Here is a 72,089-nt window from a genome sequence, read left to right on the forward strand (position 1 = left end):
CGTTGTCTTTGAAGGCAAAGACAACAGTTTTACAACGGTGAAAAACCGTTGTCTTTTCCTTCAAAGACAACAGTTTTTCACTGTTGTCTTTGAGTGTCTACCTTTAATAACAGGGTCTTCAACAACAGTTTTAAACTATCTACAACAACGGTGAAAAATCGTTGTCTTTTTTAGATAAAAAATAAAAAAAATTAATACACAATTTTCCAATATTATAAATCATTCAAAATACTAAATTTCAAAATAAAATTTAATATACAATTTTCTAACATTCAAAAATAATATCTATAACATTCTGAAGAAAATTTCATAAGCAACCAACAAAATTTCATAAGCAGCCAACAAAATGATAACACTATTAAAACAAAGGTAGAACAATATAACACGAGATTTTCTAATCTGTTTTGACTGTTGAACTTTTGCTCCTAATCTGTTTCAAGGACCGCAGCGCTGCTACGGTGCTCTTCATGTATAAGCTCTGCATATATTTAATCTCCTCCAACTCCGGAACCCTCCCAACTGATTGTGCCGGCTTTGGCACTCCATTTTGTCCGTCGCATTCTGCTGAAATTGACAGGTTGTTGCTGGGGAAGAGGTGGTCGAGCATAGCCACACACTCCTTCACGAGTTTGTATAGGAGATCAGTTGTAAAGAATGGCTACTGCAGCACCTTTTCAATGAAGGGCTGCCTGATAAGTGCTCCTATTCTCTTGTCATACTTCTTCAGTATTTTCACTAGACCTGAATTCATCACAACAAGAATAATAAACCATCTAAATGAGTGCACAAATTAAAAAAAAAAAGAACCAGAAGAAAGGACAGAACAGTTAATCAATAACACTCAGATAATCGTAAACTATAATTAGGCTCTGATCATGACTATGCTAACATGAGTTTCCTTGTTAGCAAATTGAGAAATAATGGTTTGGAGAAATTAACAAACAAGACATGTAATATCTAAAACAAATGGGAGAGTTTGATACCTAAATAAAATCAACCTTGTTCAGTCAATGTAAAATCAGTTAAACTGCATTGGTAGTAGGCAAATAACATAAAATTTTCTGTTGTGGAAGTTATAATGAGAGTGGATTGATTGTTTCACCAATGACAAAAGAAATATTACTGTGTGATTTGAAGAAGAAATCCAAACATCTATTCTGCTGAATGCTAATTTATCATAACCTAGCAAAACAAATTTACCAAGCTACTCCAACGCCCTTCTTAATCAATCTGATCAATTAGTAAACATGATTGTAGAATAAACTCATAAATTGCCTCTGAAGCGAAAGTGCTAAGTTTATACTGAACTGAATGTAATTCATACACCATATGGATTGTTTGCAATGAAAATTACAAGCTCAAAAAAAAAAAACAAAGGTTTGGAACATAAAGGGATATCAATCCATCACAACTAAGATTGTTTGGAGGATCCACAGAAGTGTATTAATTTACATGTTAGAATACTGAAAATAAGCTACAGTGAAATCTTTAATGTGTACCATGGACTACATAAGAATAGATCAAGAAAAAGTTGAATTCTTACGGAAACCTACCCGTGTAGTTAATTATGTGATCTTCTCCCTAGCCTTTACTTTCCTTTGAACATTCTTCCTTGATAGTGATCTTCGAAATTATATTAATTGTCAAGATGCATGCTATAAAACTGTTCAAACAATCACTTAGATAAAGCACAAACAATCACTTTGTTTGTGCTTCAAGATCCTACAAAGATTGAATTGCACATGGCAAAGATGTCGTCAGCCTGCAAACTTCTCGCTTAAATCAATTTCCAAATATGAAATACTAGTAGCGATATTGAACTATTTTTCTAGTTGTCAGTCTTTCTTGCAAAGGATGCAGTTTAATTTTCATTGACAGATAACATGTTGCATAAATACTTGACTAGCTGTAATATGAGTATGAAGTACTCAGGGATTAACTGTTGGAGTTATCTTTCAAATGTCGAATTAATGGAGAAGGACCTAACCTATCATAGTTTTCAAATAAAACATCTCAATAACCTGGGAAATGATGGGATAAAATGATTATCACGGCAATTTATATTAAACAAAAAGAGATTCCTACTTACATTGCAGGATAAGCCTATGAGTTTTTTGAATTAGATGATGATGCAGATTGACTGCCTTTTGTTTCCTTGACATTCTCTTTCATATCAGGACAATCTTCATTTTTTGGGTTCAAGGTACTTGAATCCATCTTCTGGACCTCCTCTTTTGTGTATATAAAAATCTGACGCACCATAGCACAAAATTCCCTGCAGAAAATTATACAACATCAGTTGTCAACATATCCCCTTTATACATAGAAAATGGAAGATATATACATAATTAATGCAATTTAAACATGAAAGATCAAATTAGCTACAAGCATTAACAATAAGCATCAACACAAGTAAATTGACAATACATAAGAGAAACTAAGCTAATACAACCACAATCCACACTTCAATTCTTGAATACCAATGACTACCCTTCGCCGTCACACGAAAGGTCCGGCTCAGAACCCCCAAAATCGGTGGACAGTAGCTCACTCTGCTGGTCGCTGCACTCTTCGACGCAAATGGGGACGATGAACGAATCCTCCAGCGAGAACCCCTCTGCTGGAACCTGATCGGAAATGGAGATGAATCCGTTTGCTGCCTTCTTCTTGCTGCCGCTTGAACCCCAGAAGGCAGGAGTGAAGGAAGAACGTCCGGAGGTGAAGGTTCTTGCCGGAGAACCCCTTCGGCAAGGTGGAGTTGGTCGGATCTGTCGCCGAAAGTTGTTGCCCCCTGCCGAGTTGTTGCTGCCGCTCGCCGCTAGAATCTGAGAAGAAGAAAAGAGTGGATTGTATTGGCTGGCCGGCCGGCGGCAGTGAAAGCAAAGGAGAAGCCGCCGGCTGGAGAGAAGAAAGAAGAAGGAGGCGCGGTGTGGGGAGTTGTCGCCGCTGCCCTAGCTTGGCGCGAGGAAGAGAATCGCGCGAGAAGAGGGATTCCAGGGTTCTGTTCCGTGTGTGAGGAAGAAAAGGGGAGGAGGGTTTTCTTAATGGGTTCGGGTTTTGGGTTAAGGGGAGGAATCCGAATCCAATAACCAATAGGATTAAAAGTGGGCTTTTGGATTTTGGATATTGGGTTGAGAAGTTGAGATTTCGGGTTAATGGGATCCGGATCCATTAAGAGGATGAAATTGGACTTTTGAAATTGGGTTTGAAGAGTGGACTTTTGGATTGGATTTGAATTGAAGCTCCACTTCTTGAATGAACCCTTGGATGCCTTAAGCTCTAGATCAACGGTCCAGATCGCTTTAAATCATGATGAAAGGCTGGATGACTTAGATCTGAATGAAGGGGCAGGATTTCACTGGATCTTGATCAACGGTCCACATTAATTTAGCTTGATCTTCCTTATTTGACTTCCAAATCAAGCCAAATTTGATCCGGTTCAACTTTAATCCATGGCTCTTTGAATTTCCTACAAAACCACATCAAAATATGCAATTAAATTCCACAATTTATAGAAAATTTATAATTAAGTCCAAAATGAATTCCTACTCACAAAATATAATATAAACACCAAATTAAGCTTGTGAGAAGGTAAAAATACTAAGTCTAAGAGCCAAAATAACTAATAAAAATGCTCATCATCAGTGACCTAACCTCACGCGAACAAAAAAACTCTTTGTTCGTGAGTTTTTTTTCGTGAAGTTAAAAAAAACTATTATTTTTTTGGGATTCAACAACATTCAATAGACAACAGTTTAATAAAACTGTTGTATATTATCATGTAAGCAACGCTAAAAGACGACAATTTTTTAAAACCATTGTTTTTGATATACATTAGACAACAATTTTTTAAAAATCGTTGTCTTTGACATACATTAGACAACAGTTTTTTAAAAACCGTTGTCATTTAAAAAAAATATGGTGAACAACAACGGTTTTCAATAAAACTGTTTTAAATGGCAAAAAGAAAACAGTTTCTCGAAAAACTATTGTCTATTAGATGTGGTTAAATCTAAAATTTCTTGTAGTGCAAGAAAGGAGAAAATTCTCCAAGTGTTGTCATTCATCATCCCGACTGGGCGTAGATAATGGACTTGCACAATGTCGAACGACCGAGGCACCATCTACTGGGAGAGGCATGATCTGAGTGACAACTATGGACTCTAATTGATGAAATGCAGCCGAACACGAAAATGCTCATACTGATCAGAAATTGAGGAGCACATGTAGGTTTGATTGGTTGTGTAAGATATCGAAGACGCTACTCGTTAGTCAGTCAGACTTGTAGCTTTCTTCGACTAGATTTGAGGAGGAGACTTGTGATGCGGCGATGGAGGAAGACCTACCTGACACGAGGTCAACTGCCAAGGTAGAGGTCAAAGTCAAGGTGGTCAACGCTCAGGTATTAAAGGGTCGAACGGAGGATAATTGCAATGGTTGGTTGGGCAGTCAGGGCCCGACCAATGGGAGATATGTCTGAGTAGAGCTCCAGCTCAAGATGATACGTTAGACAACCGATGTTCAATATGGAGTAGCAGGACGTTGAGGGAGATCAGATAGCTGGTCCGAACGGGGGAGGACATGTTACTACATAGTCACTGCACGGAAGAGCAACTGAGGTCGCTAGAGCAGGGGGCTCCCGGTCGAGCGGCTACCCCATTCAGCCAAGCAGCGGGACCTGGCCGTGGATGGAGCAATATCCCGGTCGAGCAGCTATCTCGCTCAGACAAGCAACAGGACCACTGTAGTATCTTTCGATATCATTTTGGGAGATAGTGTCGCTGACACGAGGCATGGTCGATAGGTGGATCGTACGGAGGAAGATTCTTTTATCTTGTCAGGGATATGCATGACCTATTAAGATATAATGTCGGAAGTACTTTCTTGACAGGTCCTTTTAGGAGATGTATTAGAGAGTATACCCAAGCCTCGAGGAGCATGCACGTCACCCACCAGTGTTCTATATAAAATGGGATTTATCACCGGCAGAGGTACGCGTTATCTACTATTTACGCATAGTTCTATAGTTGCTCCACTTTTCTCCACATTCTGATGACTGACTTGAGCGTCGAAGGATCAATACGGGGAACCCCTTCCCTGACTCGGCATTAACGTTACTTGTTTTATAGAGCGGAGCGAAGTTTATATCTAATCAATGAAATCGTCACATCATCAACTTTTCACCTTCTCACTTTCGAACATGATCAACAGACATATTGTGAAATGTAAAGAATGCTACTTGGTGCAATAGTTGAACACAATTATTTTTTCAAAAAAATAGAGAAGCTCAATTAAAAAGGAGAGGAGGAAAACGAGCATACTAGCGATGCATTTAAAAGTGCTACTTCTAGTTCAAGTTTTCCTATCTGTACAAAGTCAAGAAGTTGCGCTACTTTTTGTTTAAGTTTCCTATTTGTACAAAGTCAATAAGTTGTCTGGCAATTAATAAGAAATCACAATACGTTTGATATGATGCCAATAAAGAAGGAAAACATAGTTCCACATTTCACAAAATTCACAATGTATTAGATAACATATGTTTCAAATTCAATACACAACTTGCAGCACTATTGTTCCAACTTAAACTAAAAAAAAAAAAAATTGAATTTCAACTCAAACAGTAACTTGAGACAACAAAACATACCTAATCATAACACTAATTTCTAAATAATCGAAAGGTTACTCTATATATTTCAATGTACTTTCAACTTAGCTTTTCTCAAACTTCAAAAGTTCACTCTGAATTTAAATTTGATCTTTAATTTAAAGTTGTAATTGCAAATGAAATTACATTTCCATTCGATGTAAAGGAAGTTTGTGTAAATTTTTTATCTAAGTGGGCTTGAAATTTTTTTTTTTGCATCTCCTCTCTACTTTTGTAAGATTGATATATGACGCTCTTAAAGCCAGTAACTTCTTGATTTGATGTTTCTATTCACATTTCATAAATATCCAAATTATGTCCAAAAGACAACATATATTTTTCCCTACATTAAAAATAACATTCATAATCTTGTATAAATAAAATATTAGAACTTAAAATGAAATGACTTACCATTTTTTGATAAAAAGAAATACTGTTTTGCAAGTTTCCTGCAAAAAAAAATAATAGATCTAAAAAATAAATGAGGTCGTGAAACTAACACTATTAATTACTCTTTTTAGTGATCACCAATAAAATTACCTAATTTTTAATATTCATAATTACCACACCAACACTAATAATTAAAAACAGACAAGAAAACAGTACTATTGAAGTAACATTGAACAAAATACTATCCATTTTCTTCCCTGAAAAGAAACTATTAGCAGTTCAATTTGATTCATTTACATATTATAAAATGTCCCAATCAAATTTTAAAACCCTACTACTACACATATTCAGAAATTGATGTTTCATATTGCAATTTCTCTTTAAATCTAATTGTTATTAAACATCTACAATACCATTCACCAATAGGAGTTGGTAAATGACTAAGATTTCTGACTTGCTTCAATTTTTTTTTTTTAAAGTTTAGTTCCTTTTTCTTCGGAAAAAACAATCAATTGAGCAGAAATATGAGATCCTAATCAAGTCCCAAATATTGACTTAGCTATTTTTCAAGTTTTTCAGTTAAGTTCTCAATTTACTGGTAACTTTAGTTATTAGAGGCCTACTAACATTTTAATCAAAATCCCATCTGAAATGATCTAAATTTCACTTATTACCATTTGATAGTTTGACAAATTTTTAGCTGCTTCGATTAAAAATATATAATTAGTATTTGTATCAGACTTTTCAGAAAAATAATCACCAAATTAAATCAAATAGCCATAGCAATAGCTTGGTGGTCTATGATATCTTCCTGCGTCAAGAAGGAAATGTTTTATCGGCAAGGGAGCTTCGTTGCAGCAAGGTACGGAGGCACGAGGAACCCTTAGCTTTGTCGCTGCAAGTGAAGGAGGGCGTGGCAAGGGAGGGAGGCATGAGAAAACCCTAGATTCATTTGTGGCGAGTGAGTGAGGGTGCGGTGAGGATCGACGTCATGAGGAGTTTCATTGCGGCGAGTGAGGGAGGGGCACGACGAGGGTCAACGTCATGGGGAGCTTCATCACAACTGTTGAAGTAATCCCAATGGTCCGTGCGACCATGTGTTTTGGTGTTTAGGCAAAGGATTTAAGTTAGGTTTACCCTCATTATTTGATATGTGTATGTGAGTGTGCAGATTTGCAGGATACACATATGACTTAGCTTGATGGCTTCAGATCCGGTGAAGGATGGAGCATCCGAGGGATCGTGGATAAGGCAGTAAGGACAAGGGTCGAGAGAAGCAACTTCGAGGCATACACGAAGAATGACATTGGGGACGAGTTGCGAGCTTGAATGCATCCGAGGGACGAGAGCCAAAGGAAGTAGGCTTGAAGGCAAGAGATTAAAGCTGCAAAGAAAAGTCAAATGAGTCATGAGGGTCCGAGTACGAGAGAAATGTATTCGGGAAGGGAAACCTTAGGTTTAGGGTTGTATCAGTCGACTGGGGGTGAGCACAGAGAGTTTTTGTGCCCGAACGGCTGGGATCAGTCGACTAGTATTGGCACCAGTCAACTGGTAAAGAGGCGTTGGAGAGCTGTTGGCCAGGCACTAGTCGACTTGTACAAGAACCAGTCGGCTGGTAACGGTAAAACAATAGGGTGGTTTCTTCCTAAGCTCTATAAGATGGATCTTGGGATGACTGACCATGGTGACAAAATTAGACTTGGTTAAAGTCTAATTAGAGTCTCCAAGCTCTCATTGTAATCCGGGTGTTCTTGATCAAGTTGTGGCGAGGTTTCTCCACCGACAAGGAGAATTGTGTTAGCCGGAGTTTTCGGGGACTAATCCACCGATAGATAGGGATCGTCCACCTACCGGACAGTCGTGGAGTAGGAGTTGTATCTTTGAATCACGTAAATCGACGTGTTGTTTTGTTTGCATGTTTTTTTTTGTTCTTTAGCTTTCGTATTTGTATTTATATTAGATTTCCACTGTGCAACTAACAAATATGTAGGAAAGCATCAAGTTGGGGGCAACGACTATTCAACTCTCTTCTAGCCAGCCACAAGATCCCTAATAATTGGTATCAGAATCAAGGTCGCACTTCACTGGAATAACCGCCAAGAAGAGCAACGCTTAAGAAGATGACCGGCTTGATAGAACTACCGAAGTATGAAGGAGGAAGCCTAGGAGGCATCACCTATTAGATGATGAAGATGGAAGTCTTCTTTGACATGGATTGAGACACCATGATGGTGATCAAGGAGCTGTTCGAAGTCCCAAGAGAAAAGAAGGGAAAGCGACTCCGACCGCATTATTGAATGGAGGAGCAAGCCTCACGGTCAAAGGTAAATTCAAAGGTAATTATAATTTTAATTGATATTTTGCCTAATGACATGATGAGTAATGTAGGTGAATATGAGAACACCTATGATTTGTGGAGTAAGATAAAGATGGTTCTAAGGGAAGAACCTAAACCTACACAAGAAGAAGAAGAACCCAAGGAGATGAGTTTAATTGCTTAAGTTGAGCAGGAGCAAACGGAAGTTGAGCCATGCTCAACATCCGAGGAGGAGAAGGAAAATGAGGTATCATCTACATCCTCAAAGGTTGAAGAAGAATCCAAGACAAGTGAAGAAGAAGAGAAAGTCTTGGAAGTCAATCTAGCTAGCACCTCTACCAAAGTCAAATCAAAGAATCACATCATTTGCTTCGGGTGTAATGAGAAGGAACACTACAAGAGTAGGTATTTGTTAGATAAGAAGAATGTAACTCCTTAACTCATTCAAGTTAATTTAAATACTAACAAGGGTTGTAGGAATGAAGAAGCCCAAAGGAGGAGAATGCACATAGTATGCCTCACGTGTGGGAAGAAGGGCCAGTACCATACCAAATGCCCCAAGAAGCTTGTGCAATTGAAGAAATGAGAGAAGAAGAAGAGGAGCTCAAATCGAGGGGGAGCTTCAAGGGTAAGGGAGGTATACCCTACCATAAATTATAATTCAAATGTTTATTCTCCCATGCATGTTAGAAATAATAATTTTCAATATTTACCCATACAAAATTTTGACTTTAGATATCATGATAAGAATAGGGTAAATGTAGATCATAACCCTAAGGTACCTCTACATGTTAGACCTAAACAAGTTAGATTCTCATTACCTAGGGAGAAAAAGGTAATGGAAAACCAAGGCATTAATCCTAAGAAAGGGAGACACATACCTAGGAATGATAGGTCTAGGAATGTCCAATATGGACATGTTGACTCTATGTTTAGGAACTTAGAAAGGGAAAATCAAACCTTGAAGGCAAAGCTTGATAAGTTGGAGAAAACCCTAGAAAGATTCAATGTTGGATCTAGAAGGTTAGGTATGATGTTGGGTAGCCAAAAATCCAACAATAATAGATCGGGTTTAGGATACCGATCCAATGTCTCCAATGCTAAGGGAAAGTCTTATACTAAGGTTGCATATAACTATAGCAAGGAGAAGTCAAGAAATGACAAGGGAAAACCATTTAAAAGTAAGAAGAAATTAACCAAGGACAAGGTGTCTAAGGTTAAGAAGATTAGATTTGTAGGCCAAATTGTTGGTGCGGTTAGCATTAACGATTTAACCTAGGTTTTGATGAATGACAAATCAGGTTAAGTTAGTTTGTTATTGTCTGACACTTTTGATCAAGTGTGTAGGTGAAGTCCAGACAGGTCGACGGGCTGACCGGATGTCTGGCACGAAGCCCAGCTAGGTCGACGGGCTGACCGGATACTGGCGAGAAGACTAAGCGGGTCGACGGGTTGACCGGACGCTTGGCAAAAAGTCCAGCTAGGTCGACGGGCTGACCGGATAGCTGGCATGAAGTCCAGACGGGTCGACGGGCTGACCGGACGTCTGGCAGGTAAGTGAGGTAAGTCACTGGAGGGGAGTGACTGCGAGGATGCGTTCCCGGGAAGGGAACATTAGGCGTCGATCCGGCTTAGATCCATTTCGGATATCTAAGTCGAGATCGTGACTATATTTCGGTCTCGGAAAGACGGAATCTAAGTCACACTCTTTGCTATTACTTTGTTGAACTTTAATTGTGCTAACAATCTGTTTTACAGGATATATATTTGCCTTGGACTAACTCTATTTTGCAGGAGAAGGAGTTCCTGGAAATAGGAGGTCCGGGCGCCCGGAGGTAAGTTTTATCCAAACTCGCGCGTCGCCATGTGGAGCTTACTGGTTGGACCTGCCACGTCCCACCAGGGCGCCCGGAAGGGATCTAGGGCGCCCCGAGCATCATATAAAAGAAGGGTCAGAGGGGAGCTTCAGAACAACAATGAAAAGAAAGTCTTCTACTGCTTGCTCTACTGCTCTGCGCTTCTGTGACGCTGACAAAGCTTCGACAATACGCTCCTTTCCTTTTTTTATTAAATTCTTGTCGGTATTTGTTTTAATTTTCATTAGCATTCATTGTACTGTTTTTGTAATCATTATTTCGAATTGCTAGTGAATTGCCCAACGAAAGTACTCACGGAGTACGGGCCTTCGAGTAGGAGTCGTCACAGGCTCCGAACGAAGTAAAAATTACTGTGTCTATTGTTTTTAAATTCCGCTGCGTTTAACTCTCTTTAACACTATTTTTTTAAATCGATATTCACCCCCCCCCTCCATCGACGTTTCACGATCCAACACAAATGTCACTGGAGGTGCATCGATGTGGCCTAACAATTATAGATGAGTCATCTAGGGAGGTGGCTAAAGTTAAGAGCTCTAGGGGGAGCTCTAAGGGTCAATTTGGGACTCATGGCAAAAGGATCTCAAATGGATTTTACTTGGGAGTCTAGATGAGTCATGGAATGTGTTAAGTGGTTTGGAGACGGATTTGAGTCTCAACCTTAGGAAATTGACATAATTGGGTTTTGTTTCATGCTTGGAAATATGACATTGAGATCACATTTCATGAGGTTTTGGATGTATAGATGTCGTATAAACCAATGCTAGGGATGCATTGTGATTTAGTATAGGCAAATACATTAAGAGGAAGCCAAAACTAGGACTTTAGAACAAGGTTCAATTAAATCATTTAGCTAGTTTTGAGTTTTGTGTCAAATTTGATATTGGTGATAGATACATTTTTTGTCGGGTCTTTCGGGCCGCGAAAACCGCTTTTTCGCGTCGCGGAAACCCCGAAACCCCCCGCCACCGGATCCGTGCGAAGAATAAAATTTCGAAAAACCTACGAGTACGAGTTTACAAACTCTAGATCTACATTAGAGTACGAGTTTTACCCTTGATGTGTGCCTTTCGCAAATCTCGCTCGTCCAAAGGTGCCGGATCTCAAGATTGTCAAAATAGACAACCCTCTAGAAGTATCCACACGAACAAATCGATGGAGGGAGAACCTTAGAGTGTGCTAGTACTCTAAGAAGGTCTCGGCAATGGAGAGGAGAGGGAGAGAAGAATTGGAGCAAGGAAGAAGATGATGGAATGAATGAGAATTACTCACAAAATGAAAACCCCTCACCTAGCATTAGTGTGGTCGGCCACAATTGTAACTCATTCTCATTTAATGTGGCCGGCCACATTAAATGGAAGGAGACTTGTAACCTCCATGAGATGACACACACATGTGCTAGCTTTGATGATGTGGCACATCATCATTGGTTCTCCTAATGCCAACTCACAAATGATGTGGCATAAAATCAAGTCAAACTTGATTTTTCCTCTTCCTCTCAAGTCAAGTCAAACTTGACTTAATCTCTCTCATGGTTGATCTAATCCAACCATTTAATTCAAGCCAATTTAATATAATGAATCTAATTCATTTAATTAAATTGATTCAATGAGTCATAATCTAAATTAGACTCATTGAACACATGAATCAACTTGACTCCAACTCAATTAGCCTAATTAGGATTACTCTTAATCCAATTTGATTCATCACATGAATCTAATCCTCTTGGTTCATCATATGAACCTAATCTCCATCTAATTGGCCTTTGTGTGTGACCTTATAGGTTCTTGTAACGTTAGCAATGCCCCTAAACCCATTTAGGAGCATAAGTAATGAGCGGTATTTAGCAACACATCATTACTACACAAGTTACAAGAATGTTGAGATCCAACATCACCTTGTGACTACTAATTGTGACTCCTCACAATATTTGACATGTGTCCTTCTATCCTAGACATCTAGATTGATCAATGTGAGGTATAGACCGTGTCATCCTCTAATCAATCTAAATCTTGAACTCCAAGTAGACTCACTCAATCAAATGAGCTCAATATCTTATATTGACTCATTTGGGCATGGTCATGCACTTCGTGGTCTCACTCTATCAAGAATATCGATGTCTCTCCCATCATATAGGTGTTGGTTGCTACTTGGAAAACCTAGAGGTTCCACTGTACAAAAATTTTGTACAAAGGTCTGAACCTTTTCCTAGCTACCATGTGTTCTTTTAAATTAAATTTTGAATCGCCTGAGGAACTTAACACGTTTGATCCAAAACTTAATCTATTTGTTCTTTTAGGTTTTAACTTGGATCTCCAGCGGAACTTAACACGTTTGATCCAAATCACCTAAGTTATTAATTCCATTAAATATTAATTTCCAAAATTGGTTCCCAGTACTGACGTGGCGAGGCACATGACCTTCTTAGATATGGGAGCAACCACCACCGACTAGACAAAACCTTTTAAGGAAAGCTAATATTTAATTTCCTAAAATAACTTTAGGTCAACCGAAAAGAACAATCAAATTACAAGGAAAAGAAAAATAAAAGAACACTATATCGAAAATAAATTCGAAACACTAGAATCGTATGTCTCTTGTATTTAGTATTATTTCCAAAAATAACTAGTATGATGCGGAAAGAAAAATTACTAGTTATACCTTTTAGAAAGACTTCTTGATCTTCTACCGTATTCCTCTTCTAACCTCGGACGTTGTGTGGGCAACAATCTTCCGAGATGAGAACCACCTAGGCACCTTCTTCCTTCTTCCTTCAAGTTTCGGCCAAGCACAAGAACTTCCAAAGGATGAAGAATTTTCCATCAACCAAGCTCCAAGGGATGCATGCTTTCTCTCCTTCTCCTTCCTTGATCCGGCCAGAAACAAAAGCTCCACCAAGAGATGAGTTTCGGCCAACAAGAGGAGAGGAGAGAAATAGGGCCGGCCACCAAAACCAAAGAGGAGAGGAAAGAAAAAGAATAGAAGTTCTACTCTTGAAGGCTCCTCTACCTCCTCTTTTATAATCCTTGGTTTTGGCAAATAAAGAAATTTTAATAAAAACTTCCTTAATTCCTTTGCCATGAAAAAGAAAATTTAATTAATTAAAATCAAATTCCTCTTCTTAATCAACATGGTCCGCCACACAACAAACCTCCAATCAAAGGAAATTTGATTCAATCAAGAATTAAAACATTCCTAATTTGTTTCCGGAAATTTATAAAAATTTCTCCAGTAATTTAATCCCTTCATGATTGGTTTATAAAAAGGAAATTTAATAAATTAAAATATTTCTTTTAAACATGTGGATAAAAAGAAAATTATCTCTAAAAATTAAAATCTCTTTTAATCTACAAATAAGGAAAGATATCAAATCTTTTCTTAATCTTTTGTAGAAACTAATAAAAGAGAATTATTAATTTTTTAAACTTTCTTTTAAATCATGAACATGGTTAAAAAGGAAAGGTTTTACCAAAATTAAAATCAACCTTTTAATCTACAAATAAGGAAAGAGATTTAGCTCTTCTCTTAATCTTTTGTAGAATCTTATAAAAGGAAAGATTTAAATTTTTAAACTCTCTTTTAAAACATGTTATCCACATAAGAAAAATTTTAAAAAATAAAAATCCTTTTTATTTTAATTTGGGCCGGCCACACCAAGCTTGAACCTAAGCTAGGGTCGGCCACCTTGAAGCACCCATGAACCAAACTTTGGCCGGCCCTAGCTTGGTCTCCAAGCTAGCTTGGCCGGCCCCTTATGGGATGGGTAAGAAGGTGGGTATAGTACTCTATAATTAAGAGGCTACGATAGGGACCGAGAGGAGGAATTGGTTTTGGTCTCCCGATAAAATTAAGCATCCCGTGTTCGCCCCGAACACAACTTAATTTTATCAATAATAATTCATTCCACTAAAGAACTATTATTGAACTACCGCACCAATCCCAAATTACATTTTTGGGCTCCTTCTTATTATGAGTGTGTTAGTCTCCCTGTATTTAAGATAACAAATGCCCACTAATTTAGTAAGTTACTGATAACTTACTTAATTAATTTCTAGCTCCAAGAGTAGTACCACTCAACTTCATCGTTATGTCGGACTAAGTCCACCTGCAGGGTTTAACATGACAATCCTTATGAGCTCCTCTTGGGGACATTCTCAACCTAGATTACTAGGACACAGTTTCCTTCTATAATCAACAACACACACTATAAGTGATATCATTTCTCAACTTATCGGGCTTATTGATTCATCGAACTAAATCTCACCCATTGATAAATTAAAGAAATAAATATCAAATATATGTGCTTATTATTATATTAGGATTAAGAGCACATACTTATATAATAACTGAGGTCTTTGTTCCTTTATAAAGTCAGTATAAAAGAAACGACCTCTAATGGTCCTACTCAATACACTCTTAGTGTACTAGTGTAATTATATAGTTAAGATAAACTAACACTTAATTACACTACGACCTTCCAATGGTTTGTTCCTTTCCATCATGGTCGTGAGCTACTGTTTATAATTTATAAGGTACTGATAACATGATCCTCTGTGTGTGACACTACACACCATATTATCTACAATATAAATTAATTGAACAACTACATTTATCATAAATGTAGTCATTTGACCAATGTGATTCTTATTTCTAGATAAATGTTTATACCAAAAGCTAGGCTTTTAGTATACATCCTAACAATAGGAGGGATAGATCCCATCTACATCACTCACATCCCTCCACATAATTTGTTACATACCTAGTAATCGCCTTTATAGTCCACCCAGTTACGGGTGACGTTTGACGAAACCAAAGTACATAACTCCTTATGTAGGGAACTATGGTGACTTCAGGTCTAAGGACTAGTAGTCATACTAATAGTCACATGAGAAAGTATATGATACTCATATAACGATCCATGATACTTTCTCATGGCGTGTCATTCAGTATACATTCTCCAATGCATACCCATGTGTCAACTTGATATCTCTATATCCATGACTTGTGAGATCAAGTCATCGAGTTGACCTACATGCTAGTCTTATTGCATTAACATTGTCCCTGAATGTTAATACTCAACTAGGAATGATTAAGAGTAGTGTTCCCTATATCATCTCACTATCGGTTCAACTAACCGATTGATATAGGTAAGAATCCTCTACTCAAGGACGCTATTATACTTAGTTTATTTGGCACCAATACAAGTAAGTATAATAACCAAAAATAAATGTCTTTATTTATATTAGAATACGATACAACAAGTCCATAATACAATCATCAAATGATTGACTCTAGGGTTCTAACTAACATTTTTAAGTGTATTTTCCCAAGTAGATATAAGTAAAACAGGTCTCTCCATAAAATTTAGAGATTTTTGGATATCTGAAGATTTTTTAGCGCATTTGAAACTGGGTTCAGAATGTTGTCTAGGTTGAAATCAGAGTACTGGTCGATTGGTGCAGTTACCAATTGACTGGTAACAGTGTATTTCGAACATAGAATGCTTCTGTGTGTTGAATTCAATAGGGGCAATCGATTGATGTTGGAGTCAATCGACTATAATACCAGGTTGATACTATTTTTCAACATTTATTTTGACTAGGTCAACTCATGTAGGTGTATGAGATCCATGGGGATAATTACATAAGTTTAAAGTCAGTTTGATGATCAAGTTTTAGACAATTGGGATATTATTGGAAATTTTTTAATGTTAGGCAAAGGGGGAGAAGTAAGGTTTAGTTGGGAAAACCTTAAATGTCTTTGCATGAAATTCCTAGCTCAATGGGGAGCTTAGGTGTAGGGGAGCCTTGGAATAGGTTCCAATGCATTTTTTTTCCATTCGGCGATGTAAGTCCAAGTGTGTAGCCTTGGCAACGTAAGTTTATTCGACGGTGTAAGTCCAAGTGTGTAGCCTTGGCAACGTAAGTCCATTTGTTTTGCATGTTTATTTGCTATTATGTGTTTCCCTAACTTAAACGTATTGTCAAACATCAAAAAGGGGGAGATTGTTGGAGTAATTTCAATGATTTGTGCGACCATATGTTTTGGTGTTTAGACAAAGGATTTAAGTTAGGTTTATCCTCGTTATTTGATATATGTATGTGAGTATGCAGGTTTACAGAATACACAAATGACTCAACTTGATGGCTTCATATCCGATGAAGGATGGAGCATCCAAGGGATCGTGGACAAGGCAGCAAGGATAAGGGCCGAGGGAAGTGACTTCGAGGTATACACGAAGGATGACATTGGGGACGAGCCGCGGGCTTGAATGCATTCGAGGGACGAGAGTTAAAGGAAGTAGGCTTGAAGGCAAGAGGTCAAAACTGTAAAGAAGAGTCAAGTGAGTCATGAGGGTCTGAGTGTGAGAGAAATGTACTCTGAAAGGGAAACCCTAGATTTAGGGTTGTACCAGTCGATTGGTATTGGGACCAGTCGACTCGGGGTAAGCACAGAGAGTTTCTATGCTCGAATAACTGGGATCAGTCGACTAATATTGGCACCAGTCGACTGGTAAAGAGCCGTTGGCCAAACACCAGTCAACTGGTAATGGTAAAACAGCAAGGTTATTTCTTCCCAAGCTCTATAAGATGGAGCTTGGGATGACTGGTCATGGTGACGAAATTAGACTTGGTTAAAGTCTAATTAGAGTCTCCAAGCTCTCATTGCAATCCGGGTGTTCTTGATCGAGTTGTGGCGAGGTTTCTCCGCTGATAAGGAGGATTGTGCTAGCTCGAGTTTTTGGGGACTAATCCACCGACGGATAGGAATCGCTCACCTTATGAACAATGGTGGAGTAAGAGCTTTATCTTCGAACCACATAAATCGGCATGCCAATTTATTTGCTTGCTCTTTCTTGTTCTTTAGTTTTCGTATTTGTATTTAGTATTAGATTTCTATTGCACAATTAACAAATACGTAGGAAAGCATTGAGTTGGGGACAACTACCATTCAACCCCCCTTCTAACCTGCCACAAGATCCCCAACAACAACAAAGGTGGGTGCTGCGAGAGAGGGATGGAAAACCTAGATCGTGAGACGGCACGACAAGAGAGGGCTCATCACAGTGAGAGAAGACACGAAGAGAGAGGGCTCGTGGCGGTAAGGGAGGGGTGCAACAAGAGAGGGCTCGCCGCGATGAGAGAGGGGTAGCGAGAGGAGAAGGACGAGAGGAAAAGTTGATTTTATGAAAATAATAGGAAAAAACATGACATGGATGAGAAAAAGTTGCATTCAGAAAAATAAAAAAAATGTGACGCAAACTTGCCAAAGGGCAGTCCACAACATTCCACAACAAAAGGTCTGTAACTTAACAATTCTTTGTACACACACATTACTTATGCTGCAGACTGCCATCTGCACCTGTGCATGTCCATTTTTTAATATACATTAAACCATAAGGCCTAAATTGTAAATCTCAAGCTTTAAAAAAAAGATAGATCCACTACCTTAATGACCCATAGTCTTAGTTCCACAGATTTGGAAGGAGATAAATGCAACTACACGAACGTTAGACGCATGATGAAGTAAACCATAGGTCGTTAGTCTTAGATCGATCACACGTGAGAGGGGAGGTGAATCATGTGGTTTTCAAAAACTCATTTTTTCAGTTTTAAAATCACAAGTATGCGCAGCGAAAAATACGTATGAAATCGAAATTAAAAAGACACAAGAAAGACACAAGCGGTTTACTTGGTTCATAGCCTTCGGCGATTCCTACTCCAAGACCCAGCTCCCGCGGACCTATCGATGGGTAATTCACTAAAGGCCTCTTCTGGTATCTTCGGAAGAGGAAATCGAGTACAAAGAAAGTTCGAACAAGTGCAACACACTGCATTTGTCCTTTTACAGTAATCAAGTACACAAATGAAATGTTACTTACACATTTAGAATTAGAAGTAGGAGCACTCGTGTGTTGGTGTTAGTCTACCGGCCGTGATCGGAAGTTCTCAGAGCAGTTTCGGGCGCAACAGCTTCGTAGTAGAGTCATAGCAGAAGCCTGGGGCAGTCGGAAGCTCAAAAGGATGCGTGATAGCTCGTATATAGTGTTATATGAATGTCTTCTCGAGACTGTCTTATACAAGGCATGGAAGATACCTTCCATAGCCGTTGAAGGTGCCTCTAAGGGGTTAAACTTGATCTTGAACAACCCGACACTTATCCGTGGCGAGATGTCTTCTCGAGATTATCAATCTTTGTGTTTTTGATCTCCAAGTAGACACATTCAAACAAATAAGCTCAATATCTCATATTGACTCATTTACGCATGATCATGCTTTCTTGTGCCCTACTAATCAAGGGACCCACAGATATCACTTCCGTCATATGGAAGGGATAAATCTCATCTACATCACTCACATTCCTCCGCATAATTCATTGCATACTAGTGATCGACTTTATAGTCCACCCTGTTACGGGTGACGTTTGACGATACCAAAGTATACAACTCCTTATGTAGGGAACCGTAATGACTTCTGGTTTAAGGATTATTCATACCAATAGTCACATGAGAATGTTTATGACACTCATACGACGATCCATGAAACATTCTCATGGCGGGTCATTCAGTATATATTCTCTAATATATACCCATGTGTCAACCTGATATCTCATATCCATGACTTATAAGATCAAGTCATCCGTTAACCTACATGCTAGTCTCAATACATTAATATTGTCCTTGTATATTAATGCTCGACTATGAATAGTTAATAGTAGTGTTCTCTACAATATCTCACTATCAATTCAACCAATTGATATACTATAGATAAGAACCTACTACTCAATGACATTATTATATTTATTCAATCGACATTGAACTGCAATAAATATAATAACCATAACCTTTGCCTTTTATTAATAGTGATATATGATACAAAATGAGTCCTTTACAATCATCTCGTAGTTGGTACTAGGGCTAATACTAATAGCCAGACATTTGGTCAGGTCGTCGACTTGTCTAGACTTCATATCAGCTATCCGGTCGGCCATTGATCTAGCTGGATTTCTTGCTAGAAATCCGGTCAGCCCGTCGACCTATCTAAACTTCGTATCAGCTATCCGGTTGACCCGTTGACCTAGCTGGATTTCCTGCCACATATCCGATCAACCCGTCGATCTATCTGGACTTCTCCTGCACACTTAATCAAGTGGTTAGATCACAACAAAACCTAACTTAACTTATTTATCATTCATTAAAATCTGAGTTAAATCGTTAGTACAAACTACACCAACAGTTAGTTCCTGAGAATTACCCTTGACAATTATATAGAGGTGTCATGCATGCCACCATCTACACTACGTCCTGGAGGTTAAACGCCAAGTTTTAAAAGAAAAACTAGATGAGTACGAGATTGATGATGATTATATATGCCATCATGAGCATCTACTGAGGTTGTCATTTACACATTTCTATTCAAAATATATGTGATGATGATTAATGTTTAGGATTACATTATATTATTTAGTAGTCATTTTTGATGTATCTTTTTCGTATGAGTTTATATTAGTTTATAGATAGATAAATAAATACGCTTATAGATAGATGAATAGGTACTAATATGAACGAATGATTTTTATATATAGATATATGTTAAGAACGGGGAATACAAAGGGGCATATATATATATATATATATATATATATATACTACAATTTTTATGCCGCACATTCTTAGTGCATCTAATTTTTTTTTTTTATGTTTACTACTTGAATTTAATTTCTAATCCCTAAAATAAAAATATTATTGACGTGATCAGAAATTTAAAAAACAAATAATTAAAAAAAATTACGTGGTATAATTGCGCACAATAGCGCAGCATGTGTCGAAGAACTGGGATCACAAAGGCACCCGCAAGGCTTGCCCAAGTGGGTAGCGACCTTGATGCCACGTCATCAATTTATAGGAGGAACCAACTAAACCAGTATTCCACTCCCTCTGGTCGGAGGTATTACAAAGAAGTCCTAAAGTTTGAGGTAAAATGAAATATTATGAAAGCTGAGGAGGAAAAAAAAACACATAAATGGTTGGGATAATGTAATTGAGTTTGTAATATAATAAATTTTATAATGTAATATAATTTTGATTATATTATTGTATTTGATAATATAATATATGTAATTTCGATTATAAGAATGATTATATTTTTTGTTTGGTATCTAATATTTTTTATAAGGAATATAATTTATATTATTATAAAATAATAAAAATATTCTACGATATTTACTGAAAGTCATCGTTGTATTTCTATCGGAGACACTGGACGATGTCTATGAATATTACTTACCATCGCTATTCATAAATATTAATAAATGAATAGTTATATGTTAGATAAACATAAATAAATTATTTAGTAAATATTTTTTTAGTTAGCACTTCATATCTATGGATTAATTTCGGAGATGACCCATTCAATTTTATGAACAAATTTTAAAAATTATTAGGATAAATCTGAAAGTAACATTCTAAATTTATTATTTTATCTAAGTAAAATATCTTACAATATATTAAAATCAAATAGTAAATACTCACAGTAAGTTTAATGGGTCCAGATTTTTGGTCCATAACAAAAATAATTAAGAGATGAAATATTTATGATTATGATTGAATTCACAATCTAATTGTAATTGATTATTATTTCTTCTTAAATTGATCGTCCACTAAATTATGAAAAAGAAGGATCATAATTAATTATAATTAAATCTCAAATAATTATAAATGTTTCATGAGTATTCAGTTAATTTGATTAATTCTATTAATTTGATATTAATTTTGTATAAATTCTTTTTATTATTATTTTAAATAAATTTAATTAATTCGGTGATAACTAAAATAATTAATTTGATTAATTTAATTTTAATAAAATTTTAATTTAATTCGATTAGTCAATACTAAATTAATTTTTGATTAATTTAATTAATTTATAAACTGAATTAACCGAATACTAATTCCATCTCTTAATTTGTTTTTTCTTTTATTTTTATCCGGAGATTTGTCCCAAGATTAATTGATGAAAATGTCAGCTGAAAATGCCATTTTTAAACGGTATATTGTTCTAAATAACCCATATACTTTGGGAAATATTGGATAAGATATAACGCAAGTTTGGACTTTGAATTGCAAGCAATAAATACATAACTTCAAAAGCCCCTCATTTGCCCACCGCAGAAGCCCTCGCCGCAAGGAAAGAACCCAAACAGGCACTCTTCGACTCTCTCGGGATCTCCTCCTTGTCTTCCTCCGCTCCTTGAAACCCTAATCCTGTCTTCCTCCGCTCCTTGAAACCCTAATCCTCGATTCCGATTCCAATGGAGCTTCTCCGCTCCCACCTCTCCAGAGTTCGCATCCCGGAGCCCACCAACCGCATCTACAAGAACGAGTGCTGCGTCTCCTTCGACACACCGGTAACCCGCTCCCCCTTCGCTTAGTTTTTTTTTCCCCTTCTTTCTTCTGCTTAGCTTTCATTCTCGCTTCGGTTCCCTAATTGTGTTTTTGGTGACGGCCAGAGATCGGAAGGGGGTCTCTACGTTGATATGAGTTCGTTTCTTGCGTTTGGGAAGGAGTACGTTGGCTGGAACTACGAAAAGACAGGGAACCCAGTTTACCTTCACATACAGCAGCGACCGAAGCCTGTGCCTGAGGACCGGCCTCTAAAGAAACCAACTCTGCTTGCGATCGGTATGCTTTATTTGGCTGTGTGTGTGTGTGTGTGAGTTTGGAGCTACTTTGCGTTCCCTTGCTGTTTAAAATCTGCCTACACCAATTCAATCTGCTGCTTGACGCTTGGCAAACCATGTCAACATGGGTCTTTAAATTTTTTTAATCTTAGCCGGTTGGCCCAATCAAATCAAACATCGGGATATGAAGCATGATTTTTTTTTCTTTTTCAACTGGATTTTTTTTTACAGTTGTTGTACTTTAACAATGCCAAAATATGTTTCTGTTTCTTCTTTTGCATCATTGCTTTGCTTATATTTCTGGGTTTTCCTAAAGATGAGAAGCATGCCAAATATTTTCATTTGCAGTGTTTTAGTACATTTCAGTAAACTTATGGGTGTCGTTAAAATGAATACTCCTATAATCTGTTAAAATGCTGATGCCTTCATAATGTGCTTGTAGTTTTTTTTTTTCCTTTCAATTCTTATATCTGAACGTTCTAGATATTTGCTTGAAAATTAACGCCACCATTGATTTTTTTTTGCCGGAGAAATAAACTGACCATTAAGTCCACTCTCTCCCATTAAGTGTATGTTTATTTAAATACATATTTTATTTGAGATAAAAATGTCCTTGTGAGTTTTAGGTGACTTCCACTAGAAGAGTATAACGTAGCCTCCCCAAGTCTTTATTGACAATTTCAACTATGAGATACTTTTTAATATGTATGATGTTCTGTATATCATTAGAAGAATTTTAAGAAGGGGAGTCTTGGCGCAACGGTAAAGTTTCTGCCGTGTGACCTAGAGGTCACGGGTTTGAGTCTCAGAAACAACCTCTTGCAAAGCAGACAAGCTGCGTACAATTGACCCTTCCCCGAGACCTTGATTGGTGGGAGCTTCGTGCACTCGGTTGTTTTTTTTAATAAACTTCTAGAATTACAATATTAAGATAGAAACTTAATATTAAGAACCAACTTTGTGTTTCTTAATAGAACTTTGAAACCATATTTGAGGACTTTGTTTAAGGCCATAAATTACCTTTTTAAACTTGTACATTCTACTCGCCTATTTTGAGCAGCATATCTTGGAGCTCGCTTGATATAAAATTCTTCATAATGGTTGCCGTATAGATATAATTTTGACATCCATATGAAACATATTGTAATTCTAGTTTATAATTAAAGAAAAAGGTATAGGGACTAGATCAAGTCAAGCAATAGGGAGAATTTCTTGAGGTAATTCACACCATAAGTCTATTGTGTAGCCTGTGGTAACTAGTTTTACTATTTAACAGCACATTTTCCACTGATAAAATATTTAATGTGAATGTCCATCCAAAGATACAAATTGTACACCAGTTGGGCGAGAATCAAGTTCCCACATTCCTTGTGATAGAAGAGCAAATACTTGTTCTTGTATGGCATGTCTCCAATAGGGATCTTCAAGAGGTTCATGGTGTGATCTGAGAACACTAGGATATAGCACACTCACACTGTAGCATATTTTCTAAAGATTGATGGTCATGCTCTTTTTTTTTTCCTTTCCCTTTTTAAGTCATATGGCTGTTTGTTATTGTAGTTGCACTGTCGATCTCAGATGTTGAATAAACGAATAATTCATTTTTCAACTTGATTTGATTAAATCAAGGGTTTATTGGCGTGTATGAAGGTTCAGTGAACTGCCATTATAATTATTTTATTTCTTACAAAACAAACATAGCATTTCAATGTTTTTAAGGGAACTTGGGAAATATGCTTTGTATAATGTGGTTTGCAGGTGTGGAGGGAGGATTTGATTATCAGGAAATTGAATATGAAGAAACTCACAATATTGTAATATTGCCTGAATATGTGTCTCTACCATTTCCTTCTGTTGAGTTGCCAGAGAAAGTATGCATTCTTCTTTTAGATTTGATATCCAAAATTTTTATTGTCTGCAGCAAAGACCATCTTACAGTTTTTTTGCATGTTAATTACTTTGTAGATTAGGCTAGCAGTTGATGCAGTTTTGTTGGCTGAAGGTGCTGAACGCAAAGAACAGTTAGCAGCTTGGACTGCGGAGAAGAAGAAAGTTAGTACTTATGCATTAGGTCTGCAACAGATTAATAATGGTGTTGTTGTGCCTCCATCTGGATGGAAATGTTGCAAATGCAATAAATCTGATAATCTGTGGCTGAATTTAACTGATGGAATGATACTTTGTGGTCGGAGAAATTGGGATGGAAGTGGTGGCAATAATCATGCCATCGAACACTACAAGGAAACAAATTTTCCTCTAGCTGTGAAACTTGGTACCATAACTGCAGACTTAGAAAGTGCAGGTAATGGTTCTTCTCCCCCTGAATCTATTTAGACTTGGTCCCTCTGAATCGATTTGTGTCTTTTTATATATCTGCTTTGTTTGCAAGGTTCATTTTTCTCTCATGGGTTTTTGTCCATATTTCTTTTTTTTTTTTGTATTATCTTACTTGTTGCAGGCCATGACATTTTGTAATATTGATAATATTTGATTGATTTTATTCTTGATCCAGAAAATAATTTGAGTTTTTGTGTTCATTTATAATGTTGTTACGGTTCCTTTGCCGTCATTAATTTTTTTAATGTATTTTGTCACCTATTTTTGGCATGAGCACGTCCAAAGATGACTAATAGATATGATTAGTAGATTCTATAGATATAAGGATTGGATCTATTAGATTGGAAGCTGAAGAGGTTGGAGGGAGATCAAAGAAAATGTTTGTTGAGGTGATAGAATATTATTTAATTAATTTGAATATTTCTAGCAATCAAGAAGCCCTCCACCTTCAAAACTCCCCCCACTATCACCAGATTGCACTAACTGTGTAACTTTCTATTTTCCACTTCTGAAATATTGTCACCAGCCATCTTTCATCTCTATGTATTTCTCAAATATAGGGCCTCACAGAAAATGACTGTTATGATAATCTAAAAAAGATGCTTGACACATTGAAGCTAATCATCCTCCTAATATAAAATATCGTCAATCATGACATTTGTGACAGGCTAATCTCTTACTAATTACCCATCCAATTAAGATTACTTTCTAATGATTGGTTATGTTTCAGAGACATGTAAATCATAGTAATTTTCTGCTGATTTGTATAGAGTAAGTAGGTCAAGCAAATAAAAATAGAAGTTAGAAATTGGAACTAATCATACCCTTCCAGTTTGCACATTTAAACTGCATGCCAAAAATTCGCCTTTTAAGGTATTTGGTAGATTGGAGTACAGATCTAGCTTTGCCTTTTTCCCCTCAATTTTTTTTGTCTTTGTTGTGTATCTTTGTCATGATTTATTGTTCTTTGCCTTTGATTTTACTAGAAGAACAAGCACTTTGCATATTACGTGTTGTCCATGTTCTGCTTTCTGGGGACTTCATCAATGATCTATTTATTTTATGCTGAAATTACATGCAAATTGTGATGGCAGATAAAAATTGCATGCAATTGGTAGTGGTAAGAAATTGTCCTTTTAATATTATTTGTCTCGAGAATATCATGCAGCCTAGGTAGATTACAAGATGAGTTTTTATAGAACAAGAAATGGATGATAGATCCAAATTAGTATGTGGGTGTGATCAAGTTTTTTCTTTTATGATGTATACTCAATATTATCAATCGATGATCAATATGAGAATTGAGAAGTATAATTATGTTCCCTTCTTTTTATAACAATTTGTGTGAATTGAGATGTATTCATCGTGTTTAACTCTTCGTTGATATGTTGCTTAACTAGTAACCATCATGGCAGTTCAGACGTTTTCTCATACCCCGAGGATGATACCATTGAGGATCCTTTATTAGCTCAACACCTGGCTTTTTTTGGTATCGATTTCTCATCATTGCAAAAGGTCAGTGATATATCAAAGATAAAAGATAGCTTCACATCTCTGGATGTTAAAAAATATGTTTCTGTATCTTTTTCTTTTCTCCCTTTGTTTTGGAAATGACAAATTTTCTTCCTCGTCGACCATCTGTTATTTTCTCTAACAACCATTCTCTTGATTAGTATATGGTCAGATCATTGTTCTTCTGCATTAATGTTAGGCTTTTGCTGCTTTGATACTACATGCCAAAACCCTTTTTGCCGATAGATAATTGATTTTGGTTTGAGACACATCAGCAAGATTTCTGCTGCTCACTTTGATACCATACTTTTACTTAGAATTATGTGTTTGAGTTTACTTAACTCTATCATGCCTTGAGAGTTTCTCTAATTGTATGCCCTTACTCAGAAATCTTTTGTTTTGTGATTGAATACATATATTTCACTTTGAATTTTGAGTATTTGTTCACAACAATGTAAATATTGTGAGATATAGTGCTCATGTATGTGCTATTAATTCATTTTTGACCTTTCACACACACAATAATATAAAGCTGTTATTTTGAAGTCCAATCCCAGTTTGTTCACATGAAAAAAATGGCCAAATATTCACAGATGTTACTTGAGTTCTCTGCATGTTGACCTATAAGTTTATATACAATTGTGGCAAAAGGCGAATATACTCGCCTCCAACGCCCCGACCAACCCGTCCCAAGACCAACACGGAGGAGGTAAATCACGGGCGGCTACTAGCCTTTGGAATAGTGACTAGCACATAAGGGAGGTATTACCTCGACTTTGCCGAGGTTCGAACCCCAGACCTCATTGTGGCAACACCTCATGCGCTAGCCACTAGACCCATCCGAGGGGACTTCTATAAGTTTATATACAAGTTGCTATGGATGGTGGAAGAAGGTAAAGTGTTGACAGTGTTTGACATTAGTTCATTTGAGTATGACAAGTTTGCTTTTGTAGTTATTTTGATAGACTTGATACTCTGCTTCAAATATTGGCAAAGAAGGCAAAATTTCTATTGGCTTTTCATATGGTTATTCACATTTATCAAGACTTTTTATCTCCCTTGTTACTCATTAGTGCAATTGTTGCAAAAGAAGTTACAGAAGTGTAAATTTATTTTGTTTTTCCAGACTGAAATGACTACTGCTGAAAGGGAACTTGACCAAAACACAAATTTTGACTGGAATCGTATCCAGGAAAGTGGGCAGGAGGTGGAGCTCTTATTTGGACCAGGCTATACTGGTCTTCTTAACCTTGGGAATAGGTAGTTATAAGCTGTTGTTACTGCAATTACTTCCACTTAGTACATCATTTTGCTGCACATTGACTGCTCTTCTGTCTTGTTTCTTTGTCAGTTGTTATATGGCATCAACAATTCAAGTGGTGTTTACAACTCATGCTTTCAATGCTAGGTCTGTATAATTTCACATTAGGGGCTATCAGTGCAGGCTAACAGCATTTCTTATCTGACAATTTTTTGTAATATATCTGCCAATTTCCCAGATATCACAAAAACCAAAGTCTGAAGAAGGCTTTTGCTATGGCTCCCTCTGATCCAACACTGGACTTGAATATGCAGCTGTAAGAATCACACTACCAACTCTAGAAATAGTCATTTAATGTGGATGAAGGATTGAGTGGTATTTTCTGGGACCAATTGCATGCCATCTTTCAGATGCATGCTACTGTAGTCTTACATGTTATGACTTATGACCGTTGACATGCCAAATTTCCATGCTTGCCTTATCATAGCAGTTGAGAAGGGATTGCTATTATTGTGTGTCATAAAGGGGATTGTTACATTGTGCATATATAGGACTCAAAACCTAATACTCCATAACTAAATATCAATGTGGTGCTAAACCTATTCCTCATATAACAATAACTCTTAGGGTGTAAAGCAATAGTAGTAAGGAAGCAAGAAGGGGAAGAAAAGGAAAGGACATAGATTTCCTTTGGTTGTTTACTTGAAAAGGAGGAGAGAAAGAAAAATGAGAGCAAGTAACACAGCTAGCCTGTTGATTTTGTCAACCCTAAGACATGCAGGGTAAAACCAATCTTTTTCATTCCTTTCTCTCTTTGTCCCCTCTTCTATTTACTTTTTAATGAACCAAAATGGGGAAAAGAGCTCCTTCCTTTTCCTCCCCCATACCTTTCCTTCTACCCAAGTAGACAAGGGAATCTGACTAGTTTCTCCCATCTCTCCTGTTACTTTGGCTCGCTTCTCCTCCTCAAAGAGACATTCTCTTAGACTCTTTTAACTAACCTCTTGTGTCTTGATCATGTGTTTGTTAGCTTTATCTTGATTGCTAGTCATGAATGATACCTAATGTTTGTATAACTTGGTAGGTAATATGACCCTATCCACTATAGCAAATATGGTTTAAGGTTTTTAAATCCATTTTTTTACTAAGTTGGAAACTTATAATGCTTCTATCATAAGTGTGCAATTAAAAGGACAAATTTTTAAAGATATATTTTTATTCCTTGTTTTTTAAACTATATTTGTTACTTAAACAACACTTTGTCTTATACCATGGTGCCTTATACTACATTTATCAGCTATTGATGATGATAGATCTACCATGGGTATTGAGCGGTTAATCAGTGTAAGAGCTATGCACTTCTATTCACAGAACAGAGTGGCCTGATGACATGTAAAGTTGCAGTATTGATTTTATGTGTTTGTTATGATTGTCTAGCCCTGTATATCACTTTTTATTCATCAATTTAGTTGATTCAAGATTGAACTAATTTGGGGGCTAGGGATCTTAATTTGGTCGCATGGCTAGTGGTTTGGAGGGAAATCTAGAATTCAAAATTTTATATATTTGTTTTCTCCAACTAATCTTACTTCAGGTTGATTCCCCCTTTGCTCGTGGACTTGTAATTGAGAAATCTATACATAAGGCTTCATGACTAAAGCTTGAGCAAGTTGCTTCGTGCACGTAGTTAGCCTAGTAGAGTAATTATATGTGGAAAATGGTTACAGAGCTTCTATTAGTTAGGTGCCTTAAGAGCTTTCATGCTCACTGATATTCATTTCCTTTATAGATTGATGGGATTTATGCTTTTTGTTAGCCTAGTTTTTTGTTTCTGTTGCAATATTGAAATATTATTATTTCGATGTCCTTCAGCTGTCTAACTTACCTGCATACTTTTCTAATACTTGTTTGTAAACTGCATGTAGGGCTAAACTAGCACATGGGTTGCTTTCTGGCAAATATTCTTTGCCAGTTCAACAGGTATGTTTACTCTAATCCACTGTTTTTCAACCAAACTAATGAAATAGGGAATTGTAAAACCCATATTTTAGTGCTGGGAGTTCTGCTATGCCTTTATAACTTTTTCTGATATGTGAATTGATGATGTATATTTAACGTTTGATGGGTTCATTCAAAATAAATGGCGAATCAACGTTGACTGTTAAATTTAATTTAGGGACTCTATATGATGATGAGGATATTTTTCTTCAAATGCTTCAGTAATATCTGTGATGGTTTCAAGGTTTTAGTGGAGATAATCTCTTGAGTTTAATGTCTTATAAAAAAAGATAGATCCGCTACCTTAACGGCCCCCTAGTGCCGGCCCTACGGATATGGAAGGAGGTAAATGCAAGTGCGGCCATAGGCGCATGGTGGGGTAAATCCCAGGTCGTCAGTTCTTGAGAATCGACCCCTGGTCATTACGCCAGAGATGTCATGCACCCACCGCCTGCGCTACGCCCGGGGGCGAGTTTAATGTCTTCTAAGATTATACAGAGAGTGAACCTCTATCCATATCTATGATTTTTACTGCTAATGAAAACTTTATGGTATGCTTTTTTGTTTCAGAAGCAAGAAGGCGTCCCTCCTCGTATGTTCAAAATGGTTATTGCTGCTAGTCATCCTGAGTTTTCAAGTATGAGACAACAGGTACATTTTACATTTTTGTCAGTATTTACCAATTAATGAACTATATGGAAGTGTTTTGACATGTACCAACACTACTGTGTATCTGTTTTGCCTTATGTCTAGGCTCTCAAGTCATGCAAGGGTTGATGTACTGTTCTGATAATCATAGTCCATTCTTTTTGACACCTTGTCATGCTACTTTAAATTGTTTTTTTATCATTATTGTTTTGAATTCTTTTTTTTTTTAGTTGTGATGTTCTTAGTACTTATGTGGCAATTTCAAATATGCTATACTTGATATTGGCAATATGAGTTTTATCCATGGGCCATCATGAACTGAGATGTGCATAAATAGTTGGAAGGACTGTTTATATGAAGTCTTTGCCGCCTTCGTCTAGGAAATGTCTATACTAATCTGTTCCACTTTGCAAGATTAGCTTTAACTGATGGAAGATGGTGAATCCTTTTTCTCAGGACTGTTGATTTTGCAATAGGTCATTGGTTCAATACCAATGTAGAGGTTCTAGATTTTAAGGCCCAGTAAAATGGTCTGGATATAGGTTAAAGATTCTAATATGAAAATCCCAACAAAGTAGATGTTTCCTATGCTGTAGATGTAATTGAACCTGACACTTTTTGCTTGTTTATGTGTTAACTTTGCCCACTAATACTTGTTCCCTTAATTTTTTAAGTTTGCAACTTGTGTTGTTTTTGTTACTATATAGGATGCACTCGAGTTTTTTCTGCATTTTCTTGACCAAGTTGAACGTGCCAATACTGGAAATCCTGCATTGGATCCTTCAAGGAGTTTCAAGTTTGTAATTGAAGAGAGACTTCAGTGCCCCTCTGGAAAAGTTGCTTATAACAAAAGATCAGATTATATTCTTTCTTTAAATATACCGCTACATGAGGCTACTAACAAAGGTAAATTTGTTATGCTTTCTGTTTTCTTGATGATAATATTTAAAAGTCATTACTCATTTTGCCCTTAACGGTTCAGAACAGCTTGAAGCCTTCAATAAGACCAAAGCAGAAAAAAAGGCAGAAGGGAAGGACCTGTAAGCTATAGAAGGATTATATATAGGTTTTCCGTTCTTGGTGTTTTTGTATTTTTATATATTTCCATTGCATGTTTGGACAGAGATAGTGGTGAAATTGTAAGGCCAAGAGTCCCGTTGGAAGCATGCCTTGCTAGTTTTTCATCTACTGAAGAGATTCATGACTTTTATAGTTCAGCATTAAACACCAAGACAACTGCAATCAAGTATGTTGTGAATGTTAACTTATAAGGCATTTACATAGATTGCTTTTTTCCTGATTCCAGACTTGTAAATGGCCTTTTATTGAATCATAATCTCTAAGATAATTTCTTAAATATGATTTACCTTGTATTGTTAAAGCAACTAACTAAATGTTTTTCAAGGACTGCTGGTTTGGCTACTTTTCCTGATTACCTGGTTTTGCACATGAGGAAGTTTGTGATGGAAGAAGGATGGGTGCCAAAGAAACTAGGTATCTTGCTTTTATTATATCTTTTATTTTCTTTCCATTTTCGTCTTTTTAAGTGAGTCTTAGTATTTTTATTCTCTTCTCTTGAATTTTTGGCACATTTTCAATTTGTCTTGCAGATGTTTATATTGATGTACCTGATGTAATCGATATCACATATATGCGCAGCAAAGGTTTGCAGCCGGGAGAAGAATTACTGCCAGAAACAGGTTTATAGTCATAGTCTGTTCGCTACAAATTCAGTAAACAAAGTGGCTGCTAAATGTGCAGTGTTTCTGATAATTTTTTTCTGTACTTTCTTGTTTGATGCATTCTGTTTTGCAGGTCCCACTGGGGAAGTTGAATCCACCCAACTAGTTGCTAGCGAGGACATAGTTTCCAAACTTGCTGCTATGGGCTTCAATTACCTCCATTGTCAAAAGGCTGTCATAAACACTGCTAATGCTGGAGTTGAGGAAGCAATGACGTGGTTACTTTCTCACATGGATGATCCAGGTTTATGTCTACTCTTTGAACTTTTTTTTAAGCAATCATCTTCTCTAAGCATATGTAATGAAGTTGGTCTTTTGATCTATAGAGGATCTAGAAGATATTTGGAAAGATAATTCAATTGGTATGACTTTCAACATTTCAATGCAGATATAGATGAGCCTATTTCACATAACTCTCATGCAATGGAACTTCAATCTGTTGATGAGACAAGTGTTGAAACTTTAATTTCATTTGGCTTCCATGAAGAGGTTGCTAGAATGGCATTAAAGGCATCTGTAAGATTTTAAACTTGAAATCTTTTTAGAGTTGATACTCTTTTCTGATACTGTTCTTAATTGACTGTAATTTGATTTACAATTTCCAAATTACTGTTATGCTTGCTTATATAGTTGTTTTACAAGCTCCAACTTTGTCCATTCCCATAGGGAGGGAACATAGAGAAAGCTACAGATTGGATATTTAGTCACCCTGAAGCTTCAAGCTCAATGGATACAGATGCAACCTCAAACGGCGTGCAGGATAGTGATCCTGGAGTACCAGATGGAAGTGGAAGTTAGTGTTCTTTAACTGCATTTCCTTTCTTTTTCCTGTAATAGTGGAAATGATGAATTGTTTTTTTTTGAGTATTTTTTTTTTTGAAGAAACTACTTATAATGATCTTTAATTTTAACTAGTTATTTATTCTTTTTTATTGATATGTTTGTCTGGCAAGGTCGAGCCTGTGCTTGGCTGGGGCTGGGATTGACCCAGGCCTGTCATGGACCAAATCAGATCATCTTGGGCTCGAGCGTGCTTTGCATGGGCACAACACCACTTCTAGTTTTAAGCTCAATTGCAAACCCATATTCTTGTTTTTTTTTGTTGATGCAGGAATCAGTAATTTTTTTTTCCTTTCTTCATAGCATTCAAAGCTTTTTAAACTGTGTTTCAGAGTATAGTGTTTGTTTATTTTCATTTTGACAACGAGGTATCCCTAACATGACGTTGGGCATGAGATTATTTCTCACTATTCCTCTTTTGGGATGCGAGATTATTGTCCATGTGGGATGACTGAGGACAAATTCCCTCTTTCATTTTTATGTTTTCAAGTCTACACATATACTCATTTTTTATTCAATTTTTTAATTCTAGTTCGTCCATTGAAAGAGAAGGAATTTCCGTTGCTTATTTTCAGATCATTGAGCAATCTACATTATGTTTTTCCCACTTTTTTTTTTTTACTTGCACCTCTGCTTGAGGTCAAAGTACCAATTTTGATTTACATTGTGGTTTCTTTTCTTACCTCATTTTAACCTTTTATTTATTTATTTATTTGGTTTTGTGTTGATTACTAGCTTTATACCATTTTAACAATTTCATTCTACAGGATACAAGCTCATGGCATTTATTAGTCACATGGGCCCTTCCACCCACTGTGGCCATTATGTGGCTCATGTACATAAAGATGGTAAATGGGTAATATTCAACGACAGCAAAGTTGGAGCCTCTGTGGATCCACCAAAAGACATGGGATACTTGTACTTCTACGAGAGAATAGTTGACTAAAGTTAATCGTTTTACAACGATAAAACTAATATTTATTGGCAATTGTAGGATTCTTATCAAGCAACTTCTGTTAAGGCAATGCTTTTGCATGATTATTTCGTTGAAATCCTATTGTTGCCTTAGTTCATTATGTTCATGGTTTAAATGGAAAAAATACTGGTTAACTTTTTGCGCTTATGATCAATGTTAGTTAATCTTTGATGATAAGACCTTTCTGTTCTGCGTGATGGTTCTTAAACTATTTGACTTAATGACTCAAATTCATATGATTCATTGTTTCTAGAAACATTATGGTCATAAAAATTGAATAGTTTGCTCTCTGCACGCTGCTTGGATACATAAAACAGAGAGTCTTGACATTTTGATATCAACTAATGAATTGCTTTTTGATCTCTTGTTAAAATAGAAAGATTTGCCCATTCAAGATACCAGTTATATTACCATTTAAAAATTGTCAATAATTACATGGTGAAACTAAAGAGATGGATTTGGCTTGTGATATCACTGATGATTACTGTAGGGATGCCGTCGACTCGGAATTCATCTTCTGCTCTGTCATATTTGTGCAGCTCATAGGCACACCCTACTTGCGTATCTCAGACTTCTTTAACTCTTAACCACATAATACTTTTGTACCAGCCTCTCGAACGTACTTGTCTCACTCGCTAAGGGATGAGTTCATGAGCAGTTTGGTTTCAGTGTATAATTTTTGAATTCACACATTCCTTTGATAGCAACAATCCACAGACTTCTGGATGGTTTTGCATTCACAGCACAATCATTTTGGACCTTTTTCTGTAGCTTTTGCAAAAGGAAAAAGATACCGAAGAGGAAGGTTCCAGGGGGTTTTCAGGTACAAACTTGTGGATTCTTGTCCACTGGTATTCAGAGCCCTGTTTTTGGACCGTAAGCAAGTTTCAGCTGTGATACCAGCAATGATCGTTAGTCTTCGAATAAGTATTCTATATTCTTGTTTTATTTGTTTTTGTTCTTTCTCAATATTTCGTTTCATAAATGAAAGTCAAATTTCTATTTCTGTAGGACAATAACAATTTTGTAAATTTGAGTAACTTCCTATTATCTTCTTCCCCTAACTTAATTCGCCCTCTACCGTTGATGCTACATTTTGTAACGCACCAACATCTGCTGTCGCAACGTTAACGCAGCAGCAATTAAATCTGACGTTAATCGCAATGAAATTGCTGATCACACGTAAACAAATTGAAAGAAAAAAATGTGTTTCTAAATTTTTGTTTGGGAATATGTGCAGTGTATCACGTGGACGAAGTTAATTGGGACGGGGCGAGGATCCATCCAAGTCATGAGTAGAATCCTATTCCCCTTCACCTAGTATGTGTCGTAGTATCTAAAAAGGTCTCTTTGCCGCAACAGATTTCTCACTGCGTTATTCATAGCCTACCAAACCCTAGCCGCCATTCCTCTGCTTGACTCGAAATGGACGCCGTCGCCGATCGACCCGATCCACCTGTGCGCGAGATGGAGGCGGCCTCCCTCTCGATTGACCCCGCGCTGGAGCCCGCCCGCCCCCGCACCTTCATCAAGTCGATCGTCTCCGGCGAGGTCGGGGTCCTCGTCGGTCAGAAGGTCGTCGTCGGCGGTTGGGTCAAGACAGGGCGCGAGCAGGGGAAGGGTTCCTTTGCGTTCCTCGAGCTCAATGATGGCTCCTGCCTCTCGAACCTCCAGGTGATCGTCGACGCGGCCGTGTACCCTTTGTCCGAGCTGGTGCCCACCGGCACCTCCGTGCTGGTCGAGGGCGAGCTCAAGAAGCCGCCCGAGGGAACCAAGCAGAGAGTCGAGCTCAGGGTGGAGAAGGTACTGGAGATTGGGCCCGTGGATCCGGCAAAGTACCCGCTCCCCAAGACGAGGCTTACTCTCGAATTTCTTCGCGATTTCATGCATCTCCGTGCCCGTACCAACACGGTATCCTGTCTTCTTTTATATCCTGTCTTTGTGTATACTCGAGTATATAAAATGGTAACCATTTGAATGCACATAAAGGCTATCATATTAAGCAGAAAGCACAATTTTTTCCTAAAAATCAAATCCACTATCTTTTGGTGTCAAGAAACAATGCTTGTTGTCTACTTTAACTATTTCCATTTTGATGTTATGGTTACCTCTTCTTTACAAATTGTTCTAGATATCCGCAATTGCCCGAATTCGGGATGAGCTGGCTTATGCAACCCATACATTCTTCAGGCAAAATGGATTTCGGTACATACATACTCCTATAATTACCACAAGTGATTGTGAGGGAGCTGGCGAGATGTTCCAAGTTACCACACTCTTTAGTGATGCTGAGAAGTTGGAGAAAGAGTTGCAACAGAATCCTCCACCATCAGAATCTGATGTTGAGGCTGCTAAGCTTCTTGTCAAAGAGAAAGGAGAGGTCGTCTCGCTGCTAAAATCATCAAAAGCTAGCAAGGAAGAGATTGTTGCCTCTGTTGCTGAACTAAACAAAGCAAAGGAAAATGCATCAAAGCTTGAAGAAAGATATAATTTGAAACCCGGGCTTCCTCAGAAGGATGACAAGATTGACTATGCACGTGACTTTTTTGGGAGACAAGCTTTTCTTACAGTATCTGGCCAGCTTCAGGTTGAGACATATGCTTGTGCTCTTGGAAACGTGTATACCTTTGGACCAACTTTTCGAGCAGAACACTCCCACACATCACGCCATTTGGCCGAATTTTGGATGGTTGAGCCAGAGATAGCATTTGCCAATCTGGAGGTATTGTATTTTAACAATTTGGTATGACGTTTTTGTAGCCTAGTGTGAATCAGTAGGCTTGGTACATAAACTTGATATTTGTTTTGATTTCTGTTTGTTGCTTATTTTTGTAGTAAAAGTTATATATAGAATCTAGATTCTAGTCAACACTACATGAATTGTTTTAGAGATCTGTATTTAGAAGTTGAAACTTTCATGTAAGTTCTACGTAATTTCTTATCTGCAGGATGATATGAACTATGCTGAGAACTATGTGAAGTTTCTTTGCCAATGGTTACTTGATAATTGTCGGGAAGACATGGAATTTATGGTCAAGAACTATGATAAGACGGCTATAGAGCGTTTAGAGCTTGTTTCATCAATGCCATTTGAACGCATTTCATACACCAAGGCTGTGCAGCTTCTAGTTAATGTGACAGACAGGAAGTTTGAGAACAAGGTGGAATGGGGAATTGATTTAGCATCAGAGCATGAAAGGTACTGCAAAGCATATTTGTAGTTGTCCTGGAAATATTATGGTTTAAGGAGTTAATGATCTGTTTTATTATTTAGGTATTTGACAGAGGTGATATTCAAGAAGCCAGTCATTGTATATAACTATCCAAAAGGCATTAAAGCATTTTATATGAGGCTCAATGATGATAAAAAAACAGTAGCTGCTATGGATGTGCTTGTGCCCAAGGTATGCCTTTCTTCTATTGCATTTTTTCTTCTAAGACAAACTTGTCCTAATCTTACCTTGTGGCTTCCATCCATATTGTTTATTTATTTTTTCTTTTCCTTGCTTAATTTCTGTTTCTGATACAATTTCCAAAAGTAATGCTTCAAGATGTCATATGACTCATAAATTTCTTGTTTGAAGGTTGGTGAGCTAATTGGCGGAAGCCAAAGAGAGGAGCGTTTAGAGATTCTCATTAAAAGGTACATGCAATTAGATTTAAATATTTAGTTTTATTTGGTTGTCGTGAACTTGCATTTGATTTTATTTATGGATGTATGCATTCGATGGTTGTCGGTGGATTTAACCAGTCATGTTGGATAGATGACTGGTTAAAGGGATATTTTTTAATATAGAAATTACTTAAACTGTTCTTAAAGAAATTCAAAATTTTATGCAAAATTAGAATATCCATTCAAATTTCTTTCTCCATATAATTTCCTTCATATTGTTCATCAAACTCGGGAAAAAACTCCTTCCACCCCTTGGCCACTTGACAATCGGCTATAAGTTGATCCTGCGATTTATCTCCCTTCGTATAATCTTGGGATGGACTGTGAGGGACGTCTGGGATGAGTGAAATTACCTTTTATTACAGCGAAACTCTTAAGTTTAATGCTTTGTTGTTCTCTGGAAGTAAGCTGCACAAGGTGTGTGTCTTGTAACTTATACAAGTGACAGATATAATTTCATCATGTTATCTGTTCTGACTGGATTCTTCACAGAAGTCATGTTTTAGAAATTTGAAACGTGTAGTATTATTGCACATTGTCAGTATATTCTTCCTCTTTTAGTTTGTTTACTTGTTCTCTACATTATCCTGTCTACCGAACTCTACTTGGACTTATTTCATTCATCTGCTTTTTCAGAATTGAAGATTCAGGGTTGCCTCTTGAGCCCTATGAATGGTACCTCGATCTCCGACGTTTTGGCACTGTTAAGCACAGTGGATTTGGCTTAGGTTTTGAGCGCATGCTCCTTTTTGCCACTGGCATAGACAACATCAGAGATGTTATCCCATTTCCAAGATACCCAGGAAGGGCTGATCTTTGATTATTCTATTGGTTCTATCATTACTGCCTTCTTGTGCTATTTAAAAGGTTGGATCTTATTTGTGCCTAGGATAGTGAATTCTCATACTAAACCTTAGCACAGATTTTGCATCTTCATATCAATTTCGATATAGCTTATCTTTTCTGATAGCGTTGGATTCTCATGTGGTGTTTAATTTAAGCTTTATCAGAGTCCAAAGTTCGTCATCTATATTCATCTTCTGTGCCACAAGCTTAGTCATGTAACTTCAAGCTGCTCGATACTTTAAAATCATCAAAGCATACTCCTGAAAATAGTTTTGATTTGATTACAATTTCGACGATGCAATCTGCATCAAAGCTACTTTATTTCCGTTGTATTAATTCGAGTAGAGATTATAAGTGTTTTTTTTAATCACAATGAATTAGGTTTTTAAATCAAATTTATCTTAATAGAAATGCTCAAACTAATTAATTCTTATGTTTGCAGATTTATATGGTAATTTTTGTTGAAATTATCACATAAAATTAAGAAACTAATCATAAGAAAGTAAGCTTCTTGCGTAATATATGAACAAAATTTAAAATTAAACTGGACAGTTTAAGCTTTTGGTAGGATAAATGAATGGAGAAATAAAATGCTAAGAATTTATGACAAAGTAATTATGGAATGCCCTTTTGAAGTTCTGTAGAAAAAAATGGAATTCCATTTGACCTTTTATTGAAATGCCTCTGTCTATTTAGTATTTAATGATCCAACGGCAAAAGAGACCTAAAAAGTAAATATATATGGAAAGAGAATTTTTTGCTAAATTAACACAAATAAAATTGGGCAAAAGTTAGGAGGGCTTTTTTCCCGTCGAAATCATAACATTTCATTTTGACTTTTTATCACAAGGATAAGTCATTTATAATTACTCACTTATTTTTTAATATTGTATTATTTGTATTATTATCATCTGTTTCAATTTTGAAGTCGGTCAGGTACATTGTATAGCTATGATTTTTTAATTGTTACACTACATAGTTAATATGTTCAAAAATATTTTGTTTCGTAATTGTTACAATACGTCCAACTAATTCTAAATTTAAGTGAGAGATCTAGACAAAAAAGTAAAAATAAATATAATATTAAAAAATAATTGAGTAATTATATAACAATGGAATTAGAAACTCTTTTGATTATAAAGTGGGGATCCTTTGATCCGTAAAAATTAGATTAATTCATGATTTAACTTTTACATTGATGGGGGACAATGACCCTCCAAATAGCCTTCCATCAATTAGCTTGTCCTGATCCAGGAGCAGATCAAGACAAGGACACCAAAGGATCCGGTCCCATAAGAGAGCGCCATGATTTAAAACAAAAAGAAATGTCATTTTCATTTTTATCCAATAAAATTTAGATTTCATGGGATTTAATTTTGACTTTTTATTTATTTTTAATTCAAGTATTAAGTTGTTACCATTTGATTAATTCCGAAGGTGGACGGTGTGATCCCGTCATTAGGCAAATTCAGCAAGCATGGATCACGATGAACAGTCCATATCACGGTGCTTTAATCGTGCGGACGTTTGGTACTGCTAGAGGATGAAACCGTCGTTGCACCGTGCCTCCGCGCTAGTTCAAGACTTGTTATGAAATCAGAAATAAATAAAGTCAATTCCAAGTGGATTGATCCTCCGGCTCCTCCCTCGCCTCTTCTTCTTTTTAAGCTTTGGCGAGGGATTTGGAACTCAACTAAACTGGTCATTCTTCTTTTCTATTTTAGAATCGATGCCATTCAAGTTAAGCCATTCAGCGCGATCACTTCAAATCCGATGAGAGACACGGTCGCCTGCTTCGGCCACCAAGCCGTCAAGGTCGTTGAATCCACCTGCTCCGGCGGCGGGCTCACCTCCTCCTTCATCCGCCCCTCTCCGCCCCCGCCGGAGAACACCGTCTCCTTCTCCTACCGCGCCTCCCTCTCCTCCCGCAAGCAGCTCCTCATCGACCTCACCTGCCGCCGGATTTCATCCGGCGACGCCTCCCTCTCCGTCGCCGTCGATCTGGAGGGCTCCTCCTCCGCTGCCTCTCACCGCGTGACCCTGCGCAAGAAGGGGAGCCGGGCGTTCTGCGCAGGGACCGTCGCCTGTTCGATCCACTGGGACGTCTCCGCCGCCAAGTACGACGGCGCGGCGCCGGATCCGGCGAAGGACTTCTACCTTGTGCTGGTCGCCGACCAGGAGCTGGTCCTCCGGCTCGGAGATCTGAGCGGGCATATCGTCGAACGCCTGCCGCGCGCGGTCGAGCACCGCGCTGTACTCTACGCCCGGCGCGAGCGGGTGTTCGGCGCCACACATCACTCGACCAAGGCGATTTTCCGCGACGGCGGCCGCGAGCACGAGGTGATGGTGCGGTGCAAAGGGCCCGCAGGAGGCGACGGCGAGCTATACTTCTGCGTCGATCGGAAGAGGTTGATCGACGTGAGGGAGGTGAAATTGAACTTCAGGGGAAACCGGACGATTTACCTCGACGGATCGGTGATCGACGTGCTGTGGGACGTGCACGACTGGTGGTTCCGTGGATCGTCCCCCGCCGCCTCATCCGCTGCCAGCGGCGGCGCAAACTTCATGTTCCGGACGAGGAGCGCGAGGGAGAGCACGCTGTGGTGGGAGACGGAGGCGGCCAAAGGTGCGCCTCAATTCACTCTCTTGATCCAGGTTTTCAAGAACTGATCTGGATTCCCTGTAATTTCATCTTTTAGATTTTTGTAGCTTCTCATTAACAAAATTTCCTCTCGTTTTTTCTTCAACGTATTTTGCGTATAAATCAGAAACAAAAATGAAGCTAGATAAATTTCAAGGATTACACCTTTTGTTTTGTTTTATTTTTCCCCTAAATCAAATTTTCCATTAAAGAGATGGAAACGTTGTGATGCTGAATAGTTTTCCTTGGAGTCATCTTTGTTCTTTCAGAGAAATTATTTGCACAAAAACACAAAATTATTTCTCTGCTTCAAGTATGACTCAAGATTGTGATAGATCAGTTGACTTTCCTAGGTTCTTAATTTATCTGAAGTCGGCGTTGAAGTCAATTTTGTTGTTATCGAGTTTGTCTTGACACAGATCTACATCAGTTAAAGTGAATCGATCATATTTACTTTGACGCTTAGCGTACAATACATGGTGCAGCGAATTTTGATGGATTAATGAATAAATTTATCTTAGGTTGATGAGTCGTTCATTATAAATGATTTCTGATTTATTTTAATGATCTATGAAAAACTTTTATGTGTCGAATCGATCCTCCTAAGATTAGTCGACATAAGCTCGTTACTTGATATCAACTAAAAATAAGAATAATAATTGTCTTTTTGATGCTTTCATGGGTCAAATTGATACTTAAGTAGTAAATTGTCACATGAGACAGAGATCGAATTCTCATGATTTATTTCATTCATCTCGTTGTGGGGTTGATGGTGAGAGACACTTGAGGTGAGTAAGACATCTTATGCCACTAATAGTTTCTATGAGTTCTCGGGCCACAGTGTAACAATAAAAATATTTGGTAAATATTCAGAGGATCACGGGACAATCTTAGCTAGAGCATGCTTATGTTCTATTTGATGGAAAATCATGGAACACAAAACAAAATATGATTGATCATGAGCCCGTGGACTTACAATGGAGCTGTTATGAGTCATGGATGAGTACACAAGTGGAGCATGATTTTCTTCAATGAAATGTGATATATGAAGGTCGGCTATCAGTGTCTAATAATATGACCATTTCTTGGATTTACTTTAAAAATTAATAAATTTTTTTTATGGAGCTGAATTGATTGCTACATGATTAGTTGATTCAAAAAGTTAGATATTTGAATTATATATAGAAAAAAAAACTGATAGTCTCTATGAGCCCCTGAATCAATCTTGACACTGCACTTCTTAAACTTATTTGATGCATAAAATATAAAATCTGAATAACTCACTTTTTTTTTTTTTTTACTAATAGTCTCTGTAATCCTCTCCCTTTTATTTTCCCTTTTGTTCAAAGAAAACAAAAAAAAAATTCTGAATTGTGATGATTTCAAATTTGGCTAACTTCACTCAATGAAGGGATTTGAACTTGGGCGATATTAGCTTCAGGGCTTGATACAGATGATAAATACATGGTATTCTATTTGAATCGAACATAACTCGATCCTAGGGTTTTACCATTTGTAGAGACTCCATCATGCATTTGTACTATGTACTCTTGTTGAACCCCTCTCTATACGATTGAGATCATTGTAGGGGTGGTTTACATGGCAGTTCCATATTTTATTGAACCTAGGTGGTATTGTGCCAAAAACTAAGCAATAAAGAAAACTGTGGTGACTATAAAACTTGTTCAAGATCATTTTCAGATAAGTTAAAATGAGCGGATCGAATTGAACAAATTGAAAATCGAACAGATTAAAAATTTTTTGATCAAATTTTCCTATGAATTCGATTTTTGACTAAATTAATAAAAAATTTAAAATCAAATTAATCAAATTTAGATTTTATTTAATTAATTATATTATTAAAAAAAAAATTAAATTAATATCATTATTCTATTCAACCGAATTATAAATTTTAAAATCAAAATAAATTAATCAAAACCGAACCAAATTTAATAAAAATATAAAAATTAAATTAATCAAAATTTCTAAATTCAATCGGTCCAATTATTTCAATTTTATAGAATTATTCAATTTTATAGAATTTTTATTGGCTCCTATTTCTCATGACTGTTATATTCCTGCTCTCTATTTGGCTGCTTCATTTGATTTTTTAGTCGAAATTGAGTCTATTTTTCCAAACATCAAGGTAAATTTGTCATAATGCAGGAAACATAATAAAATGAATCGACTGTGATGCCAAATACCAAGGTCTCTAAATGTTTTTTCAACAAATTGCATTGTGATCTTGCTCTAGGTTTTTGAGTTTGTAAGATCAAACAGAATGCAGATCTTAATTCTAATGTTCCTAATTACTGACATAGAATACAGAAGAAGAGAAAAAAAAAATCACAAAATTACAAAGAAAACTCCATCATCTGTTTATAAATATCTAAATCCCTTTTTCTCCCTTGTATATTTCATCCAAGTAATCTAAGAAGCAGCTAAAAGCAAACAATAACTGTCAAAAAAAAGGCTGTTAAAAAAAAACGAAGCTCACAACAGTAGCAAATTTAAAAAATCCATGGAATAAATATTTCTATTATAGGAAAGGGAGTATGTTGATTCAAGTGCTGGTATAATATACATCAAAAGATTCGAAAGGTGAATTCTTTGGGCCTTGACGACACTTTTAAGATTACGTTCATTGGTGCCAGATTTCTGAGTGAGATGGGCTGTACCTTTTCACTTAAGCCATCCAAGGAAACAGGAAGAGTTCTTGTTGTAATGTAAAATGCTTCTTCAACTTTATCCCGAGAATGGTGCCATTTTGTTTCATATGTTACTTTGCGCATCTCAGAGACAGATAATTTGAGTTCTTGGCATATGCAAACAAAGGAATTGGTTCCTCAGTCCCTAGTGATCCACCTGCCTCCATGCACCTCAAACCTACCATGGCCAGAATCACTGTTTTCTCCGCCACTCTCTGCACTTCTATATCCGGATTTCCTTAGTTGCCTTCTTCCTTTCTTACCTGTACTGTCGCTAACACTTCCATTTAAGAGCGGATCATCGATTCCACGAACTTGGCTAGTTGGCAAAGATGAACCTATGCTACTGTCATCCTTGCTTTTTAACTTACCCTTTTCATGCTTTCTTATGTTCTCTGAAATTTTGTGTAGCTTCTTGTTGAAATTTTTCATACCCTTCCCCATGGGTTCCACTGCATGTGTGACCGTAAACTTCAAATCATTCACAATCTGGAGAAGAAAATAGAGGATTATGTAAAAAGAACTGGCGATGATTTCATAGTACAAATTTTCTACAGAATAGGAGCTAATAAGCAGATAAGGCATCCCAATTCTCATCAGTTTTTATTGTTTCTGCACTAAAATGTGCCCTGGTTTCCTTTTCAATGATATATCTTAGGTTCGAGTGACTGCACTAACACAATGAAGTCATACCTTACCAAAAGGCCGCCTCTTCATCAAATAACAATGTGATCGCTCTCTTAGATAATATGATATTCTTGGAATGTTCCTCAAGAAAGTTTGATGCAAGTAAACAGATGCTTGTGTGGTGCAAGTAAATAGCAAAAAATTGCATCTACTATGCTATGATGAAATGATACTGCAAGGCATCTTAAAGCACTTTAGATGTTGTTAGAGTTGATTAACTACTGATCATAATAGCTTAAGCTTTTGGGATAAATGATTAGTCGACTAGCTTTAACATAGTATGGGAGTAGGAGGTTCAAGGTTCAAATCCTACATGTGTTAATACGATTTATCTATATATATGATTTAACTCAATTAAGTGAAGCTGATACCCACCAACACATGAATATCGAGTACTTGGGGAAAAATAATAATCTCATTCCTAATAGCTTGAGCTAGGATATGTGACTATTTAATCAACTCTTAAATATCTGTTAATCTAACAAAAAATGTATAAACATATTTTATCATCCTATAAGTGTGTCTTTTCAACAGGGATATTGAAGTGGAAAAAGTGATGAGATGCAAGTGCTCCAAAAGATACAATCATAATAACTAGCTTTTCTTTTTTATTGTATTATGAAGATTAGTGCAGCTTTCTTCTCTTTTCTTTTCCTACTATATTTTTTCTTGAATCTGTACTTCATACATTCCTCTAAAGGATAGACTATTTCTTTGACCAAGTCAAGGTATGATCAAAATTCAAAACATTTATCAGATATAATCAACAAAAATATTGGCGAAATGTAGCAATCAGATTGAGTGTGGCTTACATATTCTCCTCCTCCAACAAATACATCCCGAACACTTTCTCTAATAGCTGTGGAATTCTTGCTAGAAAGATCAGGTTGGGGCAGCCTAAGCTTTATTGGTCTCTCACTGTCCCTGACCTCGTCAGGGTCTAAAGGGCAATCTAAAGATGCATAGTCTCCAAGAACAGCTACACCACCAGTAATTCGTTCACCCATTAGCTTGTACGGTTCAACAGGGAACACGTAGAGATGCACAATCGAAGCAATAAACATCTGTACTGGAATAACCACTAATCTATTAGATTCTCATCTAGATAAATAGTCCTTAATGCAGGAATTCAAATAGAAGCCTTTTGCAGATAATATGCCACCTGAAAGACAAACTTTAACAAGAATGTAAGAGCTGTGGTGGTTATGGTGATAAGAGATAGGACAGATATCAACTGAAAATATACACAAAAGAACATAATATACCCATGAAAAAAACTACATAGTATTAGTCATCCCCAATCAACATCTTTCCACTCCTTAATATTTTTGACCAACAAATTTACAATAAGTATGCATGAATCAGTGTAATGGACAAAGAAAATTAACACACTGCTTCAGTGCAATTCCAGCATCTCCAATAGCATATTTGTAGACAGTGAACTTATACTAGAGTAAACATAAGACACAATTACCTCTATACAAATAATGAAGTCCTGCACACTTGATTTAAACTGCAAACTTTGTGCAATGGGGCTTTTAAATAAACCCCAACTATAAAGTAGAGCTATCGCCACACCTTGCCACCATGTTAGAAAAACTATTGATTTGAACATAAGGAACTTGGCAAGTGGCTTTATATGAGCTAGTTCATCTTTTGTAGCAGCATAAAATAAGACCAAACAATACAATGCCCAAGACTGGCTGAAATTGAGAACTACAGCCATATAGGTGTACCTACAAAATTAAAATGAGATCAGAGGATTTTTCATGTTAAATAAACACCACCAGACAAGAAAAGAAACAAAGACGTGAAGCTTTGATAGGATACATTCTGTTTCCTTTTGAAATAAAGCATCAAACTTCAGATGTTTGAATTGATGATGTACCATACCCAATTGACAATTTTCCCAAAATCTTAATGACAGGAGAGAAGCAATATTGTTTTTACACTGATGATTGGTAGTGCCAATATTGGCTTTCTTTATCATGCTAAACAATGCAACTCTTATAAGTATCTATGTCACAACCGGCTTAGATGAGAAATTGACCCATTATCTTATCTGGCTCAACCACTGCTTAGATGAGAGATTGACCCATTAACTTATCTGTCTGGCCTAAAATATTTAATCCCAAGTTGACAATAGCTTATCTAAGCTTATAAAGGGTCCTATATAGCCCCACACTTAAGGCTTGGCTTCCCCTTCAAGATTAGACCCATTAATAACCTGACCGCTGGTCCAAAACGTTCAACCCCAAATTCAAAGTACTCCTTTACCTTATCTCATAAAGCTCCTCTATTAGCCCACAACTCACCATATGAGACTAAAGTTGGTTCGTACAATCCATCTCAAAACAAGTTTTATTGCATCTCTAAGGCCAATAGTTTAATTCTATCGATTCAACAACCAATATGTGACTGAAATCATATACATTTCTTTTTAAATATTATTAAAAAAAAATGAGTCCTTGGATCCCCTGATATGAACACCTACCAATCACATGGCTTCTAGAATTTTGCCATGAATGTAGACTTCTGGTCTTTTTGTTTTGTAACAGTTCGAGTTCACATGATAAAAGTTTTTTTTTTTTTGAAAAATATAAATTTTAACAAGTATTTTGGTTTGATGACATGCTCCATCAACCTGTTGATTTCAATTTCGCTAAATATCTACCATTGAAGGAATTATACTCCAGATTGGCTATTGATGAGGAAAAAGGAAAGGGCATTTATAAGATTTAAATATACTGCTTATAACTTGCCATATAAATCAACAAGACTCTGTCAACCAACTTGAAAAAGGTAATCGATGTTCCAGCTTATACAATGATGCTTACTGATCTAAAGTGAAATACTAGTATAGTTTTAAAAATGCATAAAAAGAGACAAGTACCAAGCATATTTAATTAAGCCACAAAAACTCAACTTGGTCATGACTTACCCACATTTCCACTTAAACTCTCCTTCACAATATACTCCAAAAGCTTCAAGAACCACAGCTAAAATCGCAGTAAAAGTCTTTATTATCATCTGTATAGAATAGTCAGGAGTAGACAATAATTCACCTATCAAAAAGAGAAATCTAGCAACCATTCAGCAAAAGCTTACATATTGAACAATTCCAATCTTGATATTCTGGTAAAACCACTCGCTTAATCTCCATGGTTTCAAAAAATAGTTCATTGGAAAAGGATGCTTTATTACTCCCTTCTCAAAAGCATTCTCTAGTAAGGTTGTCTTAGAGGTGACACCACCTTGTCTGTTCAAAAATTCAATTGTTCTCTCTTCACCACCTACAATAGAGCAGGATGGCAATTAGGAACAACAGCAAAATTGATGCAGTCTAAAATTTGGAAATGAATTTAGCATTTTCTTTAAAATTTTGAGTTTTAAATTTTAGCAATGATATTGAATTTTAATAATTTCTTAAATGTTTAAAGTTGTTTATATATATATTTTTTAGAAAATTCTGTTAATGTTTTTTTGGAATAAACTGGTCCTTATTTTACAAAGAATTGGTGTTGTAGTTGCTTTAAAAAGGGTAGCAATCCCATGTAAGTGATCATCTTTCAGTTTAATAATACTTTCCTCTTCAGTAAGTAGAGGGAGTTTTTTTGGCAATATGATCTGTTTGTTCTCATTGAAATCCTGTTAAGGATAGCAAAATACAAGCTCATGTCAAAACAAGACAATAGTCTGTCAAGGATGTTTTTTTTGAACATATAATGATAAGTAGGTTTAACAAAATATCAATGTTTTTAATAGGCAAAATTACATTAAAAATGGTGGTAAGCAAAAAAATCTGGTTATTCCATGCAAAAAGAGAAAAGAATGGTGCAATTTGATGATATAATTGACCAAATGCTCAATTGATATGTTCATGTTCTTGCAAAATTATCAATCTTTATGGTTACAAATGAATGTTAACAAGAAGTTGTTCAGCTAGAATTCTAAATTTTCCTTTAAGATGTCTTCCAATAAACCAAAAGAAACAATTTTCTCTCAGGCATGAAATAATTAAATCTTAGCCAATGTGAAAAAGTTCGGGCTACAACTTGAATGAGATCATGATTCAAACAGAATAAGAAATATCAAACAAGTCATCTAACTGATTAATTATGCAAAGGACTGATGAACTTGGTGAATAAAATGAATAATACAAACAGTGGCACCCGACAGGCTTCGCTAGAATATTGCTAGCATTAGATTTCAATTGACATCTTAACAAATGCAAAAGCAAGAAAAAAAAATCGTGTCTGTAAATAAGATTTTACTGCTCAGAGACATATATTTATCTGGTATCATACAATTTTGAGATATCACTAATGAGCTTGTTAGCTAGCAGTTCATATCAGATTCACAAACTCCAGATATCGCTTAATAAATTTCAACTCAAATGAATGCATGGTTTTTCTACAGTCAAAGAACACTAAGTGTGTTTCCTACAAGAGAAGGAAACACAGATGGAAAGAAAGTGTAGTGATTTCTGCAATAGCACTTTCTCCTGGAAATAGATGGAGGAAAGGAAAATACTAAGAAAGCTTACCTCATTTTTTCCAATTCTGTTTCCATCCAATTTGGTGAAAAAGTTACAATTTGCATGCAATGACTTGAAAAATTTTAAATTATTTTTTAAAATATAATTTTTTATTTATGTTATTTTTTGCAAGCAAATATACTCAAGAACTTTTCTCACCCTCTTTCCAAGGAAACGGTTGGAAAAAAACTCTATATCTTTCTTTCCACCCAAGGAACAAAAACTAGAGAAATAGTTTCCAATCCTTTCCCAAGAGATTTTTTTCACTACCCACTTTGTTTTGCTTATTGTTTCCTTCGTAGGAATATATGGTCTAAACACCACAATCAATTTATTTAGAAGCACCAAGGCGAACAACAACAAAAACTTGATCTAATTATGAGTTGCTCTGAGCCAGATCCCATCACAGTGACTACGAGAATCTAATAGCAGATAAGCAAAAGAGACCATTTCTGTTCTGTTCTATGCTAAGTGAGGAGACACTTTGATTTGAAGTGTTAGCATATTGAGATTTCCAGCTGAACAAATCAAATAATTCATTGAAAATACAATTTGACATATAATTACTTAGAAAGAGAAAAATCACAAATAGTCTGCATTCATGAGAAATATAATCAGATTATCTACAAGGATTTTCGTTGTGATAGAAACCTACCCAGGCAAGCAACAAGGTATCTTCCGAAGCAAAAGAATCAATCTCACAACCCACCACTAACTGCTTGTCTGGCCAGAAATGGAAAAAAAAAAGAATAAAACAAGAAAATAACATATGGGGAAAAGACAAAAATTACCAATGTTTCCATACAATTACACAACACGTCGGTTGATAAGTTTTACTTCAATTCAACATGTCAAATAGTTCATGGAAAATGAATCAAACATCATTAATGCGTGTTGTGAGAGAAAGGAGTACTCCATGGGTGGTAGCTTATAATTTTGAGGGAAAGCACTTGGACCACATTCTTCGAATCAACTAGTAGTTATTGATCTAGTGAAGTTTGTTGGGAATTAGTAAATCTGTTCAATTATTATCTGACACCAATTTTAAACTAACAATTATCATTTACAAGTGTCATCAATGTAGACACCTCAATAAATTCACAAGAAAAAACAATAATCACAGACTCATCATGCTCCAAAATATCCATAAATTATACAGAACTGCCAAAAGTACTAATTTATTAAGCTTCTGAGAATTCAACTTTTAAATTATTTAGAAAACACCTAACAACTATTTATTACTTTCTGCAATAATCATTTACCAGAGTTTCATAAATTGCTAAGTCCAACAAACCCTTTTTTTTTTTTTTTTACTAAAAACACTCATTGTCATTGCAAATATATATATGGAAATAACTAAATGAAACTTCATCAAGGTTTCAATTTAACTAACATAAATACTAGGAGAGGAGTTTCATTATTGGCTTTCCTTTACCCTACTTCTATTAACATGGAAGCTATATCACACACAAACTAGCTTTCATTTAAGTGTTGAAGGTGTGATCATATACTATTTTACAGCCATGCTAGTGAAATATTTTACCCAGTCTCAATAATACTAAATCTTAGGAAGCATATATCACCTTAAATACAAGCACTTATCAGTAAAAGGGCTGACGGTTATGTCCAAGTTCACTTTGCAGTCAAATACTTTAGTGTGGACGTATATACTTCTTGCTCTGAAACGCAATTTTTTTTTCTTTTATCGTCACAGCAAAAACCCGGGTTTCACCAATTGGTAGCTTATTAACTAAACAGCACGGTGAGGATGGATTGAGATCACCAAATTGTATTATTTAGTGAATAAAGAACTTACCGATTCAATTGAATAGCAAGGGACCATTAATATGACACCAACTAGAAACTTCTGCTCCTGTGGCATGAAAAATAAAGTTGTAGAAAAACTATTCGAGGCAAAATCACTAAACCAGTCGAGGAAAAGAGTATGTAGAACCTCTGGATTTCTGTATGAGGAGAGGTGCTGAAATAGAAGGAACATGGAAAGAAACAGCGTGATAACAACCAAGATACCACCAATAGCAGCGGCCCATCCAGGTGTGGAATAAGATAATAGATTTAAGTAGAGCTTCTCTATCAAACCCATTAGCTAAAACAACTCTCAAATGCCCTGGAATATCTCGGTCTCTGCGCATAATTCAATCAATGAGCTGCAAGAACCAGCAAACGTACTCATCAATCTTCGTAAAGTGATAGAAAAATTGTATTTTGCGACCAAAAGATCAATTCGTAAGTTTGAGCTTTGAGATTGGAACATCTGCACATATTAATCACGAGCAATAGGCTATCAGTACCAACAAACCCCACGTCTAATCCGCGATGGCACAATCCATTTGACGGCAGATTTAACATGCGGGAACAAACGGAAGGATTTCGAGGGTGCCGTGGACCAGCAAAACTCGAGAGATTCGAGAACCGAACGGGTGCAAAGGGACCAAAGAGATCTCAAATCCAATCGAGAATGAAGAAGAACATAAAACCCTAAAAACCAAAAAGAGAAAATTAAGCAAATTTTCCAGGAACCTGGAAACCCCTTGATTGAAGAGATGGCTATAAATTACTCCAAAGCGGATCAAGAACGATGGCGAATGAGAGGGGTTCTGAGGCTGGCGACAGAGGAGGCGGATCGAGATGGATAACGGCGAGAGGAGCGAGGCGATCGGAAGAAGAGTTCGTGCTCGAAATTTTCGATGGCGTGAGCTGGAGCGTATAGCGAGTGGAGAGACAGGACGGAGAAGAGCGGATCGTTGGATTGGGATCCGACGAAGGAATTGAGGAGCCAGAAAAAGTGCGATGGACGGTGGAGATCGAGCGAATAATGTTCCTCATGTTTGTTGCTACAGCGACGGTGGTCGGTGGTACAGTGGACTGGTAGGTTCACAGTGAATGTGTGTATTTTTTTTAGACAGAAAAAACCATTTATTTATTTTTCTTGTTTTTTTATAATCTAAACCGGATGATAAAGAGAAAGTAGAGTAATTATAAAATTATTTCTTTTTGGTAAAGTTTGTCTTATTTTTTTTAGTTTTATGATTTTGATTATTTTTAAAATTATATATATATATATATATATATATATATATTATAAAATTTAAAATTTATTTGTTATTTTTTTTTGAAATATATATTTCCTTTTGCATCGAAATCCTACTCCCGTCGCCCGTCGGTAGCTACCAAGAGACCGATCGCTTGACTCAATCACCCAATTCCTGAATTGGAATCCGATCCACCTTGGTCTAGGTTTCTTGGCCACCGACGGCGATCCTGGTGGCGCCGCGGCCGCCGTCGGAGAGGCTGCTGCAGTCACAATCCGTGTCCGATCCTCCAATAGGTCCAAACTCTCGGTGCAGACCACCCTTGAGTCCACGGTCGGGATCTTCAAGGTTCTCCTAGCGGAGAAGTCCGACGTCCCGGCGGAGCGGCATTGGTTGATATATAAAGGCCAGATTTTGAAGGACGACAAGACCCTAAAGAGCTATGGTGCACGGATTTCCTCCTCGATTTCAATCTTACGTTTGTTGTTTCCGCCGATGGTTTGCTCATCTACTTGACGGTCGTTGTTCTGGTACTTTTTTGAAATGGCCGTGATCAGTTGCTTATTACAATGACTTAAGTGGAAAAGGATGGAACTTGCGACAAATGACAAATAAAGGATGCTGAAGCAATTTTGAAATGCTTAAAGATGTTGGCTCCTTGCTCTTTTTTTAATCACAAAACTACAAACTTCAGTTCGAGGAATATTTATGATTTGTTTACTGAATGAGAATGTGAAGGAAATAACTTTGTACATTTTTGTGTGTCCTATCGTTATATTTCACCAGGATTTAGGATGGAAATATTACATTTCTTACAGGGTTTTAAGGGATGATGTTTAGGTAATAACACTCACAAAATCTCTACTTGTGATAATTTGATTGGATTGTCTTTGAACGTCTTAGTCTCATCAATATGTTAATTTTTGTTTGAATGTTGTTTGTTAACACAAGCTTCCTAATAAATGTTTAATTAGCCATTCTGGACCCTTTGAGGTAATCACTCCATCTGTTTGACACGGGATAGATACTCATCATTCCTACCTACCAATATAAGATTAATACAACGTTAGCGATGAAAGATCATTACATACCCCAAAGGAGAGAACAAACTTGGGTGGGAGGTTATTGGTCTTGCAACACAAGAGGCGTTAGCGCCGGGCAGGGATAGGGTTCCCGGTGTTGGTCCTCTGATGCTCAAGTCAGTTTTCGACAAGTGGAGAATAATAGAAAATTGTAGCTAGAGGGTGTGAAATAACGAAGTTGGGTATATCTTTGCTTGACTCCCTTTTATAGTGTCACTGAAGTGTCTATGCTGCCCCCTCAGAACGGTCTAGTGGCTAGCATATGGAGTGTTACCACCATAATGTCTGGGGTTCGAATATCGACATAGCCGAGGTAAATGCCTCCCTCATGCGCCAGTTAATATTCCAAAGGCTAGTAGCCACCCGTGATTCACCTCCTCCGTGTTGGCCCTAGGATGGGATGGGTTGGCGGGGTGTTGGGGGCGAACGTAGTCGTCTTTTGCCACTACTGTAGTGTCTGTGCCCGTATCTCAAAGCGGGCGTAAGTTTTCCAAGCGTCCTAAGAAAAGACAAGTCTAAAAGTGTATCTTGTTAGAGTGTATACTAAAAGCCTAGCTTTTGTAAACATTTACTTTTGAAAAAAAAAAATCACATTGGTCAAATGTTTACATTTATTTGTGAAGTGTAATTGTTCAATTAATTTATATTGTAGATAACATGGTGTGTAGTGTTACACACAGAAGATCATGTTATCAGTTCTTTATAAATTATAAACAGTTGCTCACGACTAAGATGGAAAGGAACAAACCATTGGAATAGTCGTAGTGTAATTAGGGATTAGTTTATCTTGACTAATAAATTACACTAGTACACTCTAAGTGTATTGAGTAGGACCATTTTAGGTAATCTTTTTGTACTGACTTAATAAAAGAACTAGACCTTAGTTATTATGGAAGTATGTGCTCTTAATCCTAATATAATAACAAGCATATATATTTAGTATTTATTTCTTTAACTTATCAAAGGGTGAGATTTAGTTCGATAAATCAATAGGCTCGATAAGTTGAGAAATGATATTACTTATAGTGTGTGTTGTTGATTATAGAAGGAAACTGTGTCCTAGTAATCTAGGTTGAGAATGTCCCCAAGAGGAGCTCATAAGGATTGTCATGTTAAATCCTGCAGGTGGACTTAGTCCGGCATGACAATAAGGTTGAGTGGTACTACTTTTGGACTAAGACGTTAATTAAAGTGAGTTGTCAGTAACTCAATTAAATTAATGGACATTCAATATCTTAAATACAGAGAGACTAACACACTCATAGTAAGGAGCCCATAATGTAATTTGGGATTGGTGCGGTAGTGCAATAATAAATCTCTAGTGAAATGAGTTATTATTGATGAACTTGAGTTGTGTGTTCGGGGCGAACACGGGATACTCAAGCTCGTCAGAAGGCCAAAACCAATTTCTCCTCTAGGTCCCTATCGTAGCCTCATTAATACCTTAAATCCACTCATGGAAAAACTCATCTTGGTGTCCAAGAGAGGGCCGACCCATGGCTTGGTGACCAAGCCATGTGGCCGGCCACTTCCTCCTCAATAGGGCCGGTCTCTTGCTTGGTGCCCAAGCAAGAAGGGGCCGACCACAATAATTCAAACTAGGAGGGGTGTTTTGAATTTTTAAAATTTTCTCTTTGTAGATATCTACAAGTTTTAAAAGAGAGATTTTAAAATATAAGACTTTCCTTATTTGAATTAGGCCATATGGTTTAAAAGAAAGTTTAAAAGTTTTAAAACTTTCCTTTTTTAGCTATCCTCATGGTTTTAGAAAAAAGGAAGAGAAGTTTTAAATTTGAATCTTTTTAATTTTGTAACCATGTTTAAAAAAGGAAATTTTAGAAGAGAAGTTTTAAATTTAAAACATGGTTTTAATTTTTAAAACTTTCCTTTTTAAACATCCACAAAAGGAAAGAGAGCTTGTAAAATTTTATAAGAGGATTTTTTCTTTTATAAAATTTTATAAAAAATTATTTCTCTTGATGATGATGTGGCCGGCCACCCTTGCTTGGTGTCCAACCAAGGGGCCGACCATTAAAAGCATCTAATCATCCATGATTCAATCAATTGAATCAATGATTGATGATTGAATCAATCAAGAGGAAAGAAAAGGAAAAATAAAAGGGGAAAAGGAAAAACAAGTGAAAGATTTTAATTTTTGTAAAAATCTTTTCTTTATTTGCCTTGGGCAAGTAATATAAAAGAAAGGGAGGAGAGGGAGGAGAGGCCTCATGGCACATCAATTCTTATTCTCAAGTTAGTGCTTCCTCTTGTGGTCGACCCTCTCCCTCTTCTTTTCCCCTTGTTCTCTTTTGTTCTCTTGTGGTGGTGGCCGGATATTAGAGAAGGAGGAAGAAGGCTTTTGAGTGGTGTTCATCTTGGAGGATCGTCGCCCACACGACGTCCAAGGCGAGGCGAGGAATATGGCAGAAGATCTTGAGATTATTAGCATACAAAGAAAAGATATAACTAGTAATTTTCTTCCGCATCATGCTAGTATTTTCTTTATATGAATTCCAAACACAAGAGGCATTAGATTCTAGTTTTTGGAATTGTAATTCGAGTTTGTGTTTTTTTTTTCGAATTTGTGATTCGATTGTTCTTTTTGGTTAAACCTAGAGTTATATAAGGAAATTAAATATTAGCTTTCCTTAAAAGGTTTTGTCTAGGAAGTGGTGGTTGCTCCCATATCCAAGAAGGCCTAGTGCCTCGCCATGTTTAACCTGGAAGCCAATTTTGGAAATTAATATTTAATTGAATTTATAACATAGGTGGATTTGGATCAATAGTGTTAAGTTCCGCTTGCGATCCAAGTCTAAACCATTAAGAATAGATAAGTTAAATTTGGAATCAATAATGTTAAGTTCCGTTTGCGATTCCTAATTTAACTTCTAAAGAACACAATAGGTTGTTTAGGCAAGGTTCGACACTTGTACAAAATTTTTTTACAATGGAACCGGTACGATCTTCCTAGGACCAACCAACATATCTGACATCTTTCCTTAAGCGAGCATGTAAATTCTTGATGTGACAAGTTGGAAGCTTCTATCGTACGATTTGTCTGCGGAACATGCTCTATTGTCAGTGACACAACCCTCCAAAAGGATACGAGGAGATACGTAGGTGGGTCCCGTTGTAGGTCGACCTGTGGTCACTCGGTCGGGACGTGCCCTGCTCGATTGTGCTGGATAGAGCAATCTCCTTTCACTTAGCTTTCTGTAATCAGAGGGCTCCTCCCCCGAACGGGCACGCCGCTCGCTCCGCAGGGACGGAGGCCGGGGAATGTACTGTCTACTTATCTCATAACCTTATGCTGTCCACTTGACCCTGCTTGCTCGTTCGGGCATGCCGTCCGTCCAGCCATAACTCATCCAAATGGCCGGCCTCAGCTGATCTTTACCTTCCTTGATTTTGATTTCTACGTCAGCCGATTTTCCTTGCTTTGACCTATCTTTGGTGGATCCCCTCTTCATCACCATATCAATAACTTTGCAGGCTTTCCATGGTTGTAGCTAAGCTTTGGCACTGCAATAAATAGGATCCTTCCCACTCTACTTGCTCCAACTGGAGTTCTGACTTTTAAGTCCTTCAAAGCCTACTGCCCAACTCGGCCGTGTCACCACGTTATTTTTAGTTGTAGCCTATACTTGCCTTAGCCTCACAAATCCTTATCCTGTTGAATGGGGCTACCTTTTTTTGGGTAAATTGTTTAGGAGGAATCTGCTCAGCTGAATATAACTTTTCCCTTGACACTTCACCTGACAACCTTTTCAACCTTAATTCAGTAAAGTGGAGCAAGTTCACCTCAGCTATTGCTCCTTTCATTCCCCTTGCGCATTGGTTGAGATGATGAATAGTACAAGGTATCTACACCTCAGCCCATCCTGTGTTTCTTGCCCCCACTCAGTGGTCATTACTCAAAATTATTACTATGGACAATACCTCATCCAAGCCTGTACGTGAACTACTCTTAACCAGGAGGCCTGTGCATGAACTACTCTTAACCTGGTAGGCCTGTACATGAACTACTCTTAACCAGGTAGGTCAAGGCGTGCAACAGCTGATCAGTATTAAACAAAATCACTATTCTCTTCACTAATTGAAAGTCTCATCTATAGGTTCATTTGAAAGTTTTTCATCCTCCCTTTTTGGCTTTTAGACATAAAGAAACTTGTACTTTGGAAATAGTTGTATTCTAGTGGAATTGTAAATTATATACTGCTACATGTCTTGACCTATTGAGGAAATGAGAGCAGCTGGTTTAGAGAGACACGTTTAAGATGGTACGGACATGTACTTAGAAGACCAATAAATGCTCCAGTTAGGCGATGTGAAACTATGATAAACATGCATATCAAACGAGGAAGACCAAAAAAACTTAGTTAACAACAATAAAATAAGTTAAAATTTATTTAAATATAGATGATGATATAATAGGAGATAGAGCTTAATGGCGTAAAAGGATTCATACAGCAGACCCCACTTAGTGGGAAAAGGCTTGGTTGTTGTTGTTGTTGTTGTACATATCTACATGTTAGCAGCTGGTTTATTTTGATCTGCTAGCATTGTCCTTGTCTTTCCTTCATGAACATTAAATTTCATTGACTTAATTATTCTATTACTATTACCTGGCTTTACGTACGAGCGTATTAATTAGATAAGTTTTAAATTTATTATAATGTTCCTTTCCCCAGAAATTTGAAAAATGATTTCTCATTGTAAATAGAAGATTTGACCAAGCATTTGTGTATCAAAAAAATATTATGGCAATAAGTAAACTTTCTCTCATTCTCACAAATTGCATTTCTATTAACATGAAACTGTGTTTGATGACATGGTATTTTTTTTTCCCTTCATAACGAGGAACTTTAAGCCATGACATATTCAGTGGCATTAAGGTACTAGGTTGCCATTAAGGTACTAGGTTGCTATTAAGGTATTAGGTCTTAAACTTTAAGTACAGTACATGTGTGTGTGGCATTCACATAAAATATTAATGTCTTAGAACAGCCCATTTTATTTTGGAACTAACTATGAAACATATATATATATATTTTTCCAATATGAAACATATTTATGTGCAACTACTTGAGAAGTATTAAACTGGCCCAGAAACTCTTGCAGATAAATGTATTGCATCAATTATTACGAGTTAAAAAAGCATGCTCAGAGATTAAACAGTCTAAATTCCTTGAATTTATCAATGTTCTCTTTGATTCTTTTTTGATATTCTTTATTCTCTATTTGTTTGAAGTATATCTCTATTACGTAGCAAGTAGAACTCTCAGATTTGAGAGATTGTTGGAATTTCCATAGGTTCATTTGTTTTTGGTATTTTAGCATTTTTTTTGTCAGTTGTGTAATTGTCTTATCTGACTTAATTGATCTTAATTGTTTAAGCTGTATAGCGACACTCTTATGCTTTAACTTATAATTTAAGAGCTAGGTAACTGTCAATGTGATTAATTCACTTCTCAATCATTGATCAGCTGTTTTGGACCCAACTACATCTTGCATCTTATTGATGTGATTTGGATGGCTGCCTGGCCTGGCCTATGCGTCCATATCAACATGCCTAGGTGGTGAAAGACCCTCACACGGCTTACATGTTAGGACCTTGTCTTATAACAAATACGGCCAGGATTCATGCTCATAGACTTAGATGCTTCAATCTTGGCTGTTAAAGCATAAGACAATACCCAAACTTTTTCATGTGCACTGGCATTTCTAATTCGCTGCCAAACTTTTTCATCTGTACTGGTATTTCTAATTCTCACATGGCTGGAATTTCTAAAGTAATTATATATATATATATATATATATATATATATATATGTAGATCACACAATTCATTTGGTTCATGGTTTGACACCAGAAAATCCACCTGCTGATGCAACTGCAGCTGCCAGTAGAGTTTCAGGCGCTGAGAGTTCTGGTTCTAATGGAGACGGGGGATTTGGAGGGGCTGATTTTGCAGGTTCACTCTTTCCTGGCACTGGTGGTAACATTAGAAATGGTGCTGGATCAGGCCTTCTGGGATTTGGCTTACCAAATCTGAATCAGATACAACAACAATTAGGCACAAAATCCAAGCATGATGAGGGAAATAATGAATGTGCCTGCTGTTCAAAGTCTGATAAATAATCTTGACCTGATGCGAAACATGATAATTAACAATCCTCAAATGTGTGAGATCATTGACCATAATCCCGAGTTTGCACACATCCTAAATGATCCCAGTACTCTTTGGCAGTCTCTGGAAGTCATGAGGAATCCTGAACTCAAGAGAGAATTGATGCGGAACACTGGTAGAGCTATGAACAACATTGAGTGATCTCCAGGAGGGTTCAACATGCTGAGGTGCATGTATGAAACTGTCTAGGATCCATCCCTTAATGCCACAACATTGGCAGGTAACCTGGAATGATGTGGGTCAAAATCCATTTGCATCACTTTTGGGAAATCAGGGTGGTGTGCAATCTAGAGATCACTCAGACACCAGGTCAGCCTGGTACTGGTTCCAATCTAACTAGCCAGTCGGTTTCACCAAATAGTAACCCAGTTCCAAATCCATGGAACAGAACTGGTAACATTTTGTATTTGCCGTGGCATTATTGTTTTATATGCTAAAACTTCCTGCAATAGCGGAGGTGCACAGACTACCAACACCACTCCAACTCCTCGAAGTGATGGAAGATCTTCAGGCATCATTGGGTTAGGTGAGTTTGGGCTAGAGTTAGGAAGGATTGCTGGTGGTATGCCAGACCCATCCTTTGTCAATCAACTTCTGCAGAACCCAGCCATTATGAAGATGATGCAGAGTCTCCTCTCCAACCCTCAATTTATGAATCAGGTAATTTTTTTTTCTAATTATCAGAATGATGAAACTGTTGTTGTCACTTTCTGGTATTATATGTGATTGTTTACCATCAGGTCCTGAATCCACAACTCTATTAACTTGTTGGGTTCCAACCCAGCTTATTAGTATGCTGCAGAATCCATTATTGATTCATTGGCTTACTTCTCCTGAGACACTGCAGGTATGCATTTGTTACATATTGAATACATTAATTGTGTTCTTTTCTCAAATCTTTGTCTGGTTTGCAGCAACTTCTATCTTTTCAAGAGTCACTTTTATCCCCTGGTGTTCAGTAACAAGCAAACCAGTAAGTTATGAGTGTTTTCTTTTGCATCAATACTACTGCTCTATTTGTTTCTAGAATCTCGATGGTCTGGTCTTGCTTTCAAATGAAAAAAACCCAATAAACTAATATGGAGATTATTAGGTTTGACATTCTTTTACAAAAAGATAATTGTGTGTTCCTTTCTGATTCACAAATGAGTTAGGCTGTGTTTGTTAGCAGGTGTTTCTTCATTACACGAATCATTTGATTGTATGTCCTATTTAATTGCATTGCAGAAACTATTTTGTCATATTAACATCTGATGGGAAAGCTAAATGGACATCATTTCCAATTTTAAAGTGTTACCTCTTTCTCTCAGTATGTTATTAAACTGACAGATAAAAAAAATACAGTTTGCACAGACTTTATTGTGATGACTATGTCGACAAGGTACATCAGACAATGATGGCTTGATGCTAATAGTTGTTGCAAATAAATTATAAGAATAGTTTGAGTTAACTTAAGGTTGTAACGACTAAAGGGCCAAATAATTCATTTGGAAGGTAAATGAAATGAATACAGAATTGCTTAGCTGCGTTTCAAAGCTTGATATTTTAATGATCAGAGCTTATGCCCCTTGTTTTAGGGAACAAAATCAAGTTGGTGATGTTGCAACAGGTACAAGGAAATCCCATGACTCATTGTATCAGAGATCTGGCCAGTCAGTCTCAAACTCAAGTCCTCAGTTTGGGGTACTATGCATTTAAATATGAAACTGCATTTATCATCTTCTCTTGCTGCAGGAGTAATCAACACGAGTGGATTGGAATTTTTGATGAACAGGTTTAGTGATCTTGGGTCAGGCACTGGTGTTCCTAATAACTCTGATGGTTGCCATCTATCCTGTCTCAACAAAATACTATGAATCCTTCATACTGAAAATTCTGTACTGAATACATTTTATCTTTATGTCGCAGTGCCTCCACAGGAATGATATGCAACACAGCTCTCTCGGCTACAACAAATGATTTTTTTTATGACACTCAAAAGAATATTCACCATTTAAATACCAAGGTAGGGAACGTCCATGCTGGGTCGAATGTCTCATAAGGAACTTTCATTGATTTTTTCCACTTACAAGAACAATACTGATGGTTTCAGCTGCATAATTTTGGCAATGCAACAGCGTCTATCTGGCCGCCCAATTGATCTTCTAATGCCTTCTGCCACAAATTTCATCAAATATCTCTTCTATGTAACTAATCACATTATCTTTTGCTAATTGTACACATTCATTTTAAAAGTTCAATTTTACTGTCTCAAGATTGATTAACTTATGCTTTCTTTATGTTTTTGCCTCCATCCATCAGTAAATTATCTTTATCTTTTCATCTTGTTGAGGCTGTAATTAACGAACAATTAAAAGGATATCATTGTATTATTCTTTTCATGATTAAAGTTTGGCTTATGTTGTCTACATGTAAATTTAAGTGAGGAATTAAGTGTTTAGAACCATAAATAGAAATTCTTTTATAAAAAGCTTAATTTATTTTCATTATTGAAGTTTTGATGGTCAAAATTTATTAAAGATAAAAGAGTTGTAGGTATTTTGTACCCAAAATTGATGTAAATACCTATTGGAGCAACTATCTATACGTAAGCACCAATTGTATCAATCCACCATAAATATAAATTCTTTTATAAAAAACTTAATTTATTTTCATTATTGAAGTATTGATGGTCAAAATTTATTAAAGATAAAAGAGTTGCACTCTTTAATTAATATAACTTATTCACAAAATTATAAAGGAAAAAGAATGCCAATTCTATTGAAATCCAATATCAATCGTCTCTCATTTTTCTTATTATTACTTTCTACGGTGGATTGTACACTCGCATAAAACATTTAGTACAAGCGTTCGCACGCTCGGTGTTCCGTTGCCCGAGAAAATCGTCTAACCCTAACTCCTTTTCCCTCTCCCATTTTGTCTCATTTTCCGAGTCCAATGTTCCCCTCGCTCTCCCTCTCCCTCTCCTGTGCTCGATTCCTTGCAGCTTGCGTTCATCCGCATTGCTTCCTAGGTTAAGGTTCGTACCCCCTTTATCATAATCTCATTTTAGTTTCAGTTTAAACCTTTGTTTTATACGTTTTTCCGCGAGTGGTGAGAACGATTCTGTGCTTGGCTGGGATATCATAATGTTCGAGCGTTAATGTTCGTTACCATTTTGCAAAATCAATTTTTTTTGGATAGTGTATTGTATTGAACATGCCGAGTGTATTCGATGGTAATTTTGGTAGCCAATACTCGCATTCCTCAGTTGGACCTGCCCCACCTTTTACCCTTGAGAAAAGGGCTAATTTTTAGCGGATAACTGTGACGTCTCCTACTTGGGATTCTGTTTGTTCAAGTGTGCAGGATCAATTCGATTTACCGAGCCTGATTTCATATGGTGGATTACTTTCTAGGGATCTTTCTTTTGATCAATTATACCAGCGACATTTTGATTTTGATGGCTCCATCTTCCATTTGGAGATTATCTTGTTACCTTTTTTTGTTTAAGGCTGATGCAATTTGTTTTTGGTAACTATGATTTTGCATGATACTTTCGTGCCAATTTGCGGTTATGTTTTCAGTTCAGTTGATTTGTTTTTTAAAAGGCATTCTATAGCTTTGTGAAAAGTGGAATCTTTTATCAAATATCAATCAGTCACCCAATGGTGCATTTTGCACCCGCTGGGAATTGACCTGAAGACCTATTGGAGCAACCACCCATGGTTCCTATAGTGGTTTACATGATTGGTTATAGGATTAATGATTGGGTGCACAACGGTAAACTAGTGCTAGGATATACGTTGTTGTTTTGGTGGTTATAAAGTCATCTTGCAGTCTTTTTCTTTATTGGTGATTATACAAAATTGAGTGAACTTATACACAGTTGAATAGTGGAAGAGGGCATACTATGATTAGTCTTGGATACTAGATTGTGTAATGCATTGCTCAACGGTTGAACTAGCAGGATAATTGCAATAAGAAGGGAAAAGCATGTTATGTTCAATGTGCTACAAAGATGCAATTATTGGTCTCGCATGCTAGAATGTGCATTGAGTTGCACATGCTTAAAAATGCGGAAAAAAATTAAAAGTAATACGAATGAAACAAAATTCTGTTGAATTTGGGTCAAGGCTTTAGAATAAAAGTAGAATTTTGGGCTAAGGTAAAGTGCTACTTTATTTCATTCTAGCTTGCAACAATGACTGGTATGAATATTCAAAAGTGCAACAAGTAGATATGAATAAGAAGGAAATCAAGTGCCTTTATAATGCTTATGTACTTGATGGATTTGACAAATTTATTGAATGATAACTAAGAGATATTGCAAGGTAGTTTTGTGAGAATCATTCTTGTTTAACAGGCAATACTCCTTCAACAACTATCATGGTGTGGATATCGAAACATTTACCGATGTCTTATGATCTTTAGCATTCATCTACTATAATGTTTTATTATTCTCTTATTCTAAATTTATGCTCTTAGTTCGGCATTGATTATAAATAATAACTTGAAATTAGTGTTTGACATGGACTTAAAGTGGCTCATGCGAGGTTTGATATCTCAAGCTATGCTGGTATTTCGGTTTTTTATTGAAATGATATTGTTTTGGTATCATGCTAATGTTTCGATGTATGGTATTGATGGTAAATTGGAGGTGGAAGGAGAAAAGAGATTGAAAAAAAAAAGATAAGACGACTACTATTTTGACATTATTTTGTGTGGAGACAAATAAAAAATAAAAAAATTATCTCAATTTTAGCATGCCAAGGGGTATCGAGTGTTAACATGACATGAAACTAGTCCACATGATTGACACAAGAGACATTGTCTTGGTGTCGAATAATATCAAGTTTCGATAATTTATCGGAACGATATGTTTTAAATGTTTCACCCGGTACAATATGAGATTTAGAATCATGGGAACTAGCTAAGTTCTCCTTGATGCCATTTTTTCTATAGAGACCAAACTAAATGCTAAAAAATTACGAGGTGGACCAAAATCCAGCATTAGTTCTAGCAGAGAAAGTTGTCCAATACATCTATACAACAGTTAATCTTTCTTTATCAGGACATAAGATGTGATCTGTACGCACACTATTATCAAGTTATTCATGCATTTATTTTTACCTCTTTTATGTTTACAGATTGAGTCTGTGTCCGTTATGTGCTTAATTTTGGCTATGGGTACTCACTGTTGCATACTTAATCAAATCGTCCACTATCCATTATTTCTTCCTATGCTTCTTGTTTTTCAGCTTAACCTTTGCTGTCTTTTCCAAATTCCACAAAGTGATAGATGACTAGATAAGTTCATCAAACACAGATAATTGAGTGATAGGAGTATGATGCCAGCTGGGGAACAAAAGGACACTGTTTCAGTTAAGAAAGTTGCTCTGAGAGAATTGCCAAAAGAATCTGGGAATATTATCAACAAGCTACCGATGAACTCCCCCATTGCCAAAGAAAAAGAATTTGATTCAAACTCTGTTAAGGTAGTTACTACTGAAACTGTGAGGTTAACTGGATCCAAGAGGAAGCAATCAGATTGCTCTGTAACTCCTACCAACTGTCAGACACCAGGTAAAGTTGGTCCACATGGAAATCTTGTGTATGTTCGTAGAAAGCTTGAAACAGAACAGGCCAAGACAGGCATTGCAAATAAAGTTGAATCTCCTGTGTCAAGGAAGTCTAATGGCGCTGTTAGCGCAGCAGCCAATTTAGATCTGAATCAAGCCCAGGAATCAAAGATCAATTCATTTGAAGCAAATGAGCCTGCTCTATCTGACCCTTTGATCACCTCACCTGATGGACCAGCAGATATTTGCCTTGAAGAAAAGAGCAGTGATGACTTGGTAACCCAAGAACCACCTGCCTCAAATGGTAAACCCCCTGTAGTTACAGATTCAGTTAGAGTAAATACTCAAAATTGGAAAGAAAGGTTCCTTCAACTGCAGAAGTACTTGGAGAACTGTGATCAATCCAGCCAAGAAGATTATGTTAAAAGTAAGTCAATTTCAAGGTCTTATATTTAATCGGTCAGGCTAATAGATCGGAGAGCTCTTACATCTTCAGTAAATTTCAGTGCTTAGATCGTTGTCTGCTGCGGCTAGAAGCAAGCATGCTGTGGAGTTGGAGAAAAGAGCAATACAACTCTTGTTGGATGAAGGTAATGTATCCTTGCTTGTCTTGTATGAAAATATCTAAAACCACAGTATTCAGAGCACTGCTTTCTTTTACAGGCAAGGAGTTGCAACGCATGAAAGTTCTTAATGTTCTAGGCAAAGCTTCACAACAGGATTAAAATGACGTTTCCAACTCACCCTTGCAATCCGGTTTTGGGAGATGAGAATAGGATGATAAGTTATGTAGGAAATTAACACGACAGTAAGTGGAAGACACGCAGAGTTGAAGGCAGGTATACACTCAACTCGCCGCGATGTTTTCCGTTTATTTGTCTTGAATTTTGATGCTCAGTGTCCTACGAGTAGCTGCTGCAATTGTGTTATTATGTTTATATTCGAGATGTATTATTGTTTCAATCCGAGACTGCAACTAAAATGTCGATTGGATTTTGTGTACTGAATGAAATTGTATCTTATTTACGGGTGTATGATGAACTTGTGAGCTGTCGATATGCTATTTTAGTCATGAAATGCTGTATTGCGGCTGCAGTAGCAGGTCAACTTATGTTAATTTATAGCAATAATTTGCACCATAAATCTTCTTTTTTTTTAAAATGCAACGACTTTAAATGGAAACTTATTTGGCAATTACCAAAAGGGAAAATAATTATTATAATTAATTAAAAGGGCCAATTTTTATTTATGCTTCTTCGTTAAGACCGTTTATGAAATATTTACCTTTTTTTTTTATGAATGCCTTAAAATATTCTGGACAATGCTAAATGGTTAGATTTTAGTCCGTTAAAATAGATTTTTTTTATAATTTTTAGGCTCATTATATCTAATTTTTAAGATTATATCATTTCTCATATATTTTCATATTTAATTTTTTAAAATAATATCTAATTAATTTTTATTAATAATATTTAATTAATTTTTTAACTAGTTTAATTAATTTTTAACCCGTTGGTAAAATTTTAGCCAAATTTACCCAAATATTTTTATCTAAGAGCTTTGTCATGCATTAATTATTAATTAATCACTTGCAGTTTGCTAAAATATTTAATCGTTAATTAATTTTCTCTTTGTGCCCAACATGCTTATTTTTGACTGTCCAAAATGGTCATTTGCTTAAAATTCTCTCGAATTAAATCTTACTCCGCTAATAATTGTTTTTTTATCATAATAAGTTAGGATATCTCAAATATTAAAAAGTTATAAAATTCTAAATAAATTATTGTAATTTAGAAAACAATTAATCTGTGGAAGAATTTAAAGTAATGTTTTATATATTCGAGTTAGAATGTCTTAAAAAATTTAAAACGGCGAGTTTTTATGGTACTAAATGATGTATAAATCAGTTGACCCCATAAAAATTTACACAAAAAGGCACGCAATGATTTGCAATAGTATATTCATAAGTTTACTATTGATAGTTTTTTTTTTAAAAAAAAATACTTTTAATAGAAAGCCATTTACTCATTTCCGATTCTCAGATTCTCATTTTGGTAAAATGCTAAGAAAATCTATAAACAAATTCACGCGCCCTGGAGATCTATCTATTGCGTTCATCGAAGCGTTTGCTGCTAGTGACAGTAGCGTTTGTTGGTGCAAGTATTTGACGGCGGCGCGCGAGGATCTTTAGCTTCCCGCGTCCATGCAACCGCCGTGTCTCCGACCGGCAACCGTCGATCGATCGCCGCTTGGCCAAGGGACGCACTCTCTCACCTCCTTTTAATATTTCTCTGATCTCCTCCTCCTCCTCCTCTGGTCATCTTCATACTCCGATTCTCCAACACACAGCACTCGACCATGAGCGCCGCCGCCGCTGCTGCCCCTCTTCCCCCTTCTATTCCGAGCTCCGGTAGCTTGTACGCCGGCGGGTCCAGCGGCGACGGAGGAGATGACCCCTCGCGCCGAAGGCTCCCCCTCGACCCCTCCCACGGCCTCGACGCCAACCCCGTCCTTCCCGGAGAAGAAGAGGAAGAGGAGAAGGAGGAGAAGTTGGAGCAGGAGGGCGTCGAGGCAGTGCCCGGAGCAGAGCACGCCGAGGCGGTCTCTCCTCCTTCCGGCCGGCGACGGCGGTTGAGCGAACAGGTTCCAGCGGGGCCGCAGCAGTGCGCCACCTGCTTCAAGGTGTTCCCCTCCATCATGTCTCTGCACGGCCACATGAGGTGCCATCCGGCGAAGCTCCGCCGGTGGGGAGCTGCGCTGGTGGCGAACGACCAGGAAGCGGAGAGGAAGCGGCTGTTCATCTGCGACCGCTGCGGCCAGGTGTTCCTCACCAGGCAGTCCCTTGGAGGCCACCGCGCGAGCCACAAGGGCCAGCAGGGGTGCTACGAGATGGCCAAGGAGGAGAGAGAGTACGGCCAGCCGAGCAGCAGAAAGGCGAGGAAGAAGAGAGCAATCAGAAGCGCCGAGTCGGCGGCGGATACGGCGCTATCGGACGCGAATAGCGTGCTGTCGTCCCTTTTCACTGAACATGCACGACCACCGACGGCGGCGGCGGTTACCCGTCCACCGCCCGTACCGCCAACTGCGACGGGTCCCTCGACGGAGACGAGGCAGGGGAGGAGGAAGAGGAAGAAGAGAAAGAAGAAGTTACTGTCCCTTGACTTAAACCTGATCCCGGTTAACATAAACCTGCCACCGGAGATCTCTTCGTCGGAAGAAATGGACGAGACGGGCGGGAGTATGAGTTCGACTAGTACTTCTTAAGATCGCAAGCAGCCGTTTTATTAATGTCATCTTTTATTTAGTTGTTTAATCTTGCACGGATTGTTATTTACGTATATTGGTTTGATTGTTTGTAATAAAATTTATAATGCAAATATAGTGTAATTAATATTATATTATCGTTATCGAGTAAGCAGCGGAAACAGAAAATATAACACAAAATTAATTTTATTTGGTTCGAAACCATTGTCGACTCCTACTCTAAGGTCCGCACATAAGAGTGTTTTCGTTGGACAATCACTAATAATTCGTAAAATATTACATGATTGAGTACAAGAATTATATAAAAAGAAATACCGACAATAACAACAAGAAATTGAGCCACAGGTTGTCGGAAGAGCTTCGTAGTATAGGCGATTACACAGATGAAGTAATACCCCAAGAATCACTATAGTCAGTTATTGATGCCAACAGCCAGAATTGAAGCCCCTATCTGGACACTTTAAGTATGCATTTTTGGGAGAAGGACATCAACTACCCATTGTTATAGCCCATAATTAAGAGCTAGAGCAAGAATAAAAATTATTGGGAATTCTGAAACAGTGTAGAAAAGCTATTGGGTGGACACTTGCTGATATTCCTGGTATAAGTCATTCTATTTGCATGCACCGGATTTATTTAGAGGAGGACGTGAAACTAGTAAGACAACCACAGAGAAGACTTAACCCATTGATACTCGACGTTGTAAAGAAAGAGGTGACTCGACTTTTACAGACTGACATTATTTACCCTATTTTTGACAACAAATGGATAAGTCCAATCCATGTGGTTCCCAATAAGTTAGGCATTACAATGGTAGCTAATGAGGATAATGAGTTGGTGCCTACCAGAATTCAGAATTCATGGAGAATTTGTGTGGACTATAGAAAACTGAATCAGGCTAGCAAAAAGGACCACTACCCATTGTCTTTTATTGATCAGATGTTGGAGAGATTGACAGGTGTTCCTGCCGGAAGCTGAGAAGACGAACCTGCCGGTGTGATGTGTCTCGAATGTTGACCGCATCTCCATGACCCGGATGGTGAGCTGTCTTTTGTGTTGACCAAGTAATCGGAAGACCTCCGGTCAACGCTATCTGCAGCCAGCGACCGGGTTGCCCCAGTCCCTGGTACCCCGATGCTCGAGACAAGTCCCACGGATATATAAGCAGCCGAATAATGGTAGAACAACTAAGTAAATACTAGACGAGTACAGTGACGTACCCCTGGCCCCGGGAGGCGCCCTCGGATAGATCGGTGAGCTGGTCGCGCTGCTGATCGAGTCGTCGTGACCTTGAAAGATAGATGAATGTGCCAACTGAGGAGCCGGATCTGACTACCGGGAGTCGAGCATGATCTGGATTCGACAGGCAACATGCCGGCCGAGAGATAACAACGGTACACTGGCCGAAAGATAATGTCGCCACGCAGGTCGGGATATAAATCGACACGTAGGCCGAACACACCACAGCGGCGCGCAGGCTGAAGTACAACGGTGGCTCGAAGACTGGAATAGCGGCACGAAGGCCGAACACCTTATCAACTCGTAGGTTGAAGCAAATAAATACTGTGGAGGCTAAGAACTCGGGCGGCGGCTAGTCGGAGGACGAAGACCGTGGATGAGGCGACGACGATTGTCGCTAAAGGCGGCGACGATTGTCGCTGTAGGTGGAGAGGGTGGTCGCTGTAAGTGGCTGTGGTAGTCGCTGGAGGCGATGACGGCGGTGGTCGCCGAAGGCGGCAGTGACGGCGGTGGCAGCAACCGCTGGAGGCGACAGCGGTGACGGCGGCGTTGACCTGGAGCGACCCAGAAGGCTGTGAGCTGCCGGTGTGCCGACGGCCTTGGGCGGAGGCGGCGACGCTTGTTCCAGCAGGCGTCGACAGGACCAGAACACAAAGACCCTGCTCCTAAACCCGACGACCAGAGGTTTCTGCCGGCGAGAGGAGAGGGAGAGCGGAGCAGTGGCCAGTCTATCCAGCGATCCGGCGGTGGTGTCGAGAGGAAGAGAAGAAGAGGATAAGCGGTCGTCACTGGTGTCGCGAGGAGGAGAGGGAGAAGAGCGGTGGTGGCGACCGGCGATGACGCCGGCGAGGAGCATGAGAGGATGAGGAAGAAGACATGCTTTCTTCCTGTTGGCGGCGGTGGAGAAACACGAACCCTTCCTCCTCCCTACTGGTGAACAATGCCATGCTTTAAAACAAAACCCTACTCTTATTAAATGACCAAAACACCCTTCTCTTTTCTCCTATTTCCTATTAAGCCATATCCGTATCACAAGCCTTTCCCTCAAGTCTAGTCGAAGGAGGCGTGAGTCCGACTGACTAGACAGTCTATCACAAAGGCCGACTCACTCTCGATAATTAAATCGCTGAACCCATCGTATAATGCCACGCGAGTGGTCGCTATAGTAATGGTATCACATGAGATAGTAATGGTGTCGAGCGGACGAGCGACACGTGGGATATTGAGTGGACCGAGCGGACGAGCGATGCCGGACGGGCGACCGAGAAAGTGTCGACCAGTCGATCGTAAAATGCTGGCCCGACAATCGAGTAGTACAGAGTTGGACGGTGCCAAGTGTGCGACCGCGAAGATACCGACCGGGTGATCGGATGGATGGAAATCAAGCCCCGAAGAATGTCGGTCGGATGACTGTAAAATGTGATTGGGCGATCTCGAGATGTCGACATGGTGACCGTAAAGTGCCGACCTGAAGACCACCAGGATGTCGAGTGTAGTAAGCACGTGGCTAAGTGGACGATCGAGCAAAAGATCAGGCGGCTACCAACGTGTCGACCGAGCGACGAAAAATAGTGCCGAGCGGCTGTCAGGCAAGCTCTCGGCCGAACGCCAAGTGAGCGTATAGGCGAATACGACGCGAGCGATGAAGTAGCACCGAGCAGGAGTGGAGCCCGAAAATCGAGCAAAAGTATAGCCCGCAAAATCATGCATACGAAAATGGAAGTCGTGAGCCGAGCGGGCGCATTGCTTGTGAACCGAACGAGAGTATAGCCCATGAATCGAAAGCGCATGTAAGCAAAAGTCGTTATCTGAGCGAGCGCATCACCCATGAGATATTCTAGCCCGAAATCAGTGGAGATACTCTTGTTCGCGACCATTGGAGATAGCTCTGTTGATACAGTCTGACCTGGCTGTTGTTTTGATGTTGACACTAATTTAAGTTTGTATCAGATATTGATTAAACTCAGAATGACTACTGATCGAGGTTGATCAGTTGGGAGGGAAAGTCCTGGTGAGTGAAGCTAGGCAAGGGAAATCCAGATGGGTCAAGACATCTGGTGAAAAGTCCAAGCAGGGAGCTTGGCACGGGAAAAGTCCAAGTATGGTGACTTGGCACGGAATGGTCAGAGAGGGCTCGATAGCTCGTTCTCTGGACCGGACGAAGTCGGAGAGGGCTCGGTAGCTCGTTCTCTGGACCGGACTAGGTCAGAGAGGGCTCGGTAGCTCGTTCTCCGGATTAGGTCAGAGAGGGACCTAAGTGGACATTCCATGGTGCATTGGATCGGTCGGTAGACCGATCCAGTGACACAAGAATCAGTGGATCGGTCGGCAGACCGATCCAGTGAAACTGAGTTCCACGGATCGGTCTGATGACCGATCAGATGACACTCAGTAGCACACTGAGTGAAATCTGATCGGCCGCATCGATCGTAAAACACTCGAGAGCACATCGAGGTAATCCGACTCGTGAGACCGATCGTGAGAAAAGCCCGCAGAGAGAAGAGGTGGATCGGTGCGGACCGATCCACACTCAACTGATCGGTCACTACGACCGATCGAATGGCCTCGAGACCGATCCAGCGATCGTTTGTGAATGATCGGTCCGGTGACCGATCCACACACTCGATTTGTTCGCTGTATCGGCGATTCCTTCACCGCTTTTGATATATCTCATTCATTTATGTGATGTAATCCTCTGTCTGTTAGCTTTTGAGTTTGCAGGTTACAGTATCATTCTGAGCCTAATTTCAAATTAAGTTCATAAGAGGAATGCGACAAATGGTCTTCTCCGGTTTCATGACGCATGGTGCATTTCGGCATCAACGGATACCGCTGTGATCCGCCGCGATCCGCTTGACTCGGGATTGGTTTGAGCTCGAAGATGCCATGTTGACTGTGATATCATTGGTGTGAGTTCGAGAACCGAGAAGGAGAAAAAGGATTGTCAAGCTACCGATTTGCAGCTTTGACCAGATCCGGATGCTAGAGATCGTGTTTGAGAAGCGAAAACAATGAGAGGGGAACAAGAACAACAACAAGAAAGCTTGAAAGAAAAGAGTGTGCTGTTGTGCGAAGTTCTTGAGCTCTCGGGTGAACTGCGATCTCTGTTTTCTGCTACTGATCCTCGCGTGGTTGTAAGCATTTCAATTCTCCTTTGCCACCGAGTTTCTGTAAGTCTCGTGCTTTAACTTAGATCTTTCTTGAGACGTTGTGGGGAGGTTACTCCACCGAGAAGGAGGATTTGTAGCCGGAAGTTATCCGGGGTGCGATCTACCGAAGATCAAGGAGTTGTCCACCTTACGGACACGCCGAGGAGTAGGGGCAAGTTATCCCCGAACCTCGTAAATCCTAGTGTTAGTGTGCTTGTGTTTTTCCTTTCTTTAGTTGTCTAAT

At 37.8% G+C, this 72,089-nt stretch overlaps 4 protein-coding genes, 1 long non-coding RNA gene and 2 pseudogenes across 7 annotated transcripts; 5 read left to right on the top strand and 2 right to left on the bottom strand.

Moving 5' to 3' along the window:
- Positions 1–496: 496 nt before the first annotated feature.
- On the bottom strand, positions 497–2,269 carry LOC122011354. Its single transcript, XR_006119937.1, has 3 exons — positions 2,090–2,269; positions 1,554–1,722; positions 497–741 (listed from the first exon to the last, which is right to left on the bottom strand). It is a non-coding gene; the product is annotated as an uncharacterized LOC122011354 (long non-coding RNA).
- A 19,093-nt stretch (positions 2,270–21,362) lies between these two features.
- Positions 21,363–33,392, top strand: LOC122038033 (ubiquitin carboxyl-terminal hydrolase 14-like). Of its 2 annotated transcripts, none has more exons than XM_042597581.1 (19): positions 21,363–21,628; positions 21,731–21,902; positions 23,660–23,772; positions 23,867–24,203; positions 25,659–25,753; positions 26,877–27,010; positions 27,102–27,158; positions 27,250–27,327; positions 28,937–28,991; positions 29,580–29,660; positions 30,365–30,563; positions 30,640–30,697; positions 30,781–30,903; positions 31,063–31,151; positions 31,268–31,357; positions 31,473–31,643; positions 31,788–31,915; positions 32,066–32,192; positions 33,007–33,392. In XM_042597581.1, the coding sequence occupies exons 1-19, from the start codon at positions 21,533–21,535 to the stop codon at positions 33,183–33,185; spliced, it is 2,382 nt and encodes a 793-aa protein (XP_042453515.1). In that variant the 5' UTR covers positions 21,363–21,532; the 3' UTR covers positions 33,186–33,392. The 2 variants fall into 2 exon arrangements, with proteins under 2 accessions (XP_042453515.1, XP_042453516.1); XM_042597582.1 differs by having other exon boundaries at positions 29,583–29,660.
- A 1,163-nt stretch (positions 33,393–34,555) lies between these two features.
- Positions 34,556–37,924, top strand: LOC122038035 (asparagine--tRNA ligase, cytoplasmic 1-like). Its single transcript, XM_042597583.1, has 6 exons — positions 34,556–35,126; positions 35,347–35,937; positions 36,164–36,414; positions 36,490–36,619; positions 36,800–36,858; positions 37,525–37,924. Exons 1-6 carry the CDS (start codon positions 34,641–34,643, stop codon positions 37,706–37,708), a joined length of 1,701 nt encoding a protein of 566 aa, XP_042453517.1. The 5' UTR covers positions 34,556–34,640; the 3' UTR covers positions 37,709–37,924.
- A 1,583-nt stretch (positions 37,925–39,507) lies between these two features.
- On the top strand, positions 39,508–40,404 carry LOC122005241. The gene has a single exon (XM_042560215.1). It carries the CDS (start codon positions 39,508–39,510, stop codon positions 40,402–40,404), a length of 897 nt encoding a protein of 298 aa, XP_042416149.1.
- A 2,480-nt stretch (positions 40,405–42,884) lies between these two features.
- LOC122038036 lies at positions 42,885–51,025 on the bottom strand (annotated as a pseudogene).
- LOC122005250 lies at positions 50,907–60,970 on the top strand (annotated as a pseudogene).
- A 528-nt stretch (positions 60,971–61,498) lies between these two features.
- On the top strand, positions 61,499–65,234 carry LOC122038037. 2 transcript variants are annotated; one of them, XM_042597584.1, is made up of 4 exons: positions 61,499–61,651; positions 63,873–64,620; positions 64,700–64,783; positions 64,857–65,234. In XM_042597584.1, the coding sequence occupies exons 2-4, from the start codon at positions 63,960–63,962 to the stop codon at positions 64,916–64,918; spliced, it is 807 nt and encodes a 268-aa protein (XP_042453518.1). In that variant the 5' UTR covers positions 61,499–61,651; positions 63,873–63,959; the 3' UTR covers positions 64,919–65,234. The 2 variants fall into 2 exon arrangements, with proteins under 2 accessions (XP_042453518.1, XP_042453519.1); XM_042597585.1 differs by having other exon boundaries at positions 63,941–64,620.
- The last annotated feature ends 6,855 nt before the right edge of the window (positions 65,235–72,089 follow it).

The sequence above is a fragment of the Zingiber officinale genome, chromosome 1A, assembly GCF_018446385.1.
Source record: "Zingiber officinale cultivar Zhangliang chromosome 1A, Zo_v1.1, whole genome shotgun sequence".
In the NCBI taxonomy this organism is placed as follows: Eukaryota; Viridiplantae; Streptophyta; class Magnoliopsida; order Zingiberales; family Zingiberaceae; genus Zingiber; species Zingiber officinale.

Coding starts and splice junctions, on each gene's coding strand:
- LOC122038037 (XM_042597584.1), top strand. CDS start 63,960: ATGATGCCAGCTGGGGAACAAAAGGACACTGTTTCAGTTAAGAAAGTT. Junction 64,621..64,699: donor CCAAGAAGATTATGTTAAAA/GTAAGTCAATTT, acceptor AGTAAATTTCAG/TGCTTAGATCGTTGTCTGCT. Junction 64,784..64,856: donor ACAACTCTTGTTGGATGAAG/GTAATGTATCCT, acceptor TTTCTTTTACAG/GCAAGGAGTTGCAACGCATG.
- LOC122005241 (XM_042560215.1), top strand. CDS start 39,508: ATGAGAGACACGGTCGCCTGCTTCGGCCACCAAGCCGTCAAGGTCGTT.
- LOC122038033 (XM_042597581.1), top strand. CDS start 21,533: ATGGAGCTTCTCCGCTCCCACCTCTCCAGAGTTCGCATCCCGGAGCCC. Junction 30,564..30,639: donor ACATGAGGCTACTAACAAAG/GTAAATTTGTTA, acceptor TTAACGGTTCAG/AACAGCTTGAAGCCTTCAAT. Junction 32,193..33,006: donor AGTACCAGATGGAAGTGGAA/GTTAGTGTTCTT, acceptor TTCATTCTACAG/GATACAAGCTCATGGCATTT.
- LOC122038035 (XM_042597583.1), top strand. CDS start 34,641: ATGGACGCCGTCGCCGATCGACCCGATCCACCTGTGCGCGAGATGGAG. Junction 36,415..36,489: donor TTAGCATCAGAGCATGAAAG/GTACTGCAAAGC, acceptor TTTATTATTTAG/GTATTTGACAGAGGTGATAT. Junction 36,620..36,799: donor TGGATGTGCTTGTGCCCAAG/GTATGCCTTTCT, acceptor TCTTGTTTGAAG/GTTGGTGAGCTAATTGGCGG.